General features: G+C 42.3%; 1 protein-coding gene across 6 annotated transcripts; it reads left to right on the top strand.

Moving 5' to 3' along the window:
* Positions 1–12,563: 12,563 nt before the first annotated feature.
* Positions 12,564–54,729, top strand: NAB1 (NGFI-A binding protein 1). Of its 6 annotated transcripts, none has more exons than XM_032860217.1 (9): positions 12,565–12,749; positions 15,706–15,768; positions 21,803–21,902; positions 22,623–23,460; positions 35,237–35,370; positions 37,960–38,011; positions 49,880–50,042; positions 51,966–52,079; positions 53,862–54,729. In XM_032860217.1, exons 4-9 carry the CDS (start codon positions 22,642–22,644, stop codon positions 53,948–53,950), a joined length of 1,371 nt encoding a protein of 456 aa, XP_032716108.1. In that variant the 5' UTR covers positions 12,565–12,749; positions 15,706–15,768; positions 21,803–21,902; positions 22,623–22,641; the 3' UTR covers positions 53,951–54,729. The 6 variants fall into 6 exon arrangements, with proteins under 6 accessions (XP_032716106.1, XP_032716108.1, XP_032716110.1 ...); XM_032860218.1 differs by lacking the exon at positions 12,565–12,749 and adding an exon at positions 15,041–15,527; XM_032860215.1 differs by lacking the exon at positions 21,803–21,902 and having other exon boundaries at positions 12,564–12,749.
* The last annotated feature ends 17,049 nt before the right edge of the window (positions 54,730–71,778 follow it).

The following is a 71,778-nucleotide window of genomic DNA, read 5'->3' as shown; positions in this document are numbered from 1 at the left end:
CTAGTTCTTTAGCTCTATCAAAATCGAAATGGTATGAAGTACCTAGTACACGTAAGACACCAGGTATTTACAATTTCAAGCTTTTCTTAAAATCTACTTGGAAAAAGTGCAAATATGAAAAATTATGAAGAATAACATAATAAATACCCATATAGCCCCCACCCATATTAAGAAGGAGCATTGGGAGTTACTTTCCCCATTAACAAGGGGGGTCTTTATGTTTTAACCATACTACACATTACTTATAATGTGTGTTGGCTGAATTATTTAAGAAATTTGATTCTGGTATAGAAAATAAGAGAGCAAATACACAGGAAGAAGAATGAAACAAAGAATCGAAGCAAACAGCTTAAGAGGAGGGCAAAATTTGTCGTATATGTTAAACGAGAAAGTAAATTAGTAACCTATCAGATATGCTAGACTCAGAGAAAGCGGAGCATTTGTGTAACGAACATAATTAGAAAAGGATGGAAAAAATAAGAGACTCCCAGTAGTCATGATACATAAATATATATGAGGCCATGAATCGTCAACTATTCATGACCTACTGAAGATACATGAGGAACATGAGGCATTTGCTATTAACAAGGTCTTACTTTAGGCAACCACTGGCTCCTCATGTCTTCTGCACAAGGAATGCAACACAGAATCCACAGTGTCCCAGGCTTGGGAATGCAACACAGAATCCACAGCGTCCCAAGCTACAGCTTCAAGTAGAAGCGCTTGATTCCAAGCCTATAGAGCAACCGTGTGTTCTGACTACAAACACCTTCGGAGGGGAGGGTCCACTTTGTGCAAATCTCAGTTCTGGTCCTTGCAAACATACCCTTAGCAAGGAAGACAGAAGGGACTGGAGACCTGGTAGTGTCATCCTTCTACCTGCCTACATCACGTTTTAAATGTGTTAACCTATCTTTTCACCTTGCTTCTTGCTGTGTGTTTTCAATCGATTTAATACATCCTGTGAGTTAAGCATATCTTTTTGGCCGGTAAACCTTTCTATTTTGGGATCTCCTGGGTAGCTTGCTTGTTATGGTACGTAAAGACTTCCATTGTGCAAAGGCGATTTCCCACACAACAACAGTGTTCACAAGTTTTAACCTGGATATCAACGGCATTATACTGCACATAGTCATCCGTGATGTGCTTTTTCACTATCATATTTGTGAGACTCTTCCAGAGACGTGTGTAGATCTCTTTCACTGATTTGCACACTGTACCCTCTACATGAATATATCACAATTTGTTCATGAATTCTTCTGTTCATCTAATGTATGCGGTTTCCAATTTCTTTTACTAAAATTGCAATCAAGGCCTGCTGTGAATATTCTTGTACAAATCTCCGCAGGCACGTAACTCCTTAGGATGATCTCAGAATACACCCTAGAGTGCGTATTTCTGGGTCAAAAAGTATGCACATCTTTAACTTGACTAAACACTGCCAATTGCTAGGCAAACTTATTCCTCCAATTTATATTCTTTTTTTCTTTTAAAGATTTTATTTATTTATTTGACAGAGATCACAAGCAGGCAGAGAGGCAGGCAGAGAGAGAAGGGGAAGCAGACTCCCTGCCGAGCAGAAAGCCCGATGCGGGGCTCGATCCCAGAACCCTGGGATCATGACCTGAGCAAAAGGCAGAGGCTTCAACCCACTGAGCCACCCAGGTGCCCCTCCAATTTATATTCTTACCAGAAGTATACGAGTCCCTATGTTTTAATCCAAGCCAACTGGTTGTGTTGTCACCCTTCACAATTTTTGCTAATCCAATGAATGGATGCACTCTAGTTACAAAGAAGTAATAACTGTGACAATTAAAAAACCTTGTGGTATTTCTTCAGTACTTCCATTATGAGGAAAAAATATGTGCAAATTTTGTCTCAGCTTTTTAAATTTTCCCATTCTCTGTTTAAGGTCAAGTAAAATTTCCCCTTTTTCTTTCCAACTCCATGAACACCAAAGAAAAAACAACTTTGCAACAAAATCTGCCATTTTTTTCCTGTAGGGAGAAGGGTCAGGAAGAATACCATGTTGGTTGCTTTATGTCACAAAAATATCCGCCTGATTATAAAGGAGCAGAAGAAAAGGAACTTAGCTGTATCCATGCAACTCAGCCATCACTAAGCACTGCCACAATGATGGTGGGTCAGGAGCTAAACAAACATAATTAGAACATAATTACTCACAGGCTGAGAATGCATCCACTTAAAAAATTCTAGAAAGTTGCTCCTTGCCCTACAGTATTTATCATAAGGGCTTCTTCCATGCCTTAAATTTGACTATTATAATGTGCTTGGAGGGGGGTCAAAATTTTCATACTTAAGAAACCAGATCTCAAAAAATACATTCAGTACTTAGAAATTGCTGGCACCTTATTTGTTACATCTCTTTCAAAACACAGATGGATGGGACACAGGACCTGTGAGTCCTATGGGATATAAGATGGAAACCACCCTCAACATCTTCCTCTCCCTAAACTAGCACCTGTAGACAGGCAAGTCTCCATTCTTAATATCTTGCTTAAAACTTTTGGGTCATTTCCCCGACAGCCTTAGCATTCTCAAGCGTGGTTTAAGGGTCCCTTTTGCCTTTGATCCTCTAACATAATTGTTTAAAAAATGCAGATTCATGGGGCGCCTGGTTGGCTCAGTGGGTTAAGCCTCTGCCTTCGGCTCAGGTCACGATCCCAGAGTTCTGGGATTGAGTCCTGCTTCAGACTCTGCTCAGCAGGGAGCCTGCTTCCTCGTCACTCTGCCTGCTTCCCTGCCTACTTGTGATCTCTGTCTGTCAAATAAATAAATAAAATATTTAAAAAAAAAAAAAAACAAAAAACACGTAGATTCATTAGTCCCAGCCCAGGCCTACTCAATCAGAATGTCTGAGCCCTGGAATGGCATTTTCTAGAAATTACCCAGCTTGATCTTTTTTTTTTTTTTTGCAATTGAGAAACATAACACACATTAAGTACTAAAACCAGAAATATGTAGTTCAATAAATTATGACAACGTGAACATCTGTATAAGTGCCTTGCCAGCACTTCAGAGCCCCCCACCTCCACCCCCCAGGGCACCTGGGTGGCTCAGTCGGTTAAGCATCTGACTCTTGGCTTCAGCTCAGGTCATGATCTCCAGGTTGTGGGACCGAGCCCTGCGTGGGTTCCACCCTTAGTGGGGGGTCTGAGGGAGATTCTCCTCTCCCCTGCCCCTCCCCTGCCCCTCCCCTCACTCATGCACATATTCCTGCTCTCTCTCTCAAATGAATAAATCTTAAAAAAAAAAAACAAAACCAAAAAGCGCTTGCTTCCCTTTCAATCACATCCCTCATCTCTCTTCCCAGCTGTACCTACGAACCTGAGGCCTAGCCCTACCAGCGACCCCCGAGCTCGTGGAAGCGAGAACCACAGTGACGGGGTCCAGTCCACACCGCCCAGTGGGCAGAATTTGGTCTTGCAACCTCTCCTTCCGCCTCTGCCGTCTTCACGGGTCGTCCTCAAGTCATTGGGAACCAGTTACGCTTCTTCTTAACAATTGTTGCCCGAATTTCCTGCTCACCCGTCCTGCTATTTCACTCCCTCCACACTCGCTGGGAGAGCTGGTACTCCTGCAGTCTTCCTATCTAGGAAATTCGTCCTGCAAGACCTGTCCAGTTGTCACTTTCTTGCAAGCCTCATGATGTTTGTCCCTCTGCCCCATCCAAGGCAGAACCACGGTGCTTTCCATTGTGTGACTATGTGGAGCAGCAACTCCTTCTCACGTCACCTTCCTAGAGCAGAAACTAGGGCAGAGAGTTTTTATTATTTTTTAAATCCTCTACAGCACGTAGGCTTAGTGTGTGTGCCTCAGCGGGTGTTTAACTGTTGAGCAAATGCATAATCCATCGGTCTGAACCTCTGTGGGAAAGGAGCACGCTGCAGCGCCAACACCCCAGTGCCCCCGAGCCCATGACCTTCTTCCTCCAGGAGATAACCTCAGAGGTCAGGAGAGTGCTGGGTGCCGGGCAGGGAGGGGGAAGCGAGTGGAAGCAGTGGGATGCAAGGCAAAGGGGGAGGTGGGAGGCTAGAGCAAGGCTGCCCGAAGAGCCCTGCAGAGTGAGCTGCAGTCAGACCACAGCAGGCAGCTGGAGGGCAGGGGTGGGAGCGGGACAGGGGGTGGGGGGATAGGGTCTCCTTTCTTGCCTGACGCCCCCCACCTTTTTCTCAGACAGGACTTCTGGTTGTTAGACTGTTGTGCTGTGTGGGAAGCCCAGACCGTCCAGACTTCTTCACAACACCTTTTCCTGTCTCTTAATTGTCCCCAGACTGTGCACCTGCGTCTGAGGGTCCTTTCTTGCTTGAGAAATGCCACCTCGGGAGTAACCTGCCTCTTCTTGACCTTGGCCTACAAGGAAGGTGGAGCATTCAGTTCTTCAAAACTCCTACCCATCTACAGTATGCGTGAGTAGGAGTGTGGGGCGAAAGCCAGGCACACAGAGGGGCCTTGTGTAACTGCCCTGGTGCGCAGAGGCTCTGGGTCATCAGCATCTGGGCAGCCAGCCACGGGACCTTTGCCGCCACGTAAACAGTCCTTACACAAGTGACCCCCGGCTGCCGGGCACCCCGAGAGCTCGGAAGAACAGGAATGAGAAGAATGACTCAAATTTTAAATAACCCAGAAAAGATACTGTAAAATAAAATTAAAATCTATCAAAAAGTAGTCGGAAAAAGAGCCACTGCCGTGGCTGGATCCCAGGATGGGGGGGCGGGGTGACTTTACATTTGGAGGTGACCGAGGCCGGCACAGAGCTGGCTCTTGAGAGGGGACTGTGTTTGTGAAATGCAGGAGGATGGAGCCCTGCACGCCGCACTCTTGGAGACAGTGGGCTCCTCGGTCCTCCCCTACGGAACCACGGAGGCCTGCAGAAGGATCTCAAGCAGCACTGGGCCAGCACCGCACCCCTTGGGCCCAGCCTCTGCCGCAAACCAGGGCGGTAGAAGCAGTGACGTCGGAGGCTGCTCAGACACCAAGTCTGTCATTCTCTGGATGTGGAAGCCCAGATGAAAGAAATGAGTACCACTCCTTGAATTACTGCACAAAAGCCCCAGGACTGCATACGGCAACTACAAGTAGACACATGCTCGAATGATTAATCAGGAAAAAAAAAAAAAAAAACAAAGAGCTATGACTGTATTTGTAATATGAGAGTAAAGCAGTTCAAGCAAGCTAACCCTGTATCTCTAGATCTGTCTGACACATGGAAGACTCTCAAGACATAATTATACAGGACGGGCTCAGTACCTATTTGCTAAATAAGTTCCTGATTTTTGTCGCCCTCTTCAATTTCATTTTAATTTTTATTTCATTGTAGGCTGCTTTTGAAGCAGAATCTTTGTTAAAAATAACTTTTAAATTTCCCCCTGATTTTCAAAGTAATGCATGCTTGTTGCTGAAATTTTTGAGAATTAAAAAAGCATAAAAAATTAAAATTATCTATAATACCATCACCCAGAGATAACTATGCTAACATTTGGCAAACCTCTTCCCGTATTTATTTACGTAGAGAGATTATGGATTGTTCTGCTCTGTGCTATTTGACTAGTAATATTTTATCTTAAGCATTTCCCAATTTATTCAATATTAATTGAATATTTTCCATCATTTTGATGTGATATAACTTAAGTAATCCATTATTTTGAAGGTTTTGGTTTTCAAATTTATAAATACTGTTGTAATAAATATCGTCCTCTTAAGTATTTATAAACGTAGGATAATATCCTAGAAGTGAATCTGTTGGATCAAAAGAAATGGATACTTTGAAACTATTGGTTCAATTTGCTAAATCGTCCTTATAAAAGGTTGTTTCCCTTTCTACCAGAAATGTGTGGAAGAGCCCCAAACCTTACCAAGATCAGGACGATTTGGAAAATTTCATTTAAAGGAATATATTTTATAGCTGGAAACAACTCTCTGTCACTATTATAGATGTTGTTTCAGTAGAAAATGAAAAAATATAACTATAGATAAAAAATGAGGAAATCAGGGGCCTTACATTTTTTGGGTACCACAAATTACTGCCAACTCCAGGCAAGACGATGGCCCCGATGGATAAATCTGGGTGCACACAACAACATAATTCAAATTATAAAGCTGTAATTTGGAAATTACATGTGAACAGAACCATGTCTGATTTACTTTTATTTCAATAGTTTTGAATCACTTATTTTGTTCAGTACGGGCATGGCTCTTCTACAGTGTTTGCTCCTAGAAGGCACTTAGTGTTGAGTAATTTATTTTGACAAGTAGCCCAACTCATTAACACACTTAATTTCTTTATATTTAAAGTAGTGCATGGTGGGTATTTTTTGAAGTTCTGCTTTTCTTTCCTTTTTCAGATAAATACTTGTACCTGATATATACACCACCTCTCCCAACCCAACTAGAAGATAATATACAGGGGAAGAGAATGCAGGGTAACCACTGCTTCTCTGTCCCTTCTTCCTGAGGATCCCTTCCCAAACGCTCCACCCCATCATTGTCATTTGTGTGAGGTCCAGAGCACACTTTTGTGGAATTCATGTTGGGAGGATCTCTTCTGTCTCTTCTTTGTTCTTCTCCGGAGAGTCCTGTCCTTGGGTAGTTTCCTTTGTTGGTTGTTTCCACTTCCTTCAGAATAGCTACGACACTTCAGCCAGCGTCTCTCAAGTGCACAGCCACCTGTCGCTTCCTCTCCTTCTATCTTCTTCCAGCTCTTGCCCATCTACTTCGAGGAAGGCTCTCTACCTTTACGTGCTATTCTTACTCCCTTCCTCCTTTTGTGAGCTAGAGAAAGCCTCACATCTCAGCTGCCAAGGCACACACCTTGGGCAAGGAAAATCCAAATCTTTCATCCACCCTCATGGGTAAGGCTTAAAAGAGGCTCTTGCCGGTGGGTCCTCTGCCTGCAGAGTGTAGACCTGCGGAGTGTAGACCTGCAGAAAGAGAGCTCAGAGAAAGCTGGGAGAGTGAGCTGTCATCTCAGCCAGCTGGATGGAAGACAAAGGCCGAGCCTGGGACTGAGAGCAACAAGAAAGCCCAGAATAAGGCGTGCAAAGGGAAGAGGATTTGGATAAACTCCAGAGGCTGTGAGCGGAGTATTTTTCCTACTCTCCACTCCCTGCCCTGTGTAGTTGGCTGAGAATTTTTAGCGGCACGTGTCTTAGTTCCTTCAGGTTGCCATAACAAAAACACACAGATGAGTGGCTTAAACAACAAACATTTACTTATTCACTATCTGGAAGTCCAAGATCAAGGTGCTGGCACTGGCAGATGATTTGGGGTCTTGTAAGGAGCCACTTTCTGGTTCACAGATGCCATCTTCTTGCTACATCCTCAGGTGTTAGTAGAGGCAAGAGAATTCGGGGATCTCTTCAACAATGACTCTCCCCGGGGGCGCCTGGGTGGCTCAGTCTGTGGGTTAAGCATCTGACTTTGGCTGGGGTCAGGATCCGGGAGTCCCAGGATCAAGCCCTGCAATAGGCTCCTTGCTCAGCAGGGAGTCTGCTTGACCCTCTGTCCCTCACCCCTCCTGCTGTCTCTCAGTCCCTCCCTCAAATAAAATGTTAAAAAAGAAAAAAAAAAGACCCTCCCATTAATTAGGGGCTTACCCTCCTGACCCACTTCCTAACTAGGGGGATTAGCATTTCAACAAATGAATCTGTGGGTGGGGGACACAGACATCCAGCTGGTCACAGCCAGGAATAAGTGGACAGTAGTGATTGTTGAGATCCAAACAGTGTTACAGAACAGCTAACTGTACATGCAAGCCCTGTGCAGAAGGGGCCCGAGAAGAGAAAAAGCAGGAAGAGAAGAGAGAGTAGCTGAGTTGGAACCACTGTTGCCAGAGAGGAAAAAGGAGGAAGAAAAACCAGGCCCCATTCTTTAAGAAGTGTCCAGAAATTGTTTTTGGAAAGTCTTTTCAAATTTTTCCTTACATACTCTTCTATCTTAAACACAAATTTTTAAAAATAAAACCAAAATTACTCTTCAATTAAATGGTTGTATTTACCATTTAATGTTATATTAACATTTTTCTGCTGTTCATATTAGCAATGCATAGTGTAAATGTCTTTATCGGTGGAAGTCAACCAGCTGTGTTAGAGGACTTCCACGATCCTACCTCGTCACTGCAATCTGTAATTCTGTATTTTCACTAGCATTTTATAAGCATTTGTAGCCTGTGCTGGGAATCCATCTCAATCCTTATTTTCTCCCCAGTAGGGATGGGAATACAAGTTCAAATTAGCCAACTTATAAGTAAGCTATTAAAAACTAGTTGTATGTTGAATTTCTCCAAAGTACTTGAACTACTTTGAATATACACGAAAGGTTGAATTATGTGAATGTCATAATCCTTTTACATCTTAAAATTCTACAGGGTCTTAAAATGCAATGTATGAAGATGTGCTTTTTTTTTGAAGAGTAATTATTTTTAGGGTCATGACTCTTGAAATGATCAGTTATTAAATATATTCTTATTAGCTTACCTTTAAGAATCTGTTATAATTTCAGTATATTAAAATATTCATATCTCCATACATTTAAACATCTACTTAATCTATAGCACACATCCAAAGCTTTAAATTTCATATCACAAAATAAGGGTAATTTTAATTATATTTCTGATAATAGGAATATTACACATGACTCAGTTAATTGTAGGCCACCACCACACAGAGTGGAAAATTCGTTAAGTACAGAATTTCTCTGAGGCGACAATAGGAGAACTGGAAGATAGCATTATATTCTTGTAGGTTATAAGCCATAATGTTATTCTTTCTCTCCTCTAAGAATATTTAAAATCTATTATGAATTCTTTTGTTTGGAATCATTGAGGCATTTTAAAGTAAGAAATCTTTCTGAAAGTAATAAATTAATCCTCTTTCAGTGAAATTTCACTCAAATGTCAGAACCACCACCAAATTTGTACTTTTTTTTACTTAAAATTTTTTTTGTTTCAGAATGTGGAAAAGAACTCCTTATTCTTGTAAATATACCAATCACTTAAGTATTTTTTTAAACGATGTTATTTATTTGAGATAGGGAATTAGTGAGAGAGAGAGCATCAGGGGAGGAGGGGGTGGGGAGGGGAGGAGAGAGAGGGAGAAGGAGGCTCCCCCACTAGGCAGGGAGCCCAGCACAGGCCTCAGTCCCAGGACCCCGGGACCATGACTGGCACCGAAGGCAGACAGTCAGTCAAGTGAGCCACCTCAGGAGCCGCTGAAGTGTACATATATATATTTTAGGATTTTATATATGTATTTGACAGCGAGAGAGAAACAGCGAGAGCAGGAACAGGAGTAGGAGCAGAGGGCATGGGACAGGGAAAGCAGGCTTCCTGTTGAGCCGGGAGCCCCATGTGGGGCGCAATCCCACGACCCTGGGATCATGATCTGAGCCAAAGGCAGACGCTCAACCAACTGAGCCACCCAGGCATCCCGCTGAAGTACTTTCAATAATAGTATTTTAAAAATCCTGTTAAACACATACGTACTGAATTCAACAGAAGTGTAAGACACACTTGTGGGACAGAACGGGATATGGAACAATCAGAACCTCTAATTGTTACCTTATGGGATGGAGTGCCTCCCCTTAAACCAGCAAGGTCTGGCAATGGGAGATAACTGTGTGCGTCCAGGGCATGGGGCTGGAATGGGAGGTGGTGTTGAGGGTGGCATGGGTGGCAAAAGCGGTGAGGAGCTCTGTAAGAATCATGCTCCTTTACCTGAGTTGTCTCAGATACAGATGAATGCCTCAATTCTGCTAGTGAGCAGCCATACTGATTATACTGTTGTCATATAGACACTGTAGACAGAGAATTGGATGCCTAAAAGCTTAAAAATTTATCTTTTCTTCATTTTCCTTCCTCCCACCACTTCCCCCAGTACCAGAGAGTGTTTAAGGCAATGCAAAGTGGGCCAAAAATACCATTCTTAATGTGGGAAGGATATACTATATAAACGCGCCCAGAAAACAAACAAGAAGGGATTTCAGTGTTTAACTGGAGAAATACAGTAGCCCCAGATTTCACTTTCCATGCTTTCAGGAACCCATGGTCCAGAAGTAGATGACCCTCCTTCTGACATAACATCGGCAGGCTGATAATGAGCTAGAACCATGTCACAGGCCTAATCATTCGCCTCACTTCATCTCATCACCGCAAGAAGGGTTAGGATAGCGCAATATTTTGAGAAAGAGAGACATTTACCAAGCTTTATTACAGTATGTTGTTATAATTGTTTTAGTTTATTATTAGTTACTGTTGTTAATCTCTTCCTGTGCCTACTTTATAAATTTATCATAGATAGTTACAGAAAAAAACAATATATATATAGGATTTGGTACTATTCGTGACTTCAGGCATTCACCAGGGGCCTTAAAATATACCCCACCAGGGATAAGGGGAAACTATCGTAACTAGTCACAAAGCAGAAGAAAAATATCTTCCCTAACATGTTTCCTTTTCAGCGTCTTGTTCAATACTGGCCTAACATCCAGGTTCAGGAAGAGAACTTAATGTGTTTCTGCCCACTCTGGAAACAATTCTACTGGGAGGCTCAATAGTCCAGGTTAAGATTGCTCATTTCATGACTTGTAAATTACTAATTGTACAAACTTATGGAAGGAAGTTATTTTTTTCTAGCCCTTTTACAACCAACAATGTTTGCAAAACATCAAGATTCCAGAGAGAAACTAGAATTTTGCCGTTTTCATTGCTTGAAATTTTGTTAACCTGTATCTTTCCAAGAAATTGTCTTTATTTTGTAACAACCTGTTAACTGTCTCTGTAGCAGAACAAGGTCCACAGGAGCAAAACCATGACAACTAGGTGAAGACAAACCTCCAGCAGATTTTCTGCAATTGGAGAATTTGAGGGAGCGAGCCTGCTTATTCACTGGAAGCACCAACACGACCACTCCGCACAGCACCCCTCGCTCACACGGGGAAAGGGGTTAATTGTATACATTATGGACATATATTACATCCCACCGCGGTGTTACCCCTTCTCTCAACAGTTTTGTGACAAGGAGCACTTTAATAGGGTCTTTTCCTTTCCGTGTCCTCGCCCCGTCCGCGGCTGCGGCGGAGGAGGAACCCCTCTCAGAGCGCGCTTCGCACCCCTGCCGCGAAGTGGGCGCCGTCCGGGAGGTTAGCCAGGGTGCGGGCAAGGCTTCTAGAAACCGGATTTTCATGCTAAAACGGGATTCTACCTGTACTGGCAGCAGTTGTAAATTTACTAAATACGTTCTCTCCTGCGAGAGCACATTGCTGCTAAAATTCGGGGAATTCTCCCATTTTCCCGTCTTTGCAAAGAGAGGATAGATTCTAAAACAAATTTCCTTTCTTTTCTTCTCTCTCTTGTTTTGTTTTTTTTTTTTTTTTTGGCAATAGCTGAAGTACATTTATGGAGGTTTTCAGTACTTTGGTTAGAAAAGTTTATGCAAACCGAACTCAGACTCTGCCGCGCGCCCGGGGACTCTGTTTCACGGCCCCGCAGGGCTGTGGCGCGGGCGGACCTCCTCGCCTGGAAGCGAACGCGCTGACCCGCAAACTAACAGGCCGGCTCTCAGGCGGGTGGCAGGGGCGGAATCCGGCGACCCGCAGGCGACCCGGTCGTCAAAGCCGCGCCCCGGGACTGTCAGCTCCCGCTCTGCCCCTCCCCCATTCCCGCCGCCAGGGCCGGGGCGCGGGGGCGACAGGGGCGAGGCGGGGGCCCTGCGGGACGGCCACCGCCCGTCCCCGGCTGCACACCTGCCGCCCCCGCGCCGGGCGGCCGCGCTGACCCCCCCCGCGGGACGCCGGCACCGCAGGCCGAGGAGCACCGGCGCGGCGGCCTCGGGCGAGGGCGAGCGGGCGCGCAGGGCCGAGGGCGCTCTCGGCTTCAGGGCGGCCTCGCGAGCAGCCGGTGCGGCGGGCCGCGCTCTTTGAAACGCTGCACCGGGAGCCTCTCGCGTTCGGAACGGATATTTTTCTCAAACTGCAGATCCTCGCGGCTCCGCGGGCGGCCGGAGCGCAGGCCCGAGGCGGAGTCGCGACCCGCCCCCTCCCCCGCGGCCCTGCCTCCCGCCCCTCCCCCGCCCGGAGCGGCCCTCCGGGCGCCGCCCCCTCGCGAGCGCCCACTCGGTTCCTCCCAGCTGCCGCGCGAACGGGCCGCCCCCCGGGCTCCGCGGAGGGGGCGGAGGGAAGGGGCCGAACCCGGGCCCGGGCGGCCGCCGCCCCCGCCCCCGGCCCGCGCCGGCCCACGCCGGCTTCTGCGTCACTCGGCCGCGCGTGGGCGGGAGCCGGAGCGGCGAATGTGGCAAGCGCGGAATCTCCCCATGTGACCGCGCGCGGGGGGCGGGGGCGGCGGAGGCGGGCGGGGGAGGGGGAGGAGGAGGGGAGGGCGCAGCGCGCCGGGAGGAGCTGGGAAGCGAGGAGGAGGGCGGGCACGGCGGGGGAGGCACCGCCGCCACCGCCCGCGCGCCGCATCCCGGAGCAGCCGCCGCCGCCGCCGCCGCCGACGCGGCCGAGCCGAGCGCCGTCGGGGCTGGCTGGCGGGCGGGCGGGAGCGGCGTGTCCGAGCCGGGGTGGGGGGAGCCGGAGCGCGCGCCCACCGCCTTCCCTTCCCCCCTCGATGGGCGCGGGGGCGTCCCGGCCGCCGCAGCCGCCTGAGGAGGGAGCGCTGGGGGCCGTGTCTCCGGAGTCGGGGCCGAGCCGTCCTCGCGGGAGAGCGCGCCGAGCCCGCCGCAGCCGCCGGCCGAGTACGTACCTGCCCCGGCCCGCTTCGGCCGGGACGCGCGGCGCTCACGGGCTAACTTGGGCGGCGGAGGCGCGGGTGGCGCGGGCTCCGGGGCTGGCGTCCGGGGCAGCGGGCCCCGCGCGGGCGCCGGCGGAAGCGGACGGCGGCCTCTAGTCGTGTGGGCGATCCGCGGAGAAAGTCGGGGGCCGCGGCGGCGGGAAGGGGGCGAGCGGGGCCGCGGGCCGGGGGCGCGCGCCGTTGCTCCCGAGCCGGCGGGTGCGAGCGCTCCTCGAGGGCGGCCGGGGTCGTCGCCGTGTCGGCCGTGCTGGGGGCGCGCGCCCCGGGAAGATGTGGCCCGGACGGCCCTGATCGCTGCCGCCGGTGCCTCCCGCTCCCGAGCGCTGTTTCTGTTTCCGCGGCGGAAGGAGTTTTTTGGAAGTGGCTGTGCCAGAAACTTGGCTCCGGGCGCGGAGCAGCGGGAGACGCGTGCTCGCGGGGCCGAGCTTGGGGTTCCCGGCGCGGGGGGCGGCCGCCTGGAGAAGAGCCGTGCGACCTCACGCGTGCACAAGCATGGCAGTCGGGGTGCGGCTTCCAGACTCCAGGTTCGGGCGACCGAGACCGGAGGCGACCCCGGCCAGTGAGCCCAAGTGTTCTCCGCTCTCGGGGAAGGGCCGTGGGGCTGGAAGGCGCGCGTGGGTTCCGCGCACCGGCCTCGCAGCAGGTGGTCGCGAGGAGCCCCCCGGCCCGCCTGCAGCTGCCCCCACAGTCCCCGAGGGCGGCGGGCTTGGAGACGGGGGCAGCTGTCAGGTTAAAAGGGTCGACGTGGAGTGACCGCTCAAGGCCCCTGACTTGTCTGCAGACTCGAGGAGTGCAGAGATCGGAAGCAGAGACGGAAATGCTCGGATCTTGTTTAAAAATATTTTGGCAGTTTTAATAGATAATATTAGATTGCATAGGAACAGAGGCACGGAATTTAAAATAGATTAGTCACGGAGGAAATGCCAGGCTGTTTTGTTAGAAAAGTATGCACAGTGAATTACCTTCTTAGATTTTCACTTTTTTGAAAAATTTCCTTTCTAAGACATACCAGATTATGACACGTCATAATTTGTATGTGGGTTTCAAGAAGAAATATTGGGAAAGGGATGCTTAGGTTTACTTTATTTTGGGGTGGAGGCTGATATTTCCCTGAAGACTTAAAGGAGCTGCTTTCAATCTAAGTGCCAGTGAAAGTGGCTCTTAGATTCAAGGGTATCCCTTTTCCTCCATTTTTTAGTACTGAGACATTTTAATATTGTCCTCTAATTAAATTATCAAATTATGGTATCCTTACAGGTATTAATATGCATATAAAGGTTTTCTTAAGAACCTATGGCTGCCTGGCAAGGTCAGCCTTCTTTATTCTTGTTTGGGTGTTGGATGCTGGACAATTAGGTCTTGAAAGAAAATAATTTCAAGGAACCATTGGGAAGTTTCTTGTTTTAATTTTATTAGTATCTTGTACGAAAGTTAATGTGCCATCCTGATATTAGAAACACGTTATATTTCTTGGCTCTGGTGATTCCCAGTTATAGGTGAATGAATCAGTAATAATAATACAAACATGGAGGCATTGTAGATTTTTTATTTCATTTTGCTTGCTAATTGTGGATGTTATTAAAATGACAGAAATCCTTAGCAATACTATAGCTGATAAAAGGAAATTTAGTGAGTTCATATGTCTGGTAAACAAATTGATTTATTTAATAATTGATATCTTGTCCTTTTTCAGAATTATTAATACAATTTAACCTCAACTAAGTTAATTAAACATTTTCCCTTTTTGTGACCAGAATAACACCCATCGTCTTATAGGGAAGTTAATATATTTTCATCCCTCCTCGTTGTTAGAGAATCAGTTAAAGCATTTGATATTTTAATCACACTTTAAGGATATAATGGTTTATTATTCAAGATTTGGGGGGCGTTGCACTGTGGTTGCTTTGAAAGAAGAACTTAAGTGTATTACAAAGTGGGAGAGATCTTTGAAGAATATATGGGTTGAACTTTAAGTATTCAAAGTAAAAGGTGGTTGGATGGAAACAGAAATATGTCAGGTTTTTGTGTCTCTTGACCTTAACTCTAAGACTTGGGCCTCATTCCATTAGAGGTCTGTTTGTTTTGTTGGTGCAGTTCATGTGCATTATGAATATGATGTTTTATGTTACCTTCGTAGAAATGAGCACTTTATAATATGTTTTGATCAGTGTTAAGATCCTGCTAACGTACAGTTGTCTTGCATATGCATATTTTTATCGTGGAGTTTATTAAGTATATTAAGGAATAAATAATACTCTTTCAAGCATGATATAAGATTCTCAGCCCCTTTGTTTTGGATTCAGTTTTATCTTATATGCTTTTTTCATTCTTTTCAGTGGAATGAAGAATAGTAGTTATGATATTAAATGCAAATTTTCTTTTTGATCTGGCATGTTCAAAAACTAGTACAATAGTAGAGTATACTCTTAAACTTAATAATGAAACAAGTGGGAATTCTGAGAAGTTGGTGCTGGAAAAAAATAGTAATCCTCATCTTGTCAGAATTCGCACAGCTAAAACCTGGCATTAAGCTTTCAAATACTTTGTCATTTCTCAGCACCTTGGATTTAGGGGGCTGCGCAGTTACTTTGCACAGTATGTTAATTTTAAGGAGAAATTTATAGAAAAAGGATGCCTTCTGCATGCTCAGAGGACATTCATGTTTGTTGAATGACTTGTCTGTTGGTTGGTTGAAGAATTTCCAGCCATATCCTATGAAGGGGTAAGACACTTTTTCCTCCAGTTTCATTCAGAATTCAGAAAAAAATCAATAGGAGGGAACATTTTATGTTCCCCAAATTACTGTTAATTCATTAGGAGCTGTGTGTTCAACTCATAGCTCTGACAGTAATAAGATCCTGAATATTTTAAGATCACTGAATGCTTACTGATTTGCCTAGGTTAAATTATTTGGTACTTGGAACACAGAAACACCAGCTCTGCAATCTGAAGTAACCCATGATGTAAGTAAACTTTATATGTAATTATTTCAGCTTGAGTTCTAACACTAGGACAAAAGTTTAAAAGAATTCATTTCCTAGGCTTAGTGCTTATCCTTGCCTAAGCCAACCTCTGGCTTGTCCTAAACCTTTTCCATTTCAACCTGCAGTATACCCACTGCACCTTTCTCACCAGGCCCCTATGCCTTCAGACTCCATACTTCCAAACTCAGTGGTGCACTTCTGAGGCTTTAAATGCAGTCTCTGCCCTTAGGTTTCCTCATTCTTTCCTTAACATTTCCAGTCCGTCTTTTCATTTCCTTTAGCATGCACTGGATTTCCATCTCGATGTTAAGAGGAAAACAATCTGGTGGAACTAATTCACCTTAATCTGTAAATGACTCATGAGCTAACTCTTCCCAAGGTTTTTCCACATTTCTTATAAATCTGTAAGAAACTGCTGTTAACTTAGACAGTTTTAAAGTAAAAAATTCAGGCTGTGTTGGGAGGAAGGAATTTATAGTCCCTTGCATGAAAACTAAGTCAGATTTTACTGGGATTCTGCCCTTGCTATCTCCTCATTCCTGAAGGGTCTCTGTTCTTTGGAATGCCACAGACTTCATGGAAGTGTGTATATACTCTGTGTGTGTGTGTGTGTGTGTGTGTGTGTGTGTGTATTTCCTGCATGATGAAGAGGAGGATTCAGGAGTAGTGATTATCAATCCATTTGATATTTGTGGATAACTTTTATATTGCATTTTAATTTATAGGAACAAAGAAGGAAAAGACCTAGAATCTTTGATGACCTCTTAACATGCTGGTGTTGGGACTGGACTAACCCATGAAGTATATTATAGTCCTAACCACATGTAGTTCCTGTATATGGAAATACATCCTTAGATCTCTTGGGAAAATAGCCATGTTACGGAAATCCAAATAGCCTTGTAAGAAGGAAGTATTGAGGATGAGAGAATGTAAAAGCTTTTAGGGAAGGTAGTAGCTAAAGTGATAGATTGGTCATTGGGATACCAGTTCACAAAGAGAGCATCCCTTTGGGAGGCTGCTCATCGTAATCAGTCTCAGATGTCGGATTTCATTCAGGAGCAACCTTTATAGAGTTGTTATTCTACATTGAACACTTGGCTAGAAGTGGGGGATAGGATATGAATGAGACTGAGTTTCTGCCTTCAGGCAGCTTAAAACCTCTGTTCTGCAGAGCCTGGTCAGGTTTCTTCTTCATCCCATAGCTGCTTCTGTATAACACTTAGCACTTATCACCGTGTTTAAATGTCTTGCTTCTTTGTCTTCCTTCACCCTCGTAACTCGTTCTCCATGAAGGGTCGTTTGAAGAAGTGGGGAAAAAATGAGAAAGTAGTGTAGGGTTCAGAGAAGGGACAGGACACCAGGGGGGTGTGGAAAAGGCCAGTGGAGGTGGGCAGGAGAGAGTATGCCAGGCACAGGGGCAGGGAATGTGCCTCCCACATTCAAGGAGTGCCTGGTGTATCCGTTTGGCATAAGCACAGGGCCGTGTTTGGGACCAGAGAGAAGGCTGGAAAGGTACAGGTTTGGATCTGGGATGCCTCTCTGAGAAGTCTGGACTTCTTTCTCGTTGCAGTGGGGAAATTTGCACAGGTGGGTACAGAGTCACACCTGTACTGTAGGAAGATAAAGGTGGTATTGCAAGGTGGGATGTCTTGAAGCTAAGGAAGCTGTTTTCAGAGTGGAAACAAGAAGCGGTGAAACTAGAATTAGGTGCTCTTGAGGCAGAGAAAGAAAAGGATGGATATGTGGCTTAAGGAGATGAAGATTTGAGGAAGGAAGAGGAAGAAAGCACAAAGGTGAAAGTGTAGTGATGCAACTGAAAAAGAGAAACAGGAAGGGTAGAGTTGGGATTCTGAAAGGAGAGAAACATGCAGACTTGCTTTTGGACTTAAAAATTTGAGATTTTGACAGTTTCCAGGTAGTAGTTCAAATGCAGAATTATCACAAATGATTTGTGCTGATGTTCTCAAACTTGTCCATTATGAGGATCATTTTTGTAAATTAAAAACATTGCAGATGTTCACTGATAATTTTACTTTTAGTATTTGTTGAGAATTCATACACTGTAAGAACAGCTGCCATGAATTCGGTTACGCTCTTAAATGAGTTAAGAGGCAGGGAAGAGAGCGTAATATGCCACTAACCACGTCAGGTAGCCAGCGTTTCAAGGAGCTGTGGTCAAGCCGCAGAGAGGTTCGAGGGAGGGCCGGTGATAACACGGTGGTTTCTCCGAGCTCCAACCGAGTCCGAGCCCGGGAAGGCGGACTGAAGCTCCTCAGAAGGGAGGGAGACGGTGAAGACCCTCCGTCCCACACCACATCCTCATATCCCCACATCCCCACATCTCTGAGGAGAAGGGTGGAGAAGTCTTGCTTCCCTCAGGCATGTCGAGTGCTTCCTTGTGGTTCAGTGACAACATAGGAGTTGACCAGTCGAGTTTTCTGGGCCAAACTCACCCTTTTTTTCATTGAGCAGGTTTGAATCTGACAGATGACTGATCCTACCTCTAAGGAGGAGGCAGCGTTCTGTTTTGTTTTATTTTTAAGGTTCTGGAACAGCCGTTACCATTTAAAATAGATTAATGAATAACAAATGACAACAAATGGCCTTAAACGAATCCATTGTTGTTTAATTCCTCTTCTTCTCCCAGTGGCACTCGCTCGCTGTGTGTAGGTAGCAGGACTTTGGTGTGGATTTTGAATGCAGTAAAAATTAGTAACTGGTTTCTCTTCACTGTGGAATTCACGAAAAGGTCAGACTCAGCATGGTTGTTCCAGCATCCTGAAAAGACCAGGTAACGGTCTTCAGCTGAGTAAATTCACTGTGCTGTTAGCTACCTGTGTACAGTGTTATTGGCAGGATCTTTTCCTGTTTGCTTCAGATTCGAGAGAGAGCTGCAGTTAGAAGCTCGCTCCTGATTTATTTGACCTTCATGTTGAAGCATGAATAGATACAGCATTTTTAAAAACAGAAAATCTCATAAGAATTTTCTTTTAAATCAAATCAAGTTAATGTATGAGGTGGTGGGTGTTTGAATGATCATATCACAACAGGCATTAGTAGGGAACTGAAACATTCTCCCAAGGCAAAAGCTTAAGGAGGAAACTCCTCTCCCAGCAGCAGGTGTGGGCCTTCAGAAGCCTCCTGGGACCCTGACAAGCTCACGGAGTTATCTTTCATCTGGTATCTTGACTTTGGGAATGCACACGTGGTCCTATCAGTCATTACAGAGATAGTGTAATAACTACTACTTTCTTCCTGCTTCTGCTTTTTTATCCCCTAGGGAACTAGGGTTTTTTGTTTTTTTTTTTTTCTTCCTGGGTAAAGATGAGAAAGGATAAACATTTGAAATTAATTTTTTCCAAAATTATAGACATTTTAGAAGAATAAAACTTAAGTTTGGGTCTTTAGTTTTCCTTAAGTTTCTCTTTAAGTTTGACATATCTTTTGTCTTGTTGCTAATAAAAAGATTCAAAAACTATTCTTAACTGATTTTCTCACATACTCTTTAGACGAAAGAGTATGTGAGAAAATCAGTTAAGAATAGTTCCATAATTTTGGGGAGCGCATATGATGATAATTGATGACACCATAAACCTTGCAGTTGCATAGCTCTCTTCAAAAGAGAAGATTGTGTGGGCATGGGGTATATATGAGATGGATGACTTCTGCCTCTGAAACCAATAATACATTATATGTTAATTGAATTTAAATGAAAAAAGATTGCTTGTGTGTGTGTGCACGCACACGTGTGGTTATACGTGTATATGTATTTTTTTGTGTACTGGAGTTGAAAGTCTTTGAAGCTCTTGCATTCTGTGTATGATGGGAAAGGAAGTTTCCTTTCTCCCTTAGATGCTTTCTATGAGTCCTTCTGTTGGTATAATGCAGTCCAATACAGATTTAAACTTGTGTCTGTAGTTCCCAAGAGTTGTGTTTCTGTGGGTTAGTGTCCAGCTGGATGATATACTGTCTCCCTGGAGAGTCTCCCTGGAGTGGGAGGACAAGTAGATACTCCTCTGTGTGATGTAGAAGATGCAAGAGTGTTTTTATCCAGAGGGATCAAGTGGCCTGAACCTGAAGGTAGATTTAAAGAATCTGGATGATCACAGAACAAGTAGGAGTTCCTGGTGCCCTGAAGGTACACTAAATAGGGATCTTCTAGTGTAGTTTGCCAAGTTTGCCAAACCATGGGAGTCTCACAACACAATGACCTGGGAAATTGTATTTTTTTTTTAAGATTTTATTTATTTGTCAGAGAGACAGAGCGCCCTTGCGCAAGAGCACAAGCAGGGGAGCCACAGAGAGAGAAGGAGACTCCTTTTTGAGCAAGGAGTGTGATAAGGGACTTTCCCAGGACCCTGGGATCATGTCTGAGTGGAAGGCAGATTCTTAACCCACTGAGCCACCCAGGCGTCCGGGAAATTATCAGCACTCCAAGTGACGGTCCTGGGTGCTAGCAGAAAGCTGCTGCTCCCCAATTGAATCTTTTTTTTTTTTTTTTTTTTTTTTTTTATGTCTTGGGAAGTTATCAAGTCACCTGGAAACACCCTTATAAAATAAAGGACCATAAAATTTGAGGCGGTCACTGGTTGATCAAAGCAGATTGTGGGTGACACAGACATTCCTGAAGATGGGGCTTCCCAGAAGTCAGTCCTTAGGGTGTTAGGGAGATACAGTATCCCTGAGTGGGATGACGGAGACTAGAATTTTGATAGCATTCTGATCATGGTATAAAGAACAAGTCCCAGATGTGGTGGCCTCCTGGCCTTCAGAGATGTCCTAATACTCTTCTGCTTGCCTTATCTCCTAGTTCACTGTTGCTCTGTACTATTTTGAATCGAGGCTGGACCTTCCATTTCCCTCTGATGCACATACATATTCTTACATATTCTTACGCTCTTCTGTAATGTTCTCTGTAGAGGGCCACAAGGTCCTTTTTAATCCTAAAGGTGCAAGTTGATTACAACATGTTTGTTTGTTTCTCTTAAATGGAAGTACTTGGCCAACTTCTCTTTGTATGTGGGAGGTCTCCAGGCAACTGTGAATAACTTTTAAAGGCTGCTAGGAGGTCAGGAAGTGCTTTGCTGGGTCTTGTTCTGGCTCTTTAAAAGCAGGCTTCTTGGTCTTGATTGGGCCCCAAAATTCTGTTTCTTCCTGGACTGTCTTGGGCTGTCTGCAGCTGCATTAGAGGTTGTTCCAGCCTGCGTATCTGACCCTTAAACACACCAAGATCCAGGCTGCTACTTTGCACGCAGGGCAGATCTGTTAAAACATCCTATCTTACGCCATCTTCAAGTGCTAGATGTTTGCAAGAGAATCCCATCATCCTGATTTTTCTGTAGCCCAGTGCCTTTGCAGTTCTTAGACTCTCACAGATGTAATCCTGTGGTCAATCTGTTACTCTTTTCTTCATGGACTCAGCAAAAAGTGTCAAAGAATGGTAGCCATTTCCTCTCCTTTATCACTAGTACCTAAGTGATCACCAAATCTTGTTATTTATTTTGAAATTTTCCTGCCTTTTTTCCTGGGTTCTTAAATACACCACCTATCTTCTGACCTCCAATTCATACTGAAATCCATTGTGCTCAGCCTACCAGGCCAATCTTACTTGTTTTTCTTTATAAATTGGGAATTACTGTACCAGTCTGGCAGGGCTGCTACAAGGATTACAGATCTTCTTTAACTTACCTTTATGCGTACATGCCAGTAAACCCTTCGAAAGTTGAAGATTGCCATGAGTTGCATTTAATGCAGCTAACTTACTGAATATCAGAGCTTAGCTTAGCCACCTTCATTGTGCTCAGAACACTCCAGCTTACAGTTGGGCAAAAATCACCTAACACAAAGTCTATTTTATAGTAAAGTGTTGAATAGCCCATGTAATTTATTGAATACTGTTCTGAAAGTGGAAAAAGAATGGTCGGTGTGGGTACAGAATAATTGTAAGCATATCCGCTGTTGACCTCATCATTGTGTGGCTGACTGGGAGCTTTGGCTTGCTGCTGTTAACCAGCATCAGGAGTGTCACTAGCCCAGGAAAAGACCAGAACTCAAAGTGGCGTGGTTTCTACTCAGTGTATATGGCTTTCCCACCATCAAAAAGCTGAAAAATCGTAAGTCGAACCTGTGAGTTGGGTACCGTTTGTAGATGTCATGTAAAGTGTTAATCATATTGTCTGACGCAAAGTCAGTATTCAGCAAATGGCAGCGTAACAGACTTCTCTCCTCCTGGAATCTGATTATTCTTCACCTCACCTTTCACACCACGGAAGCAAGCAGCAAAACGCATAGACAGAAGTATGGGATATAGAGCCCCTGTGAGCCTTGATTCGAGTCCTTGACTTCCGCTTGACTGCCTGTAAGATTTCAGGCAAATTGCTTATATTCTTTATTTTTTTTATTTCATTTATTTATTTGACAGAGAGAGAGATCACAAGTAGGCAGAGGCAGTCAGAGAGAGAGAAAGGGAAGCCGGCTCCCTGCTGAGCAGAGAGCCGGATGTGGGGCTCCATCCCAGGACCCTGAGATCATGACCTGAGCCGAAGGCAGAGGCTTAACCCACTGAGCCACCCAGGCGCCCCCGATTAGTTATGTTCTTTATATTTTTCACTTTAAAATGGAAACAGTTATACTGACCACTAGGATTGGTAGAAGAATAACATGAGGTGACTTTGTTCGAGGGGGAATGCATCCTTAACTAACGGCAGTTGCTGCGCAAATGCTCCTGGTCTTTGTCCTTCCGGGAGCACTTCTGTCCATTCCGCAGTGTCCGATGAGGACGTGTAGGAATTTTGGAGCTGGTGTCACGAGTGTGTCCTCTCTTCTTCTTGCAGGTCGAGTCCATCCACAGTAATGGCCGCGGCCTTACCCAGGACGCTGGGGGAGTTGCAGCTGTACAGAATATTACAAAAAGCCAATCTGCTCTCTTATTTTGATGCCTTTATCCAACAAGGTGGTGACGATGTCCAGCAGCTCTGTGAAGCGGGGGAGGAGGAGTTCTTGGAAATCATGGCCCTCGTGGGCATGGCCAGCAAGCCCCTTCACGTCCGAAGGCTCCAGAAGGCGCTAAGAGACTGGGTGACAAACCCCGGCCTGTTCAACCAGCCGCTGACGTCGCTGCCCGTCAGCAGCATCCCCATCTACAAGCTGCCGGAGGGCTCGCCCGCCTGGCTGGGCGTGTCCTGCAGCAGCTACGACAGGGGCAGCAGCGCCCGCGAGCCGCACCTGAAGATCCCCAAGTGCGCCGCCGCCACCTGCGTGCAGAGCTTGGCTCAGGGCAAGGCCGACGCGGCGGGGAGCGTGGTGCTGCCGGGCCTCGGGGAGGCCAGACTCTGGCAGGGCCACCACGCCCCCGAGAGCGAACACAGCCTCTCGCCCGCCGACCTGGGCTCGCCCGCGTCCCCCAGAGAGAGCAGCGAGGCGCTGGACGCGGCTGCCGCGCTCTCCGTGGCCGAGTGCGTGGAGCGGCTGGCGCCGTCGCTGCCCAGGAGCGACGCGGGTGACGTGCGGGAGCTGCTGAGGAGCAACAAGAAGCTGGCCAAGATGGTCGGCCACATCTTCGACATGAGCGACGACGACCCGCGCAAGGAGGAGGAGATCCGCAAGTACAGCGCCATCTACGGCCGCTTCGACTCCAAGAGGAAGGACGGGAAGCACCTCACGCTGCACGAGGTAAGACTCCGCGTGCGTCCCTTCGTGCCTCCCGCGTCTGTCCTCGTCGTTCCTCACCGACGAGTGCGCTAGCTCTCGGCCGCGGGGGACGTACGGCCCCGGGAGCGGCGCTGGAGATCGTCGGTGTTGGCAGCAGGGCCCCTCTTCAAGGAAGACGGAGCGTGTTTGTCGTGTCGGGGCGTGTCTGTGTGGGGCTCAGGTGCGCGGGGCGCGGACGCCGTGTGGGGCGACTTCCGGGAAACCCGGACCGAAGCGGGAGAGCGCAGAGCCGTTGCGCTTAAAGGCGGTCTGTTTTTTAATTAAGACATAAAATAGGATTTTAAATACAACCGTTCACGGAAAAGGCCTGTGGGGTGCCTGGGTGGCTCAGTCAGGGAAGCATCTGACTCTTGATTTCGGCTCAGGTCACCATCTCAGGGTCGTGAGTTCGCGTCCCGTGTGGGGCTCCGCGCTGGGCCCGGAGCCTGCCTGAGCTTCTGTCTCTGCCCCTCCTCTCCCTCTTGTAGAGAGGTGGGTAGACAGGTGGCATTTTCGTAGACTTTAGAATAAAAACTTATAAAAAAAAAAAAAAGACCAGAACTTAAAAGTAATTTTCAACTAGCATAGACAATAAAATTTTATTAGATGAATGTTACAAGTATTATGATGGATTCGAAAATTGTTTTGGTTTGATATTCGGCATTAAAATTCTCATCATCTGTTTGTAGCTCTCTGTCCAGAAATACCCTTCTCCAGCCGAAGAACACATCCCTCTCTCTCTCTCTCGCATGCATCGCCTTCTTCTTGTCCATCTGGTCAGTGCATCATTTCTAAGATGTAGCTCAAGTGTAAACTTAAGTCTGTTCTGATAAGTTTTCCCACAAGTAGAATGACCTTCCCTTTCCTTTCCATTTTTATCCCTGCAGACACCACTGTCACAGTAACTTAAGCACTTCACTGTACTTACTTGTATGCTGATCTGTCCCTCACAGTGTACTTTGGTTTTCTTCAGGGCAGAGATAATGTCTCGTTCATTTTTATATCCTCAGAGTCTAAAACACCCTATACATGTTTGGCAAATAAATGCATTTTCAGAGTTAAAAAGACTATTTTATTGCTAAATTTTTTATAGCATTTATCCGATAGAAGAAATAAATCCTGTAGAAGAAATAAAATGTTCATTTGAATGTAGTATTCCATGTAAGAAACATTAGGTTTTTCCCCTCAGATTTGTACTTTAACACAGCAAAGAATATATACTTACTGCAAAAATATTCAATTATTATAAAAGGATGTAAAGAAATTGAATCTGTAAACTTTCAGATAGTTTTCTTTACGTGTACAAATAAGGGATCGTATTTGGTACACTATCCTCTAACTCCTTTTTTTTTTAAAAAAAAACTTGTAACACTATACTCACAGTACAGTGTATATTAGGTATCTTTCCAAGTGAATACACCTAGAGTTACCTTTTTTATTTTGGGGTCGTATTGTATTCCAGAATGTGAATGTGCCCTTATTTATTTATCTGAACCATTCATTTGGTGCCATTTAGGATGTTTCTATTTTTTTTTATACTACATATGGTAGACATGAACATTATATACATACTCTTTTACAGACAGACTTGGCGTGTTTTCCTGTAGAATAGATTCCAACATGTAGAATAATGGAATCAAAGAATATATAGATTTAATATTTTAGTAGATACTGCTGAATTGCATTATAAAACTGCAACTTTATAATTCCATTATTACATGCAACTGTCCATTTCTCCACACTCTTGCTAATACTGCATTTATCATTCTTTTTAATCTTCGACAAACAGATGAAAAATTTTCATTGCTCAAGTTTACTTTACTTAGTGAGGATGACTATCTTTTCATATGTATAATAGACATAAAATTTTATGTTCTTATCATTTGTTTTAATTGTTTAATGTTTTGTTTAATGTTTAATTGTTTGATGTTTTAATTTATTTTTCTTACCCCTAAGAAATTTGATTGGTTAAAACTTTTTATATTTTAAGGATATTAACCTTTTGTCTTACGTTGTAAACATTTTCCCAGATTATCATTTGTCCTTTGACCTTTCAGCCTCATTTGCCATGTGGAAGTTTAATTTTATATAGTACTATTTATTGATCTTATCCTATATGATTTCATTAGTCTAGTTCTCTATTCTTTTACCAGTATAGAATTACTTTAATTACTGTAGCTAAATAATGTATTTTGATATCTGGACAGGCAAGTGTTCCTTCAGTAGTCTTGTTTTGTAGTGTCTATCTTTCTGGGTGGTCATGCATTTCTTCTTCCAAATGTAATTTTTATATTTATTTATTAAAAGATTTTATTTATTTGAGAGAGAGCAAGAGTGTACGTACATGAGCAAGAGGAGGGGCAGAAGAAGAGGGACGAGGAGACTCCCCACTGAGTAGGGTGCCGATGTGAGGCTTAATCACAGGACCCTAAGATTATGACCTGAGCTGAAGTCAAACACCCAACCTACTGAGCCACCCAGAGGCCCCCCAAATGAAATGTTTAATGCATTTATTAAATTGCGCAAAAACTTCTATGGTATTTTTATTAAATTCCTTAAAGCTATGGATTAATTTGGGAAAAACTGACATACTTAAAATAATGAAAACTCCATATAGTAATGTAGTGCGTATATTCACGTATTTAGATCTTTTATATTTCTCCGTAATTCTACAGTATTTTTATTCATGTGTCACAGAGGTTTTTCATATTTCTTGTTAGGTCAAATACTGAAGTATATATATACATATTAAATGTCTTCTATATATTCAAATTTTTATTTAATAGAGGATATGCAAATATATAAGATTTAAAAAGGATATAATTGTAAATGAAATTTTTTCCTGCTTTTTAAAAAAGATTACTGTCACTGGCTGATTTTTGCATATTAATCTTGTTTTTGGCAATTTCACTGTCATCTTTTTAAATAAATGCTTTTAGATGTGAATGCATACTGGAGCTTAAAATAAGGAAATTGGTTAGCAAAATGTTTTAAGTAACAGTGCATCTGATTTGATCTATTTTGGGCATATCCCTTTGTAATTGTATGTATAGTTGCCACACAGTAACTGACTCGCAAGAACTTAGGAATCCATCTAGAAAATACACTTAGCATTATAATTCAGACACATTTTGATGCTTTCATTACCCATGAATTAATGGAGGAATCTACCAAAAGGCTATTATGGTTGTCATTAATAGAAAACAAAGGGCAATGCATGTTGGTAATTTTAGTTTCATGCTTTAATCTAGTTCTAATGTAATTTTAAAATATAGCAGATGAAACCCAAAGTTGAGTCAGTATTTTTTCAAAGTGAAAGTATGTTAAGAGATGACTTTGATAAACCAAATCAACCTCACTTTTTTTCTTTTTAAAGTCCTAACCTACTTTTAAAAAAATAGAAAAATTATTTCACACTTGGCTTTTGCTTAAGGTTTCTTTGCTTCTTTGGATAAATAGGTACAGATGGTATTTAGGTAATGAGATTATCATGAGTTTCCCAAAATAAGAGAACACTCAGAATGAGTGCTAGAAGGCTGAGATGTGGGGGCGGGGGCTTTAGAATATGTGGCTTGTATCTTTGAAACTTAGACCACTTGTTATTTGTAAACTCAAGTATGTGAATCCGGTCCAAAAATACAGTTTACGATAGATGTTTATGAATCAGGATGCTTCCTTCAAACCAGTAGCCATTCAGCAGCTTGGTGGATATTATGAAATCCTGAGAGAATTAAAAGAAAGGTACTACATTAAGTGTACCTCCTAGTATGGTAATTTCACATTTTCTCCCTTGACCATGTAAAATGAGTGAAAGATATGTGAGTTTTTCTAAATTCCTTAGATTAAAGAACAGTACTGGTTTGTCCTCAATTTCCAAATAAGGAAATATATGACTCATTGTTAAGTCACTGTCAGTATTTGAGAGTTTTCTTCATGAACCCCATGTGGACACTGTTCTTTCAATCTTTCAAGACCTACTACTGTAATATGTAGGTCACTAGTGAACGAAAGCCAAAAAGTTATCTGCACCTGAAAACATTTTCTCAGCTCTAAACTACATAAAATTCTCTTTCTTACATGCATTTTTATACTTAATTCCAAATGTGCTATATATCAGGCAGTAAAGAATTATGAAATTAATCATTGTTAGAATAAACACTTTTTTGTTTCCTTAAAGCTAAAAAATCAGCGACGGTCTTGGTACCTGACTGGATGTGGCCTGGTGTATAGGAGTCAGACCATGAAGATAGTGTGAATGGCTGGGCCTTGAACCATACTTGTTGTTGGGGTGAGGCAGGTTCTAAGGAACAAACCCCAAAGTGTTAGAAGTCCAGGCAGATATGTTTCGTCTTTCCCGAGGTGTGTTACATGGTAAGCAGACAAGCAGTGTATGTGTCAGATCTTAAGTCAGTGAATGGATGAGGAGAAAGAAACTGAAAATTAAGAGCAGCAAGGCAATGGAGGAGGCAGGAGCTTGCGGTATCAGAAATGTGAGCGAGTAGTCAACTTGGCATTCTAGAATATTTGTCAGATAGCAACTTCCGATTGGAGAGTTCCGGCACTTAAAGATGGGAGGAGGAGGATGGGTAAGTGGGTAAGTTGTAGACCTACTGGAAATTCTATAGGAGCTGAAGTGTGTGTGTTACTAAGATAAGGACTTGGGCCCACAGAATATGCCACATTTAGGTCAGTTTTCCTTGTAGTGTTGAGAAGTTAAGGCTGAAGCTTTCAGAGGAACCCAGCAGTCTTAGTTTTGAGAGGGGAGGACTTTTGAACCTGGGACCCCCATAGATAGACCTGAATACATTGTTGGTAAGTTATGATGCTTTATTCTAAACTCTTAGAAAGCATTGATTTCAGCATCATATACTTGAAAATAATTTTTTTTAAATCATTTTAAAAAAATGGGTTATGGACTATCAGGGTAGTCTGCTTTTGAGTCATCTTGGTAAGTCATATTTTTCTAAATATGTCCATTTCATCTAAGTTTTCAAACTCATTATTGTAAAGTTGTTTATCGTTTTTAAGACCTACTATTGTTTGTACATTTCTCTCTTTTTTTATGATTTGTTTATTTGAGAGAGTGTATCCGCATGAGTGGGGGGAAGGGGCGGAGGGAGAGGATCTTCAAGGAGATTCCCGCTGAGCATGGAGCATGATGTGGGGCTCCTTCCCACAACCTGTGAGATCATGATTGGAGTGGAAACCAAGTCCAACGCTTAACCAACTGAGCCACCCAGCCACCCCCGTTTGTCTCTTTTTTCCCCAGATCAGTTTTGCCAGGATTTGTCTGTTTTATTCATCTTTTCAGGGGTGTGTGAACTACAGCCTGTGGGCCAAATGTGGCCCATCTCCTGATTTTGCAGTAAGTTTTTGTTAGAACACAGCCAGGCCAGTTTGTTTATGTCCTCTGCGCGACTGCTTTTGAGCTGCAACTTCAGAATTCAGTAGTTGTAACAAAGACTCTTTGGCCTGTTAAGCCTAAAATACTTACTATCTAATCTTTTACAGCAAAAGCTTTCCAACCCCTGATCTCTAAAGGAGCAACTTTTGGCTTAGTTGATATTCTTTGTTGTGCCCTGTGTGTGTGTGTGTGCGTGTAGTGTGTGCACGCGTGTGCTCTCTTGCAGTTCATTTTATTGTTCTTTTCTAACTTAACTCAGGTGCTTCCTAGTTCATTGACGTTTAGCTGTTCTTCTTTTCTAATGTAAACAATTAAGGCTGTAAATTCTCACTGTATACTGATTTGGTGTAATTCCCAAAATTTTGGTATCAAGTCCCACCCCCCCATTCTGATTACTTCTCTTTTTATTTATGATTTCTTACTCATGAATTATTTGAAATGTGTTTTCATTTCCAAATATGAGGGCTTTTCCTTAATTATTTTTCTAATCATTTTTAACTGAATTACATTGTGTTCAGAGCACATGGTTTGCATATATTAAAATCCACTGAGATTTTAGTGTGGTTCATTGTGGCCCGTGTTTCGTGTGTGTTTCTGCAGGTGGAGTGTTCTGTGTGTGTCTGCTTTAGCAAGCTTACTCTAAGGTAGTCTGCTTTTGTCTGCTTGCTCTGTCAGGAACAGTTGTGTGAAAACCGGCTACTGTGGTTGTGGAGTTCTCTGTTTCTCTCTGTGTTCTGCACCAACTCTTCTAATCTTTCATAGCCCATATTGCTTTAAAAGCCTATTTTGTATGATTTTAATACAAGTACATGTGTTTTCTCTTTTTTATCTTTTTACCATCCTTTTACTTTCAGTTTTTCTGAATCCATGTTTTACATCCAACTTTTGTATTGGAATTAAAAAATTAATAGGCACATTTTTCTTTTATCTGGAACAATTGACTTATTTACACTTTTTATAATGACTACTATTGTGAATTTATTTCCCTTATTTTATTTTGTTTTTCTGCCCCTCCCTTTCTTTAGATCTGATTTACTGTCTGGAATTAGTTTCCTTTAGTCTGAAGTTGATCTATCATGTAGAAGTTTCTTAACAGAGGCCTACTGATGGCAGATTCTGTCCTATCATAACCCACTGGAAAATATCTTTATTTTGCCCTCGTTGTTTATTCTGGGTATCAATTCCTGTATTGTCCGTTATCTTCCCTTACTAATTGAAGATATTTCCTTGGCTTTTGGGTTTCATTGTTGTGTTTATAATCGGTGTTATCTATTGTTTGCTTTTGAAGTCTTCTGTTTGCCCCTACCCCAATTTTTTCTCTCCTTCTGTTTGCTCAGTTTTTCTTGATCTTTTTTACTGTATTATTCTTTAGTCACATTTTCATCTCTTACTTTTCTAAAGTTTTTGAGGGTCTTATTCTGTCATTTCTGCTGGTTTTTACTTTTGATGCCTATTTCTTTGGATATTTTATGATTTCTGTCTATAACTCATATTTCTTAGAACTGTGGGAATGTTTTGAGGCCTAGGAAGAAAATGGATTCTTCTAGAGGTTGTTTGCTTTTTCTTCTACCAGTCACCTGTTTTCTGCACAGTACCACTCTGGAACCCTGTGAAAAATATTCTCAGCCCTTATAGTGTAAATTAGGGCTGAAAGTCATGTGTGGGCTAATTTGGGGGGGGGTGGTTTATGAAATCTCGAGGGAGTATCTTCTGTTTTCCCCAACTCAGTAGCAGGGTTCAAGACAGGTAATTTCCCTTGTGTTCTCCTGGGAGTACAGGTGTATTTCTATTTCAGGCTTACAGTGGGGGTGCTGGTGGTTTGGGATTTCAGCTTGTGGAGGGAGGGGTCTCAGACTCCCTCACCTTTGGTGGTTCCTGGGTTTTTCCTCCTGTTCTCTTCCCACACTAAACAGACCTGTGAGGTTGTGAGCTAAAGCTCGGGGTCATCTGGTCTAGCAGCTGTCCTCAACTTACTTTGTCTTCATTCATTTTATCCTTACTAGTCCTTGTTGTTGTCTTGCTGGCTTAGTGATGGCATTTAAGATATTTTTCCTCCTATTTTTATCCAATATTCTTAGTTGTTTTCTGTGAGGAGGCCAGTCATTCCCTCCCTGTGCTGGAAATGAAAGCCTTGATTGCCTTTTGAGCCACCCTGTCACACAGCATTCTCATAGTATTTTTATGCTAACAATACAAAACGGAAAGTCACAGTCATTCGATTGTTAAAGATTATAATTTTAACTACCAGAAAAGAAAACTTTAGGTCTAGTTACAAATGATAGAAAGCTAACTTTAAGGAATAGTTAACATAAAAATATGAATGGACTTTTGACATTTTTAGCCACAAAAAAGAGGAATTGGAGGAAGTAAACCAATTAGAGAGAATATCTGTTTTATATTTTTAACAAAACTAGAAACGTAGGGTCGCCTGGGTGTCTCAGTTGATTAAATACCTGACTCTTTTTTTTTTTTTTAAGATTTTATTTATTTATTTGACAGACAGAGATGCGGGGCTCGATCCCAGGACCTGGGATCATGACCTGAGCTGAAGGCAGAGGCTTTAACCCACTGAGCCACCCAGGCGCCCCTAAATACCTGACTCTTGATCTCAGCTCAGGTCTTGGTCTCAGGGTCCTGAGTTTAGCCCCACCTTGAGCTCTGCACTGGGTGTGACGCCTACTTAAAAAAACTAGAGACTTAGAATTTTTACTTCTTCTTCTTCTTCTTCTTTTTTTTTTTTTTTTTATAATTTTAAGTGGGCTCCCACATCCTGTGTGGGGCTCAAACTCAGGACCCTGGGATCAAGAGTCACACGCTCCGCCAACTGAGCCAGCCAGGTACCCCTGGAAACTTGGAATTTTTAAAAAAGCTAGTATGGTATGGCAGTGACTAACATATTAGAGTATTTATATAATTTTTAAAAATACATCATAATATTTACTGATTTAATTATTAACAATTAGGAGCATGAAATACAGAAAACACCAACAGAAAATGCAATTTTTGAGGGGATCCCTGATGAATCAGCTCCTTACGACTTGGGGGTGAGCGATAGTTATTTCTACAGTCTCAGTTTTAATACCAGAAGTTTCCCTAAGGTCTTGGAGAGCTCAGTCAACTTTTTTGATCTTTCGAAGCCTGAATTCAGTAACAGAGAATATATTAGGTTTGTGTTTTTGGTTTCTGGTAGGATGATGGAATACTAGAACGCTATTTCAGTTGATGTTGAAAGGTTATTTTCTGTGGTTGTGCATAAGGTGGTACCTCTGAAATGTCAGTTAAAACACCTTACTAACAATCTGAAGCTCTCCCTACTAATTTAGGGTACGAATGCAAGAAAGAAAGGGCTACCTAAAAACGGGTTTAAGAAGGTCTTCAAGGTCATTGAAGCTAGTGCTTTTCCAAAATTGAAGTTAATTTATTTAGGAAATCATTCTTTATATTTCACTTTTAGCTCCAGTTACATTGTGCCTTTCGGAAGCACTTAAATGCTAGCGAGAGAAGCCAGTCAGAGAAAGACAATTATCATATGATGTCCCTGATAGGAGGAAGTTGAGAGGCAATGTGGGGGGTTTGAGGGGTAGGAAAGGAATAAAGGAAACAAGATGGGATTGGGAGGGAGACAAACCAAAAGAGACTCTTAATCTCACAAAACAAACTGAGGGTTGGGGCTGGGGAGGGAGAGGGTGGTTGGGTTATGGACATTGGGGAGGGTATGTGCTATGGTGAGTGCTGTGAAGTGTGTAAACCTGGTGATTCACAGACCTGTACCCCTGGGGCTAATAATACATTATATGTTAATAAAAATAAATAAAAATAAATAATTTTTTTTTAAAAAGCACTTAGCGAAGAAATTGATCTGTTGATGATTCTTTAGGAAAAGGGGAGAAGATTGAAAACACATTGTTCCTATTATGCTCTCATTTTCAGTTGAGAGTTTAAAATAGGAGGCCTGGGTGTATTATAACCTTGTCTGTAGCAAAATTATTTGAGAATTAGACAATGTAAATTATAGGTAGAAATCCGGGGAGGGGGATGTTAGATACATGATTTATATCATACACCATAACACATTCTAAATGGTTTAGTAGTTAAGTGGAAAAAATAAAACTGTTATGCCAAATTACAGGAAACCATTCATGTTTTAAGGTGAGAAGGGAGTTTCTATGCATGGCACCCAAGACAAAAACCGTAAGGCTAATGATAAAGTATGAAAAAGAAAAGCCACTGCATATGAAGAGTTAATGCTCTTAATGCATAAAGAATTCCTGAAGTCCCTAAGAAACCAAATAGTGCAGTAGAAGAAACAGGCAACTGCCATGAGTAAGCAAATTTTAAAATACTTTATAAGAAAAAGGTTGTTTTATAGTCAAAGGAATGTAAATTACAACCAAATGATACTGAAAATACATCGAATTGGTAAAGCTTTTAAAATAAAATAACCAGTATTGGTTGATTCTGGATAATGGATCTTCATGTAATTGTTGGTAGTGTTATGATTTGGAGCAGTTTTCCGGGAGAGTAATTTGGGGAAATCTATAAATCTTGTAAAATTTAGTATAGTCTGTGACCTGATAAATTTATTCTTAGGAGTTTATTCCAAGAAAATAATTGAATATGTGTGCAAAGATACACAGTTAAGAACATTCTTTTCAGCTTACCTTGTAATACATGAAAAAGTGGGGGTAGTTTCATGTTCAGAGTGAGGTTGGTTTAAATAATATATTGCTCTTCCCTACAATGGAATATTGTATGTCTGGGTAGTAAAAATGACACCGTAAAGAGTATTTACTCATTTATCAGCCAACAGGTACTTGTTGAGTAACCGGCCCATGCCAGATGCTGGTTTCTTAGCCAAGTTTCTGCCTAACAACATGATAGAAGTAAAAAATACAGCATACATAAGTGAAAAAAGGCAGTTACAAATCTATATTCACATACATGTTTGTATGTACACAGATATTAGAGTAATATACATTAAAATATTAATAGATGGGGGTGCTGGCTGACTCAGTTGGTCAAGCATCTGCCTTCAGTTCAGCTTTAGGTCCTAGGGTCTTGGGATCTAGTCCCACATTGGGCTCCCGTCTCTGCAGGGAGCCTGCTTCTCCCTCTGCCTCTATTTCTTTGTGTGTCTCATGAATAAATAAATAAAATCTTAAAAAAAATAGATGGAAGGTTTGCACTCTGCATTGCCACCATTCTGCATTGCATTAATAGATGGAAGGCTGAATTTCTTCTGTTGCTTCTCTGTATTTTTGAAAATTTTAAATATAGAACATTTTTGTGAGCAGAATGGGATGCCCGGGTAGGAAGGAAGTAAATGCCTGTTTTTTTATGAAAGGAAAACAAGAACTAATACTAAGAACAACCTTGTGCCAGGTGTGTCTCATTTTCTTTCTTGTTAGTCACTTGAGGTAGTTCCCGTTTTGATTATCCTATTTTTGCCTCTGAGAACGCTGAGGCTCTGAGAAGTTTTTAGACGCCCAGAGTCACACAGATGGTAAGTGATGCAGCAGGACTCACCTCAGGTCTGTCTGCCATTACTCTGTTTGCTGTCAGTCATGCCTGCAACGAGTATGTTTCTTGCTTTTTGAAAAAGTTTGATATACTGCTTGGCAATTCCCTATATCTATTTAAATTGGCAAAATTATGTGAAAAAACCTTTTCTAATTAAACAATGAACAGATTTTCAATTTGGATAACATTGCTATTTTAAGTTTCAATACAGTTGTTTCGTCAAGTAGCAATTCTGTATTGACATTATTTAACATTTAGATAAAAGAGTGGAATTAGATTAATTTTAGAGATTTAGTGACTCCAAGACCTTGATTTTCCTTTATGGCCCTAATCTGTGATAACTCTGTTTTTTGACTAAGTAATTTGATAAATAATTTAACTCAAATCATCTAACTCTTATTCCTTCCTAAGAAGTTTCATATCAGTTCACACTGAAAAAAAAAAAAATACCTGTCAGACCGCATATACTCACTTTTAGTTAGGGAAATAGTATCAACAAGTCATTTCAAATCCTTGGCTTTTCATAAAAATGAGATACAGAATTTTTTTTTACTTTATTTTGCTTATTTTCTATAAATCCATGCCTAAACAAAAATTAAGCATATAAATACATAAAACCAGGGTGACTATTGTGATTAATTTGAGTTCTGAAGGATGGTAAGTGATGTGATTTTCTTCTGAAATTAAGCCTTAGGACTAATAAAGACCCATCCTGATTTTTATAAACTATGATCTCATTATACAATGTGACATTTTTTATCCTTAAGTGAAACATTTTTCTTAATTGATGAAATACAGATGTTTATAATTTTTAAACTTTGTTTGGATACACAGCTCACTGTTAACGAAGCGGCTGCTCAGCTCTGTGTGAAGGATAACGCTCTGCTGACGAGAAGAGATGAACTGTTTGCCCTGGCCAGGCAGATTTCTCGAGAAGTCACCTACAAATATACCTACAGAACCACTAAGTAAGTGTCTAACTAATTGGCAGGCAATATATTTTTGCATTGCTCGGTAGAGGTAGAACTTACAGCATTACCCATTGACAGAATATAAGCATTTTTTTTTTTTAAAGTAGAAGTGTAATGTGACTGTGGTTCTATAAAATTAAAGAGTGAAGTGACTTTTCAAAACATTGCTAATGGGGTTTTGTTGTTTTGTTTAATTCTCCTTTTGTTTTTCTTTTGAAAGACAGTTCTGTAGCACTATAGCATTGTTCTGGTAGTGGTTTTAACATTCTTCTCACACAGATGCTTTGGTTTTGAGTGTGATGATGAGATTTAGTTAGTATGTATAGACTTACTTGTATACCCACTAACCGTGTGACCTTGTTGAACTCTTGGTAGAAGCCAAGTGGTTCCTTTGGCAAGGTGTTTGCAATCCAATGAGATTAGTTGAATGGATGAAGAGACTCCATTGGCCAGTACTTAAAGGAACATTGGAAGATGACAGATTACATGGAATATGGACGTGTGTTGCAAATAAGAAGTGGAATATGGAATATTTGAAGTAAAAAACTTATATGTTGAAAAGCAGTGGTGGTTTTAAAATGTAATATAAACACGTCTTCTTGTTCATTTCGTCTTCATTTAAATCCTCAATCTATTGACTTCCTCAATAGACATCATTTTATTAGTTTCTTTTTCATCTTTCCATCTTTTTTGTCCTCTTGTCACACGTGGATTTCTAGTTCACCATGAGTTGTGTGTGCCGCTGCTTCTCTGAGGAGATGCAGATGACCTCCTGGCGTTAGCATAATTCAACGTGTGTTGAAAAACCACATCCTGAGCACCCTCCCTGGCCCTAATTAATCACAGTTTTGGGGGATGGAGTCTCGGAATCCAAATTTTCACAAGGGTCCGAGATTACTCTCATACCTGTTCACATTTGAAAAGCCACTGTTGAGGCATTTACTGTCATTATGGCCCCAAACTCGTAGCAGTTTCCTTTGCTATGCCTTAAGAGCCCACATAGACACAAAGTGAAGTTATTCAGATTAAGTGAACAGGCTAAGAATATATAGCAGCAATATTGTAGAATTACAAGAGTTTTTTAAGTTGGATAATTAAGAGCTGATTTAGTGACTTTTTTATTTTTTTCACTGTATTACACAAAATTTTCTGACTGCTTTATTTACACAATTTAATCAAGGTGATACATGTATATAATTTAAGATTTACGGTACATGGGGCTTGTACTGAAACTCACCAGTTTCCCTGCCCCCTTCTGGATACCACACCCCAGAGGCAATTGCTTTCCACAATTTTTAGCTGTTTCTTGTCGTATTTCCATTTATGTACTTTTTAAGTTAAATATATAACACACTTGCATAATTTAGAAGCCAAAACTATGTGAATATGTAATATAAAAAGTTACACTCCCATTCTGGTCTCCTTTAACTTCTTCCTCTTCTCAATAGAAGTGGTTTTATTAGTTTCTTTTTCATCTTTCCAGTCTGTGTTAATGCACTTGCAAAGATATATATTTTCTCATTTTTACCAAAAAACAGTAGGTAGTATGTATCTGTATCATTCTGTATTTTGTTTTTAACATGTCTCGGCAATCTCGTTATGGTAGTATGTACACATCTTCTTCATTATTTTTTACAGTGCCATGGTATTGCATTGTGTGTGTCTGTACTATGATTTTTTTAAAAGATTATTTATTTTTTAAAGATTATTTATTTGCAAAAGAGAGAGAGAGCGCACACGTGCACGAGCAGGGGGTGGGGCAGAAGGAGAAGCAGACTCCCTGCTATGCAGGGAGCCTGATGCTGGGCTCAGTTGCATGATCCCAGGACCATGACCTGAGCTAAAGGCAGACACTTAACCGACCGAGCCACCCCGGTGCCTCACCATGATTTATTTACCCAGACCCTACTGATGGATACTTGAGTTGTTTCTAGCCTGTTATCATTATAAATAGCATCATAATAAATAATGACATACATATTTTGTTGATTCTGAAATGTACTTTTCACATTTTAACATCTTTTACTTTGAAGGATAACTTATAATTGATGGCTTATTACAGTTGAATTGGCAGTTTCATGTATCTGTAGGTACCTTTGGGATAGAGTCCCAGCAGAGGGATCTCTAGGTAGAGGGAAAATGCATCTGTAGTTTCACTAGATAGACAATAGATGCATTTTAATCTTATGTAGCCTTAAGCATTCATCTTAAATGGCCACTTTGGGCATTTTATCCTGAAGTGTTCCTGCTGATCCATAAGAAGATATCATGCAATATAATCCTGCTTGATTTTTTTTGCCTTTTGCAGTATTTGATAATCATTACATATTTATTGAGTACTTTCTTTGTGGGGAAGTTTTTAGGTAGTGGACTTTTAAAATGTATAATATAATTGTGTCTGCGTATTTCCCTGATGTTAATTTAGAAGTGATGAAAAGTCTTTTTTGTTATGTCCGTAATATGAATGTCTTATTTCTGGTGTAAGGGTTTCAGGGGTATATGTTTTGGTGGAAGTTTATAGATTGAGATATCTTTAGAATAAAATTTGTTACCTTCTCAAGTTTTTCTCCCTCCCATTTTATTCAGGTCAAAATGCGGAGAAAGAGATGAATTATCCCCGAAGAGAATTAAAGTGGAGGTAAGTTTATGCATTAAATTTTCTTATGCTAATAATGTTTACTAGTTCAAATTGAAAAAAAAGGGCGTTCCATAAACAAATAAAAAATGTGAATGAATTGTAGAATCTTTAAGATAATACAGAATTTTGTTGCTTTGAAGTATCTGATTCGAACTAGAATAATGAAGAAATTCTTAGAAGGAAGGAACAATAATGAGATTGATTTCCATTCAGTTTATCACAGGTTGATTTGTCAATAGGTATTTCTTAGAGATTTAAAAACTCTACTCATTAAATGATTTTTTTAAATAATCTTATTTATATCATTAGTCATCTTACCAAGTACAAATTTAGAGAAGCTAAATGTTGTTTATATTAATGATCTGAGAGAAATAAATGACAATTTAGTATTTCCAAGTAATGGAGACTTTCCTATAATCAAGCCTCTTTTAGAGGATCATGGTTGAGGCTGTCCTTTTTTTTCTTTTTTCTTTTTTTTTAAGATTTATTTACTTGAGAGCGAGAGAGAATGAGAGGGGGAGGGAGGCAGATGGAGAGGGAGGCAAGTAGACTCCCCACTGAGCTAGGAGCCTGACAAAGGGCTCAGTCCCAGGACCCTGAGATCATGACCGGCACCAGAATCAAGAGTCCGATGCTTTAACTGACCAAGCCACCCAGGAGCCCCGAGGTTGTCCTTCTGATTTTAGGTCTGCAAGAGGTAAGGTGGGAGTTGAGCAAGAAAAAATATATCCTTTTTTTAGGGCTGTCAGAACTATAGAATAGTTTCAAAACTACTGTTCCTTAATTTGAATTGAATATATTTTTAAAGGCCGGTCTTCAGCAGAACAGAAATTTGAAGTCTAAGAGATCCTTCCTTTTTTCCCTTGGGCAGGGGATGAGGGCCTGTACTCATCCGTTAATTTCAAGTTAAAGCAAATCAACTGTGTTAGATTACCCTAAATTCTTCTCATTATTTTAACTAAGCATCTGTTCGTCTATAGTCTTTCAGTCACACCAAAGCTACAGTTACCTTTTTTTTTCTCTTAAAGATTTTATTTTTGAGAGAGAGTGTGTGTGCACGTGCACATGGGTGGGGGTGGGTGGGCAGAGGGTGAAGCAGACTCCCTCCTGAGAGGGAGTCCCACGAGGGACTCGATCCCAGGACCCTGGGTTCATGACCTGAACCAAAGGTAGACGCTTAACCAGCTGAGCCACCCAGGCGCCCCCACAGTTATCTTTTAAACATGTATCCCTTTCTCACTTTCTCACTTAAATCTTTCCAGTGGCTTTCTCCTGTGCCTAGAATAAAACCTACACTCATGGAGACATGTAGGACCCTGCGTGGTCTGACTCTATCTCCGTGTCTAACCTCATATGCTGCCACACTTCCCCATTCCTACATGTCCCCGCGAGACGGACCCACCCCCAGGGCTAGAACAGGCCGAACTCGTCCTACCTCAGCACTCGCTGCTTGTTCCCGGCGCAGACGGTTCTGCAGCTCTTCACGGGGCCTCAGCTCACAGCCGAGCTGCCTCTGACTTCTTGCCTCCCTTTCTGAAAGGGCACCTTTACCTCCGTCGCATTTAGGCTCTTTCTCCTGCTTCGTTTTGTTGGTTTTCACAGCATGCGCCGGCATCTGAACCTACGACGTATTTGTTTTGTTACCAGTCTGGCCATTGGGTGAGAATACAGCTCTTATCTGTCTGTCCACTGCTTTGTACTCGGATTTGGTAATAGTGCCTCGCACTTAGTAAGCACTTAATAAAATCACTGAGGTGAGATAATGAGTGGCTATGGCTAAGCATCTTTGACTTCTTAAAAACTTTATCCTAAAGCAGTGGTTCTCAAAGAAGAGAAGAATTTTGTCCAAAAAAGGCCACACTTTTAAAAGTTGTGCTTGTATTTGTAATCAGCGTCACTGTTAGCTCTTGAGTAATGTTTAAGACCAGTTAGCCTCAGATACAATGCCCAAAAAATGGCTGGAATGACCAAAAAGGCCATTAGAAGATAGTCTAACTCGTGATGACATGGTTTCATCCTGTTGTATCCCAAGGTAATGGACAAGAGAGGATCCCTGTAGATACAGTGACTCTGCCACAGAATGGGAAATCGGGTGACTACAGAGACTGCGAAGAAGCATGTGCTGTCAGAGGAGTTAGAGGAAAGAAGGTTCAAAACCTGCCCAGGGGCCAGGAAGGGTAGTCAGCCGCTGGCTAGAAATGCTGTCTGCGTCTTTCTCACCGTTGGCCCTCCGTGTAATTCTGACTCGGGCTCTCCTCGCATTGAAGCCCTGGTTTCCTTTTTTGTCTGTGTTCAGAGATCACTGTTGTATATCTGTGATCATGAATCTCACGGGCTGTTTGAGCTGTCACTGTTTCTCGTTCAGCTGTATTAATGAGTCTTCTGACCACCTCCTTGGTGGCCCTTATCTGAAATTTAAGCGGTGTTTTTTGTATCCAGCACAGGGTTTTGAGTTTCTTTTTAGTAGCTCAGAGTGTTGGGTTATAGCATTAGACGTGACCTTCTGTTCCTTCAAATACGTCCCACTAGAACTACTGAACGATGGTTCTGTTTGGTTAGTTGACTATTTTACTAACATTCCCAGAGCCGCTTGAACAGTTCTGGACTTAGAATTAAGGTCATCGGTGTTTCCTTCTTCTGGGAATAACAGTTCCAACCCTTCCTAAATAAGACAAGTGACTCATCAGCCCAGACCACTTTAAACGCTGTTATAGGCACTAAATTCTTGATTTTGTTTCCCAGAAATAAAGAGGGACCTGAGCTTTTTATCTGGGACGATAGTTTGCCTGTTTTGCTGGCCTGTTTAAATTTCGTTTTTGCTTTGTTTTTTAAAAGCACTTCTGGGTCGCAGGGCAACAGTCTCTCTCCCGAGAGTGTGTGTTTTATGCCTAGGTGTACCCACACATGGATCCAGGGTAATCCTTTGCAAAACACACAGTATTGGCACCAGTCCTTGTCTCTGTTCTCTTACGTACTCTAACTCAGATTCGAGATTCCAGTGCTACTCACTCGATTCCAGAAGCCGACACTGAGGGATTTAGTGTTCTGTGGGCTGTACTCCTTTATGACATTTCATCGAGTATCAGTGCGCTGTTTATACCTGTTTTGTATGTGGCCACCAGTGACGGGAGACACGGTGTGAGCTGGGTTTTAGAAGAAAGGGTTTTCAAAGGTCAGTGTCGGGTGGAGGGGCATTACAGAGGTAGACTAGTGTGGGCAAAGAGGGGGTAAGAGAATACTATGCATGTTTAGAAGAACAGTGAGACCAATTTGTAGAATTTATGACTGACACCAAGGACTTCATCAGTAAAACTGGAAAGATTTTAGAATTCTTTGAACATACTGTTTCTTATTTCATTTGAATTACTAATTTTCTATTAAAAGAAAATACTACAAAGATAAGCTTAGCACATTATAAATTATAGCAGATTACTAGGCCCAAGTTAATGAGAATTTTTTCTTTCATTTTCATTTTTCTAAAATCCTTAACAATAACCAATTAGCATGCATGCCAAATTGCTGACGTTTTTAATCTCAAAAAGATAATTTTTACAGTGTACAGAAAGAAATGTAATGTCCAGTAGATAAAATAGAAATGATATAAAAAATAGACACGTAAGGGAAGGAAACATTTTCTTGCATGGCCGTGCGTTAGGACACACTCACAAGACTAGCACTTTGTTCAAACTCGGGAAGGTGTTTTTTTGCCAAATGCTGTGATTTCCTGGTCTGTTCGTGAAGCGTTCGGTATAGGTTTTAAAATCCTTGTCTGACTTTTTCCTCTTACTGTGTAGTGGGCTGTCCCGCTTTAAGGATAGCTAGCTGTTCCTTGATGGCTCTTGGTTCTGTGGCGGCCGGGTGCTCAGCATAACCCCTTCCTGTAGGGAATGTCGGACATTAGGTACCAGAGATTTTGTACTCTCTAATTTGAGAGTAATGAAGTAGACACAGAGGAAAAAGCCTGCTGGCTTAGGAAGGCTGTAGGGAAACCCACCGCCTGGAATGACGCCTCTAGGGAAGGCGCCCCTTCAGCCCTGTGTGTTGGTGGGCGAGGTTTGAGAGTGGCTCTCCAGTCCCTACCGGATGAATGGCTTGTTGACCTGGAATACAGTCTTTTGTGTGGATCCACTTTCAGCTAAATGGAGACAAATTATGTTTGTTGTTTGTTTTTCCATCGGAGACCTCAGATCTAGCTCTGGGACACATGCAGAAAAACTTTTTTATTGACTCTATTAACGCCTGTCCCTGCTAGGCATTTGAAATTCATTATCACAAACCTTCTTGTTTATCTTTATATGGACACTTTAGGATTTCCGTTTATAGCCAAAGAGACACCCAGAGAGTCTCCGTGACTTGCTCAAGCTGCCGCATTTCTCTCTAGTGGCAGAGCCAGGCCTGCAGGCTATCTTCCCGCGTGCTGACGAGCATTCACACCACACCTTCGGTGTGAGAAGCACTATTGGCGTTACACCTTTGCTCCCACTAGTAGGGTACGAAGGCCGAGTGTTTGCGGAAGAGGTAGCCTTTAAAAGTGGGCGGTTACCATTTCTGTTTCAAGGAGGCATGTCCAAGCAATTGTTAAGTTTTGAGTAGGAAATGTAACAATGTAAATTACAAAATATATTTAAATATAAGGCATTGCCATTTGACAAACTGATTATTTGGAATGAGGAGAAGCATGGTGTTGGGAAGATAAACAGTAAATCAAGAAAAATTAGTTTGATTTTGTTCTATCATAACTATGACAGTATATTTCAGACAGGTTGACAATGAGTTAAAGATGAAACGCTACCACCCGAAGTCCCTGGCACTCGTGTTTTTTAAAAATAATAATGAAAAGTGGATTCAGTGGACAGCCTTTCTTTTTCATTAAGAACATAACGTGTTACATGAACAAATCCTGTCATCCCCTCCCGTGTTTGTAGTAAGTAAGGTCTTGGAAGACAGAATATGTAAGAGAACCGGCCATGGGAGCTGACTGCAGGGGCTGGTGCCATTCAGATCTCATCTGTAGCTTTTCTTCGCTCACCGAACTTGCTGGAGACCAGGCAGAGAGATGGGAGGGGACAGCATTCTTGATCCTGTGTGGGCTGGGAGTGCAAAGCAATCAGAGAAAGCTGGATGAAAGAAATGTAGTTTGTTAATAGAGACCAGAAAGTCAGAGAATTGGATCTTGAAAGACTTAGAGGAAACATCTGCGAGCAGTTTCAGCAGGGTAGGGTGGGAGAGGGAGGCAGGGGGAGGGAAGAGGGTCAGAACATCCACCTACGTGTTTACTGAGGTCGTTGAAGGCAAGCTGGTCTAATTTGATGTAGACTCTTCCCCCTTTGGATCCGAAAACAAGAAGCATTACAATCTGCTATTCATATAGAAAGTGTGAGTAAAAGAGGAAAAAAAAAAGGAAAATGCATGTGTGAGGCCGAGAACATCTGTGGAAACAAGCCGTTTTGAAGCTAAGCAGCGGCTGTAAAGCAGCCTGTGGTATTCGGGGGCGAGGTTGGGGAGCGGTGGGGGTGGACCCAGCGGCCCGAGAGTCCCGAGGTCACGAACAGCATCCCATCCTGGGTCTTGTTTTCTCCATGCTCAGCAGTGAGGGAGCCTGTGATTAGTGGTGGTAGCCGTGACAGGAAGGTGACGTGAAGACGACCTTGCAGATGAATGGCTCGTAGCGTGGTCCGGCTGCTGCCTGGGGAAAAAAGCTTGAGAGACATGCTGCTGAAGTCCTGCACCAAACGTCTCGTGAAAGAGACCAGTTTCTGGGGAATGTTCTCTCTCTTCTATCTAAGCCACGTATTTTGGGTCCCTGCAGACGTAGGTCGGGGAGTGACGGTACTGAGCCTTGTAGTTTGCCCGTAGGGAATAGTCAGAGACCGTGCGAGCGAATCAGAGTGACTCGCACCCAGTCTCTCGAGATTGCTGCTTGCTTGGTAAGGTGTACGTTGCTAACTACATGTCTTTGCCTCTCTCCATCAATGAAGGAGCAGTGTTTCCCAGAAACTGTTTCCCAGAAACTGCCACATGCAGTTTGCAGTCCCCCTTCCAGCTTTGTCGCATTCTCCTGGTTAAGCATTCTGACAGTGGTGCCACCACGTGTTTGTGTAGCAACGGCGCTTTTCCGAGAGTTGCCGTTTGTGTTACTGCATTTAACCCCCACGACTCTCCATTGGGTGGATATAGCAGGTGGTGTAATTTCCACTTAAAAATTGGGAACACTGGAAATCATGAGGTTAACTTCCCTCCCTGGGGTCACACATCGAATTCTTAGCACAAGAAGACTAGATCGCTCACTCTTCTGTAAGGTCCTTTAGAAACAGCGCGGGAGTCCTGGAGGTTCTGGCCTGGGCACGCCCTGCCCAGGGCTTCCTGAAAAGCTCGAACTATACATTGTCTCCCGCATGTTCAGACAGAGCTTTCAGAAACACAGATCGGTTTGTTTCTTCCCCAAGACCTTCAGTGGCTTCTCTTGAATTTAAGATAAAATCGACAATTCTTAACATGGCTTACAAGGTCTCACAGAATTTGGGCCTGCATGTCCAGTTTCTCTCACCGTTGCCTCTTTCTCAGTGTATTTCCCCTGGTAGCCGTAGTTCTTCACCTTCTGAGGGATGCCGTCCCATTCTTTCCACCTCTAGGCTTCTATACACGCTGCTCTCTTTCCCTGGAGAATTCTCTTCTTTCAAGTCGCGGCCTAGTATCATGCCCTCTCAGAAGGCTTCGCTGACGCTGGCCTCCACTCTGCTCTGGATCTCTTTGTCCTTTTCTTCCTCTAGACTACTTGTCAGGAGGCAGGAGTCATCAAATCCCCAGCATTTAGTACAGAATCTAGAACCTGTTGGGCAAACGAGACATTTTTGATGAGTGAATTAACAAGTATTTCCAGATTTCTGTTGTTCTTTCCACTAAAACCATTCCCTACCAATATGTTCAATATTTTCTTGCTGGTTTTAGTGTTAAATACCCAAGATATCTTATACTATGTAAGTAATTTCTAAGATGTTTATACTGTGTAAATTTCCCTCAAATTTATCTTAATTCCCCCTGTACCATAGACATGCAGTAAGTTACTTGTAGCCTGCTGTCTGTTTTACTGTGATTACTCCGGGAGCTTGAAAAGGGAACTTAATATCAGTAGCAGACCTTTAATTGGGTGATATCTATGTGCCAAGCACTGTGCTAAGTGTTCTTGATGAGTTTTTGTTCCTTAAAACGGTTCTGCAGTTAGCTGAGTAGACACACAAAGAAGAAACAGTCTGTCCAGTATTGCAGTCAGTCGGTAGTAGGATGGGGTTTTGAACTCCGTGTAGATCGCGGAGGTAGGCCGGTTCAGCCGGGAGAATGAGCGCTATGAGAGCTGTGCCTGCGTTTACTGCCGTGCGCCTTAAAAATGCCGAACAGGAGCAGAGGCTTCGAAGCCACTGTCCGAGCCGTGATGTGAGAGGAGCCTGCGGGCGTCTGTGCTGGGGATTAAATTAGGTGGACACACGTGAAATGCACAATGCAGTGGGGAACCGGGGGCACGTGGTCGTCACCTGGAAAATGATAGCTTCTCGTTTCCCAGGTCTCCTCCCAGCCTCCCCTGTTGAACTCACTGACCAACCCTGACCGATGAGTGCTCTTCACTTGAAGGAGAGACTGCTAAGAGAAAGCTAGATTTAGGTCTGAATAAGTTCTTAGAGAAAAATCGAATGACGAAGCACGTGTACTTTTCACTTAGATTTAAATTGCATCCATTTGTATAACGTTCATTCTAGCTCAGTTAACGATTATATGCCATACGTCCCTCTGAGTCCTCGTCTGGGGGGCCTAGAAAGGTAGCTATTTTCAGTGTTTTAAAAATGCTGATTGGGGGCACTTGGGAGGCTCAGTTGGTAGGGTGTCTGCCTTTGGTTGGGGTTGTGATTCCAGGGTCCTGGGATCCCCGAGTTGGGCTCTTTGCTCAGCAGGGGGTCTCCTCCCTCTGCCTCTCCCCCTGCTTGCTCGAGTTCTCTTTCTTTCTCTCTCTCTTTCTCAAATAAATGCTGATTGTATGTTGATCCATCATAAAGGTACATGAGACTATCTGGAGATGTCAGATTTATTTGCCCTTGACTCTATTTTATGTCTTTGAATTTAAAAATGGCAAATTACTTAAGAAATGAATTTGGGTAGATGAAATTTTTGAAAACATGAGAGTCACCGTGGAGAAATAAGACCCTGATGGGGAAAAACTTCTGAATCAGTATCCCTTACTTCAGATACAATATTGTGTTATTATTACATCTCTTCTAGGTTATTATAAGAACTTTGGTTTTTAATGATTTATCCTTTGCTACAAATACATAGTTCATGAAACTAGGAGAGAAATATTTTGGAGGTCATGACCATTTCTGTGAGGAATGCTTCAGTAGTTTATAGTAAATTTACTAAAATCACGCTGTTGTCATGTTTGTGGATATAAATTTCATGTAAAGCAGTAAATGAGCAAAAACCACTAAACAACCTGAAAAAAGTAGTAGATGGATTGGCCTTTCATAATAAAAAGTTCAGCGAAAGTCATTTAAGTTGATGTGCTGTGCAGGAGGAGAGTGCCTCGAGTAAGCTGTTTCATGGAGGAGTTTAGTGTGTGTTGACACACTTACGTGGCAGTGATTACGCGCTAAGTGACCACATCCTCACAACTCACAACAACCCTCACAGAGAGGTGCTCTTACCTGTATTTTTCATAAAAATATTTAGGAATAATTAGGAAACTAACGTTCTGAAAGGTTGAGTTATTTCTCTGGTGTTACGTAGCTGGTAAGTGGTAGAATTGGAACATGAGTGCAGGCTTTTTTTATTTCTTCTCCTCCTCCTCCTTCTTTGAAGATTGATTTGTTTTAGAGAGAGTGTGAGAGCAAGCAGTGGGGTGACAGAGAGAGAGAGAGAGACCTGAAGCACATTCCCTACTGAGCAGGGAGCCTGACTTGGGGCTCGATCCCAGGACCCCGAGATCACAACCTGAGCTGAAATAAGAGCCGGCTGCTTACCGAGCTGTGCCCCCCAGGAGCCTCCAGTGCGGGTCGTTCTAATTCAAATCCCTGTTTCCTGTCATGTGAGATGCTGAAGGAGAAATGACCACTCGGCATGGAAGAATTCTTCAGAAATTCAGATTGGGGTTATTGGGGAGCACTTTGAAGACCATTCACATTGTACATAGAACAGAATAAATTCTTGATGGGTTAGAGAGATTTTAGAAACAAAGCAAACAAGTAAAGCTTTAGAAAAACTAGAGGGTAGATTTGAGTATTTGTCAAATCTCTAAATCAGAATGCCTTTCTGAAGCTTACAGTTACAGAAGAATTTACAAAATAAAAGTGTATACAGCTACAATGTATAACATTTAAAAAATTTTGAATATCAATACAAAAATATGAATTGGGCAAAAATTAAGAAAACAACAAGACCCAGTGCTGGCGAGGAAGTCTGTTAGCCAGTAAAGGCCTTTGGGGGAAGTAGTGAATGAAAAATGTTAATAAAAATGTCCATCCCTTTGCAGTAATTGGACTAGGAATCTACTGTACTGGGCAACCTAAGCTATGGAAAGGGCTGTTCCTGTGAAAATACTTTTGCAGTGTTTTTCAACCTAAAAATAATCTAAATGTCCGATTTAAAAATAGTGATTATTACTAGTTGAGCCACTAGGTGAAATGCTATATGAAACGTTACACAGTCATTCCTATTGATGCTCATGAAGTCTGCATTCCAGTGTAGATGTGTAATTTTTACTATCTTTTTCGTTTGTATTTTTAGTGAAATTACAAGTGTAGAAATAAGGTACCATAAAAGACTGAAAGGAAGTATTCTACATTAAAATCTTAATCATGGTTATTTGGGCAGTAGGATCAAAGTGTTTGGTTGTCGTTCTGTTTTCTGAGTTGTTGGTATTTTATTTACAAATTCTAAAAAGGACTTAATTGTTGACCTATAGGATGGATTTCCAGATTTCCAGGACTCTGTGCAAACGCTCTTCCAGCAGGCCAAAGCGAAGAGTGAAGAGCTCACTGCTGTCGGTTCACAGGTAACGCAAACCACCAGTAAACGTTTCATAATAATACCTGTAGATTGAAAAACAAACGGGTGCTTCAGCTAGCTTCAGTTTTAAGCCTCTGAGGATTGGATTTATTTCTGGTTGTTTCTGAAAAGTCAACTGATGCACAGCTGTGTCAACAAGAGAGCAGTGACGACATAGTTTGATTGGGTTATGAGCAGAATCTGATACAGTGATATTTACTCTTTGTAGTTTTGTAGGAAGAAACACAGAGTCTCTACCTAGAGGTAGAGGAATTTGATACCAGGAAGAAAGCCATGTTGATTATGGCTGTGTGTTATAGAACTTTGAGATAAAACAGGACTGGTTCTCAAGAAAACATTAATCATCAGCCTGGTAGTTATTTTTAAGTCATTTTGATTCATGGATGAGAAAAAATTCTTGCCTTAATATGTATCTTCGGGTGCTTTTGCTATTGTTTCATCATTGTATCCTTAAATTAACGTTTTTAAAAAGTCATCTCTGCAAATACCACCTTTTAGAAAGGACTGTAAGTTTTATTCCTGTTGATCTTCTGCCTGGCAACTGCTCTTGGTCAAATTCAGTAGTGCCAAGTTTTGTTTTTTTTTAATTAAGAGAATGAAAAATACACTTCCTCTTTAGAAATCTTACTGAAATTTTCCCAATTAATTAGTAATAAGTTCAAATGAATTAAAGTTAAAGCTCCTTTTGATCTGGTTTATGTGCATTCAGAAAAATAGTATAAGCTTTTATCCTATTCTGTGAGTTAATATTTTTCATTTATTGATTTTTACTATCGTGAATCAGGATTTTTTGGGAACTAATTCTATACAGCAGCTTCCTTGTACTACCCTTCTGTATGGCACAGCAGTAAGTCTTATCTGCATTTTGACTATTAACTCCTTGGCAGACTATCACAAATGTACTGCTTTGAATATCACATATAAGTAATTTAAAGCAGTATATAAGGAAGGAACTTAAAAAACACATGGCAGAGATAAATTTCTATTTACTTGTGTATTTTTTTAAAGATTTTATTTATTTATTTGACAGAGATCACAAGGAGGCAGAGAGGCAGGCAGAGAAAGGGGGGGAAAGCAGGCTCCCCGCTGAGCAGAGAGCCCGATGCGGGGCTCGATCCCAGGACCCTGAGATCATGTACCTGAACCGAAGGCAGAGGCTTAACCCACTGAGCCACCCAGGCGCCCTTTACTTGTGTATTTTAAAGTTGTCTTTTTATGATTGGTTGGGAAATACTGCAGTTTCATTCCATGGTGAAGGGGAGAGTCTCGTTGGCACTGATGTTTTTCCTGCATAAATTGCATTGTTTAATTTCGGTGGGAGGGGTGTTTGTCTTGTCCTTCTAGACAGCCATTTTACACCTTTTCTCCCCCAACATGCTGTCATCATATCAGAGTATGCGTAGTGCCAGATCCTAAAATAAGAATGCCAAGATCTCACCCTGTGTGTTAGAAGCAGTTTCTAGCAGATGTTGCTGTTGCTCTGAGGTTCCTTTTTTAAAAAATATTTTAAAGGACTCAGTACTTCGGGAAACAAAGCTAAGGTTATTTTGCCTTTGAGCTGAAATATGGAATTCTCTTTAAAGGACGAGCAGGAAGGTTTTTCTTTTTCCCCCTCTTGCACAGAATCCAACATTTATGTTTTAACATGATGATATAGACATCTAAGCATATTTATGGAACGTGTATACCACATGAAGTGTGAACTAATTTAATGAATACTAAATATATTTGCTGGAGTCTGAAATTGGCATCTTTAAAGCATTAAAAAAAAATGTAGACTGTTTTAGTTCCTGATTTTATTTTTGCTTTACTTACTAGCAGCCTGAAAAGGTGATGGCAAAGCAGATGGAGTTCCTTTGCACCCCAGCTGGCTATGAGAGACTGCAGCACGCCGAGCGGAGGCTCCCGGCAGGGCTCTACAGGCAGGCCTCCGAGGAGCACAGCCCGAACGGCGCGGCTTCTGACACCTCGGATGGGCAAGGTGGGTCTTAGATGACCTGCGCTCGGCGAGCCGGGGGCTGTGTGCACTGTAGAAAGCGGCAGAAGTCGGCTTGTTTTTAAATCCTGGTATTTTAGAGTGATTATGTTCTTTGTTCCCCATAAAACTTCATCTTCAAATTGTCTCTTTTTCACAAAAGGAAAGGATTCATTCTGCTGATTTAACTAGCAAAAGTTTTGGGCTTGTTTTGTTTGTATGTTTGTTTTTTTACCTTATTATCCCTAAACTAGCTGACCCGTGCAGTTGACCCGTATTTTGTACGGGGTGAATGGGAATGGGACATGTAAACAGTAAAGATCCTTTTCCCCAAAGAACCTGATGCCATGGGAGACATTTATCAGTTTTTAAAAGCTCACAGCTTCATATTTCCTTGGACTTCAAACACAAATTTGTCTATGAAATTTATAACATCTGGTTTCTAAGAGGATATGGTAACTGCTTCTCAAGCACTGGGACAGGAGTATGGAGATGTGTAGAGGTAGTAGACTTGAAGTTTTGTGTTCTTCAGGCTTTAGACTGGCCACGGTCTCTATGAAACTATTTGGTGTGGTGCGTTAGCAATGGTCTCTTAAACTCCTAAGTTTAGAGAGCTGTGATTTATGAATATTTCTATCAATTTGAAATTTTTTTTTTCATTTTTGTTGCATGGACACACGAAGGAAATCTCACGTCGTTGTCGTGCGCTCATAGTCTCTTCCGGCGTGCCATACGCGCTTCTGGGCACCACGGGTGCATCGGTGGCGTTAAGTCCCTGCTGGCTCGCAGCTCACTCTCCAGTGGAGGCAGATGTACAGTACATGACACAGAGTTTCAGATAGTGATGTGTGTTTGAAGAAAAACAGTAATTTTGTAGGACCTTCTTGTCTTACATATTGCTATACTTTTCTAGTGAGTGGCTACCATTGTCAAAAAAAAAAATAGATTTCTAAGTGAGAATACTATCTTAACAAGCATTCTCTGCCTGGAGAGTAAAATATGTCAGCAGACCAGAGTGCTGGAGGAGAAGAGTATTTTTCCTTTTAAAAGATGTTACAGAAACTGCTGAGTTGAGGTCTTGTTTAACCTCTCCAATCATCCTTGACAGTTAAGACTTAAGAGTTTAAGAAGCAAAAGCAAAATTAATGAGAGACTGAATGACCGTAATTGGTGGAGCCAGGATAATGACACGTGGGGTGGCACTCTGCTAAGCGTGTGTGGGTCTAGGTGTATGACAGAAGGTGATGTGGCTTTTACGCATTTTTACCTTGTCTGTGCTACTTCTGTCTTCTTGGGTTTGCCACGGGTTCCGCTGTTCAGTAATGGGCAATTGTCGGAGCCATCTCTGTATCTCTAGCACTTGTTACATTATGTGTTAATGACACGTCTTGGTAAACCGTGCGCTGGTAAGAAAATGCCTTACAGAGGGGACGTACTCTATGCCAGAGCTGGAGTGCTTACTAGAAATCTCAGTCTTTTGTTTGGTTCATGTTTTACTCTGAAAAATGTCCTGGCAGAATTGTAAACCTTGCAACTAGCATGAGTTGCCATTTCCTTCCTAAACTATTATTTAAAATATTTCTCAGCTATTATTTAAATTCTTCAGTGCCTGTTGGCTTTCCTTATTCCTTTCCTAAGTAGTGTTCAGGGAATTCGTGAAAATGTATTTTTGGGGCACCTGGGTGGCTCAGTCATTAAGCATCTGCCTTTGGTCATGGTCATGATCCCAGGGTCCTGGGATCGAGCCCTGCATCAGGCTCCCTGCTTGGCGGGAAGGCTGCTTCTCCCTCTCCCCCTGCTTGTGTTTTCTCTCTTGCTGTGTCTCTTTCTGTCAAATAAATAAAATCTTCCAAAAAAATATATTTTTAAGAAAAACCATAGTATGTTTTTAATATTATTCATGCTTTTTTTTTTTTCCTTTTCCTTTAGGAGAAAGACCTTTGAATCTTCGAATGCCTAATTTACAGAACAGACAACCCCATCATTTTGTGGTGGATGGAGAGCTGAGTAGACTTTACTCCAGTGAGGCGAAGTCCCAATCAGGTAAGAATATGGGATGTGATTAGAGAGAGTGACACTTGAATAAGACATTGTTAAATTCTGTTTTCCTACTTTCCACTATCTCCACTCCTCTCCCCCATTCCCAGCCAAAAAAAAGGGTCATTACTGTTACCAGTTTTTCTCCCTTTGGAAATAATAGATTGCCATAATAATGGCCACTTATTTTTAGAACATGGTATTCCAAAGAATTGACAGGGAAAAACTCATGAGGGATGATACTATTTTGATTAACTGTTATACAGAATTTTAAACCTGATAATACCTGGCTGATTTGAGTTATGTAATTGCCTTTTTCCAGCCTTTCATACTGTGAAATCAATGGATTACATGTTTACTTGCAAACTAAGGAAACCTTGTATACCAAAATCTAAACTTTTCTTGCAGGTGCATTTTGGGGATGGTATTTATAGTTTAGAATTAAACTGAACTCCATTACAGGATAAGCTGTTCCATATTATAGTTAGATGCTTGACTATTTTTCCCCACGAAAAAAGTGAGTTAGACAAAGTATTAGAGAGCAGCATTGTTTGAAAGTATCTGGTACCCTACCATCTTGGAGGTAAAGTAGCGTCAGGAGTCACTTGAATGCTGTTGCTTCATCTGTGAAACAGACATCATTTCTGCTGCGTAGAGTAGGTGAGAGTATTAAACAAGGTAGCACGTACGAATTGCCTCGCTGATAGGAATCCTGTAAATGGTAGCTACTATTTCTAGACTCTTGCTAATTTTAAAATCTACTTTTGCATAGAGAGAGCAAATTCATAAATTGAGCTGCCTAATTTCAGTTGAGCTGTTAGTTTTGGTTACACGTCTAGAATCCTTTTTAAAGGGTGCATGTGTGTGTACACATGTGTGTGGCTATGTATCTTCCAGCATTAGTCCTTCACATAGATACTACATTTTCTTATCATTTGTAGTGTCCTCATGAGGTTGAAGTAACTACACACGCATAACTCCAAGGAACGGGTCCTTACGGGAGTGGCCTTCATTCTTTGATCTTGTTTCTCCCACCCTCCTGTTTTGTGGCCAGAACTTTTCATAAGGTTCCATGTTTAAATATGGAAGATGTTTTCTGTCTCTTTCTCACTGATAGTAATTAACTATTTTACTAGTAACTTTTTTTGTAGATGCATGACCAGTTTTTTTTTACATTTTTTTTAATGTTGAACTAACCATCAAAGAAAAATATGGTCTGTATGCATTTTTGTGCCTTTTATGATTTAACTCTCATGCCACCCTATATAGATAACTATCCCCATTTTATAGAAGAAGAAAGATACTAAGGTCTAGAGAGGTATGTGAGTTGCCTGGAGATGTACACAGCTAGTAACTGGCAGAGATGGAATTTAAATCCAGAATCCAAGCTCTTTTTTTTTGTCGGGGGGAGGGGGATTTTATTTATTTATTTGACAGAGAGAGACACAATGAGATAGGGAACACAAACAGGGGGAGTGGGAAAGGGAGAGGGAGAAGCAGGCTTCCCTTTGAGCAGAGAGCCTGATATGGGGCTCGACCCCAAGACCCTGGGATTATGACCTGAGCCAAAGGCACCAGCTTAACAACTGAGCCACCCAGGCACCCCCAGAATCCAAGCTTTTAATTGCAACTCTATAAACATAAAATTTCTGTATGGAATTGCAGAATTATGAATAGTTAAAACTGTTTGCTGTGGAGATTGGGGGTTGGTTTCATAAGTTGGAATTTGTTTTTTTGGATCCATGGATTTAAAGTATCAACACACTTTGTGTTTCCATTTTTATGCAGAGAGTCTTGGGATTTTAAAAGACTACCCTCACTCAGCTTTCACGTTAGAAAAGAAAGTCATCAAAACAGAGCCTGAAGATTCAAGATAGCTGTGATTCTCCCACTGTTCTCTGGAAATGGCAGTTGAAGGATAATGCTCCGTCATAGAACACGCCTTAATAACCAGCGTTGCCTCATTCACTCAAACAGACTTCATAGCCAAAGCCTAAGGACTGATTCGGAGTCTGCGGAAACCAGGAAGGGAACACGGCAGCCACAAAGGAGAAAATTGAGAGAATGTTGCAGTCTGTAACAGAAATACTGATCCATTCACATTCCTGTGTAAGTCGTTTTATGTGGAAAAGCTTACAAATTAATATTGTAAGCATTCATTATTTAAGAATGTACAATGTATTTGTGTAATTTATAGAAGTAAAATCTAGATGTGGAGACATGTTTGGTCCAGTAAATGTGGATACAGTTTATTTTACTTGAAATTTCACTATTTTAAGTGTGTTTAGCATAAATATTATTATAGGTTAGAGTTTAGAATCTTTGCAGTCATAAAGAAAGTTTAAGCGATGTAGTTATTGGCAAGGTTGCAATGGTTTTGGAAAAATGGAAAGCAAATGCTTACTTCAAACCAAGGAAAATATTGTGGATTTAATATTTGATAAAACCAACTTTGTTTAACAGGAAATACGTCATTTTTGGAAGTAAAATGTCACTTTTGCTGGCTCAGACCCACTTATACAATTAATAAATACTAAAGTAAAGTTTAAAAGATGACCAAGAGAGTAGAAAATCTCTCTTACGTGGTTGATTCGAATTGTAGTATATCATTCTCTCATCATAAAAATAGGAAGCTGGTCCTTGGACAGAGAACTTGCGACAAGTGAACTGATGTGTAAAAGCCGTGACTTAAACAGTGTTGAAGAATGTGTTGAATCGATTAAGTCTTAGTTAGCCCCAAATGTGATAAGGATGGCGACTGTCAGAAGGCTGCCATGTAAAACAGAGTCCGCGCCAGCGTTTGTCTAGCAGTTCTTGATGTCCTCGGTGGAGTCAGAGAAAGTAGGCGTCTTGCCCTTGGGGAATGTCTTCCCACTCAGACCGTCCCAAGTGTGGACAATTGTTACATCCACATTTGTAGGCATAATTCTGTGGAGGTTTAGTTGACACCTGGATTCATTATTTATTTTACAGTTTTGTGTACCTTTCATATTTGCATATGCAGTTTTTCTTTAAATTCATTTTAGCTTGAAAGTCTCAATTCCCCTATTTAATAAGTGGGCTGTGTGCATATTTAGGGGGCTGCTTCAATGTTGATAATGTCCTTGCATACTTACGAGAAGTTCACATTGGAACCCATAGTTTAAAAAAAATACCATTTCTACCAACTTACAGTTTTTCTGTTGGTTTAAGAGAAGACATTTGACAGCTTTACCTACTTCCTCCAGATTCATCTAAACCCAGATATTGATGAGAACAGCATCCTGAGTTGGGATATGTGGTGTTTTTTGTTTGTTTTTAGTTCTGCTCTAAGTCCTAACTGTGTACAAAATACTAAGTTATAATCCGTTATACGGGAGCTCATCGGCCACACATTAGATGAAATGTCTGGACTGTAGTCTCTGATCACTGTCACATGTATAATTGCTTTTTCATCCTGATTTGTAGAATAGCTTTATAGTAGAAACACCAGTAAACAACTTTTATACTGTTGAAAGGCTCTTTTCCCCTAAATGTTTTAATTGTACCATAGTGTTTTGCCCACTGAAGAAGCTTTTTATGGACCTTGCAACTTTGTTGCTAGCTTGAGATTGATTATTGTGGTTGTTTTGTTCACTGTGTATAGAAATAGTTTGAGTACGATCTAAATAGATTGTTCAGTTTTTAATATTAGCCATAGAACTGGTTAGTATCTCAGTAGTTTCATGAAACGTTTCCTGTATTCTAATCTATTTTGAGAAATTTTGTGGGTTTTTTTTTTAATTGTGTCTTACAGTTCAAGTTTGTAGATTTTAATAAGCAACAATTTTTAAAGATGCAGTGACCTTCCAGTTAATACTTACCTGTCTTTCATGGCCCCACAAACTGCATCTTTAAATCCATAAGTAAGTTTCCTTAAGTATCACACTTTCCTGGTCTTTCAAGCTTAATGATAAGGGGGAAGCACAAGAAAAATTTCAGTAGAATACAGTTTTTATTTTGTAAACACTAATGTATTAAATTTGCTATACATTGAAGCAAATAATATATATTTTTATTTGAATTGTATATATGAATTGGATGTTATAACTAGTTGATTTTTTCATTGTGTTCGAGGTATTTTCACTGAACAAGGTCAATTGGTTACCTCAGTATTATAGCCGATATAGTCCAAGGGACCGTTTCTCCCCAAGTCTGCGTTGTACTTGATCACGTGACGTCTGCGTTCCTGTGACTCTTACATCTGTTGGTGAGGTGGGACGAGTGCACTTGCTTCCTGTGGCAATAAAGATTTCTGTGCCTCACACACGTATGTGTATATACCTTCCTGCAAAGCACTTTTCACAGTAGGTGATGCGAGCCTCGCCTGACTCCCCTCTCCGAGTATTTGGTCTGGGCTCAGGTGTGAGGGGCCGGGCCAGGACTTAGGTCTTACGTCAAGACAAAGTATTATTACCAGTGACCTTTGTTTCTAGAACGTTTTTTGGCATATAGGTGCTCAGTTGACTGGTCTGTCGAGGAACGGGTTTGATTTATGTTGTTCTCACTTACGAGAGGTTTACAGAGACACAGTAAAAGCTATCCATCCTATCTAACCAACTAAATTAACAAAAGGAACACTAGCATTTAACATATTTAATATATTAATATTTGTAAAGTGCTAATGTGATGTGGCCTCGGTATTATAGCTAATTATGATACCGAGCTAACCTATGGTAGAGAATGAGCAGAAGCTTTGCGAGGAAGGTTTTTTTTGCTTTTTTTCCTGGAGAGAGAGATTGAGAGAGAGCAGGGTGAGTGGTCGTGAGGGAGGCGCAGAGAGAGGGAGAGAGAATTTTAAGCAGGCCTCACGGCCAGGGCAGAACCCGACTCGGGGCTTGATCTCCTGACCCTGAGATCACGACCTGAGCTGAAATCAAAAGTTGGGTGCTTACCTGCCACCCAGGCACCCCTGCCATGAAGTTGTAATTGCCGCATCCGGTAGATTAATGAAGAGCTTCCTGGGGTCCGACACTGTGCCGGCCGGCGGGGCGAGGGTAGAGGCTACAGAGGAAACACTAGGTGTGATCCTCGCCCTTTGTGAATCCAGCACTTCATTGAACAGGAACAAGTACCACTCAGATAAAATACACATTTCAGTGCCATAGGCTTGGGTGAACAAGGAGCGGACATTGAAGTGTGTTGTGTCGTGGTGCTGGTGGGCACTTGGCCGGTGAAAGCAAACACTGGCCTGACAGATGCAGTAGAGACCAGCCAGAGCTAGAGCAGTTAACAGGAGGCAAGGTGTGCTGGAAGGACATAGCGGCAGTGCATGTCCTTGCGCTCTGAGGCCACTTAGCGGAAAAAAAAATTCTTAGTTTCAGCCAGTTAGATCTGCTTGCCAGGATAAGAATTCTTTTTGGTAGTCCCACTGGACTGTCAGAAGGCAGGGGGTTTTCTTACGCCCAGTTAGTAAGACCACTTGGGTAAAAGCTTTAGGATTCAGTGATTATGGGGCTAGTAGCACCTAATGTACATTGACAATTATAGTTGATGGTATTTAAGACTTAAAACCTAAGTAAACATGCAGGGAATTTTCTCACGTGTAGTCTGCTCATGTGGTTACTCAGATGCGAAGAATTATTGGTACAAACCTCTTTGCTTCTGTGCTGTGACTTCCCTTAATACTGCACTGAGTGCTCAATAGAAAATCAACCAAAGTATTAACCTAATGAAACTAGGAGGTCTTTCTCTTATAGGAAATGAATTTGGTTAGCAAACAGCTAAGTTAGAATTGAGTAAATGTTTTGTGTTTGTAACAGCTTAAAGCATATAACCAAGTATGGTAGCCGCTCTTTAACGAAACACCACCGTATGGTCCAGCTGCGCGTTGTTTCAGGGAATCCAGGCTTATTTATTCCTTATCTGCAAGTGTCCTCATAAATGAGATTCTCAAGTGGACCTCCAAAATCAATAAAAGAATGATCCAATGTCCAGAAATGTATTTTTACTGTAAATATATTTAATCTTAAAAACCTTACTGTTAACTATTTCCTTACTGACTCTGTAAAATCATTCTTATTTTACATAGAAGTAATCAAAAACTAAATGCTAGGGGTACGATTTTTTTTTTTTAACTTTTTGAGTACGTAGTGGTTAAAGCTTTAAAACCTCTGATTTCGTTTCTACTGACCTATGAATATTTAAAAAAAAAATACCCTGAAGTTCTTTCTGTATGCAGAAAAATCTAATCAGAAATGTATTTTTAAGTTTAACTTGCAAATCTTTATCAGTTTAGAAAATTTTAATCACTTTTAAGGGAACTATGAATAATGATTAGTTCTATTTACAGAATTGGTTAATTAAGCTCTGTTGTTTCTTTCATATTCTCCTTGTCTTTTAAAGGCCACAAAATTTTTAAGTATTAAAACAGCATTCTGTTGAATTTGGGGTCTCCAAAATTTGGGTATCTGTTTGGTCACAGTTTCCAAGGTCGTTGTTCTGACAACTAAATTATCTACTTCCACCATATTACTCCCAATAACGTTAAAGCTTTGGTCTTTAGAAGTTCATCTTCAGTTAAAAGAAATGTTTATAGCAATTGGATAAAACCCTCAAACAAGGAACATCAGAAATGAATCACATAAAATACTAATCTTAGGGTTTTTTTCAACATATACCTGAAATGTTTAGTTATGATCCTTCTTGCATTTTATTCTTTTTTTTTCCCATTTTACTCTTCTTGCTTGATTGCAGACACTTCAGTGAGAAATTGCCTCTATTTAATTTTTTTTACTTTAGTATACAACTGCTGTCTATTTAAGTTTTCCAGCGTAAGTTCTCCAAAACATTGACTGCTTCACAAACTCAGAGAGTGAATTGAATGCTGCCATCAAACATATTGCAAAATGCAGATGAAATACATAAAACACTTGTTCCAGATAAGATGGTAGTGCAGCACAAATGTTGACATCAGCCTGAGATTTTTCCTCATCAGCTTCCGAAGAGCAAATGCTGTGACCGTCCTGGTGATCCAGGCAGGTGGGTTCGCAGCCTGGTTTTGCCGTGGGTGAGCGCTGTGATGTGCGGCTCGCTTGTGCTCCGTGTTTACACATTCCGAAACTTCATGAGTCATCTCTGCATTAAAAGTTCGCACCTCATAAATTCATGTTTAAAGTGCCATGTTTGTCACCCACGCACCATCCTAAGCAAGCAAGGCCATTGTCTTGTACCTGTCACAGACCCCCTCTGCTGCCAGGTCACTTGGGCTCAAGTCTGTGGGCAGATATTTAAGTGGCGTGCACGGAGGTGGCATCTTGCCAGGAACTGGCTCGGCGGAAACGTTTTACGATTTTCAGAGCCTCCCGACCACCCTCCCTGTCAACCGTCAAACCAGACACCCATGGTCTAGCCCCGTCCCCTGCCATTTGTCGTCCTTCCCAGAAGACAGTATCGTCTTTGGTAGCATATTCTGACACTGTAGGGCCCTTCAGAGGCTCATCATTCAAGTTCCAGTTTTGAAACCCTCTTTCCACCTTTGGGTCCCTAGCAACATAATGTGAGGACGTTTCCCATCAACAGTTAAATGGATGAGGTCGTCCTTTTCCTTTCCGAATTCAGCCAGTTCTTCTGTCATCAGAGCGTGTCCGTGTAGTAACTGAATCTTTTTGCATGCACTGGCTTCACTCTCAGATCGGACCACGTCTTTTGTTTTTTGTTTTTTGTTTTTTGTTTCGTTTGTGATGAGAAGCCAAGACCGCTTACAGAATGAGAAGGATAACCACAGAGAGAGTCAGGTTCTTCAAGTCTTAGGGCATTAAAAAAGCAATTCGCACGTATCTTAAAAATTAGCATTTCTGGGTGAGATAAATTTGAGGTTATCTAATTCAGAGAATCAAAAATTAGTATGCTGTAATATTTAAAGGTGAGAAGAAAGATCTCATTTCCTAAGACTTTAAACAGGAGAAATAAATCACTCTCTCCCGTGTTCCCTTATGAAAAAGACAACTAGTTCTGCTTTGAAAAGCAAAAGATCTCAAAATGAGTTTCATACCCCGAGTCTAGTGGTGACTGTGTTATTGCCGTATGTCAAGTTAACGGTTTCCCAGCTCTGGGCTGACTGCTACACAGTTAATCCTCTGCAACTCCAGGAGGTAATTATTAACCCATTTTTTGCAGCTCACGGCTAGGAACGGTAACTTGGGCCTGTCTGTTAGACGGCGGAGTCCACACGCGCCCTGTCCTGCCGCAGGTCCCTTGAGCCAGGCGTCTGGCCTGCACTATTGTAAGCATTTTGCATTCTAGTGCACTAAACGCTTCAAAATGCACATGAAGCTTAGCAAACTACATAGAAACAACTAGGCTATGAGTACTGGTCAGCTGGTTGGTAGGTGGTGGTGTTGAGATTCCAGCAGAAGCTTCTTGAAGGAAGGAAGTATCAAGCCATTCCGAAGGCAGGTATTTAAGCAGAGAAGTAGAAGGACAGGCCCAGGTAGGGGAGCAGGAACGTCACCCTCAAGTTGCACTGGGACATGTAATGGACTAGAGCAAAGAATAGAAGCAAAAATCTCATTAGAGGTGAAACAACTGGAAAAGAGAATGTCCATTAAATGAAATCTTTTGAAACTCCCATGACGTTCTCCTTCAATTTGGGAAGTAATGAGACGCTTTTCCGGAGTAGCGAAACAGTTCAAAAATGTTTGGAACACGAGAGCAGAGTGACACAGATTGGATCTTTAAGGGCTGTGAGGGAGCCCCCGGAGAGCTGGCATCTGGCGTCGGTGCAGGGAAGTGGCGGGGGGTTGTGGCTGCAGCGCCCAACACTGGGGTGGCCGAAGGGACCAGGGGAGTAACCGGCTACCCCAGCGCAGCAATGCACTCGCTCAGCGAACTCTTGTTACGCCATCTGCTTGAAAATAGCCAGCTGGTAACTGGGAACACGAAGATCTTAAGGCATTGTCCCTTCCCGTGAGGGACGCTCAGTGTCTAACAGAGGAAGACAGCGATCGAGACGATTGACGATGGGTAACAGACTAAAATAACGGTCTGGCTCATCAGAAAGGACCGTACTGACCACCCGGATGGAGATTATCCACACCTCTGACCCTGGGCAAAGGAGGGAACAGTAGCGTCACTCTCCAAAAAAGAAATGAGGAAAGAGAAGAATTTTGGTATTTGATGGTACTTTGTTTCACACACGCCGCGTTTGGGAGTTGCACGTGCATGGAAGTCGGGCTGCCACGTGGGCAGCGAGAATAGCAAAACGAGGATGGTGTAGACAGTCCAGGCTGGAGCTCATTCTCTTTGGAGAATCTGAAGTCCTTTTCCTGGAGAGACTTCACCAAGAGCAAAGTCTGTTATATGGCTACACTGCCAATCCGCAAATTAACCTTAAGGTTCAGGTGTGTTTTCAGTGTGTGGTTCAGAGGGCGGAGGGACAGGAGGGATTCAGAGTAAGAAACAAACGTGCTATATTTGGAACCAGGGTTCACTTAACTCCATTTTCATCTCCAAATTTCACCCACAAATTATTCATTACAAAGAGAGAAAGCTAATTCTACAATTTTGACATCTAGTCCATTGTCCTCTCCTGAACGGAGTGCAAAAATCCTAGAAATAGAGCTTTTACTTAAAGCTTTCCACTGTGATTAATTAATCCCTTTTTTATCATTACAGTTGTGACCTAAGTAATCCTTTCACACCCTGCAAATTTGGCATTATTTTCCTTGTTTTATGAAAGAAAAAACTGCTCCAAGAGATTTAGGCGCTCACTGATACCTAGAGAAGGAGTCCGTTTACAGGTGATAATTGCTTCTGCTTTGGTTTCTGTCCTTAACGAGGAAGGAAAGTTAGACTGTACATTTAAAAAACAGTTTGCCTCCACCTCCTTATGTGCAGGCTTCTAATGAGACTTCCAGAAGGGCTGAAGAAGGAGCAGCATAGGCACTAACGGCTTAAGATAAATTCCGAATCAAATGTAAAAGTATTGTACTTTATTTCTTAAATTGAAGGTCTTTTTTTAGAGAAATCATGTTTTGATAAAACATTTTTTTAAAAGTGTTTTTTTTAAAACTCAAGCGTTTTCTAAATACAAAAATGATCATCACTGACATGTTTTAGGCACAGCTATGGACCTATCACATAAGAACAAGCTAATTCCCAAACTCCCAACATTCGGGCGTAAACAGCATTATTCTGAACAGATGCAAAGAGCAAAACCTACAAGCTGTGCCCACCGCCCAGCTCCGTTTGCTGCCTGCACTCCAGGGCATGAAAACCAAAAAGCAGCCGTCACCGCGGGCCATTGTGGGACCGCCTTCTGCAGGGATCTCTGTTTGACGTACTGAGTTTGAAGGCCTCAGCTGGTCTTAGCAAAGCTGTTTAGGATTTACCTGGCAACAAAAGTCTAGACTCTCAAAATTGGGAGAGTCTAGAAAAATTGGGAGCTCGGGTCCAGAACTCAGTGCACCTAGAACCCTTCAACTCCTCATCCCAGGTCCTGTCCAGAGTCCGCCTCTCAAAAGACTGAAGTAGGGTCCTGTAGCATCTCATTGGGAACGCCAGACTTCACAGCCGAAGTTTTAAAAGAAAAACATATGTTTTGTTTCCTTTGTTTTTCTATGTGTTTCAGTAAAATGACCTTTTAACAGTGAACTAACTACTGATGGTTCTCAGCCTATGACAGACACCAGGCCACCATCACAATCATCTGGCTATTTGTAAGAATCTTGTGTTTGTGTTAAAACACTACTTTTATCACTGCTTATAGATAGTTTTTAAGGCTTCAGAAACAGGTAGCAAAAGTCATGAATGAAGAGAATGTTTAGAAAAAAATAGTAACAATTCACCAATGAATATATCTTTAAAAATTTGAAATATGTTTCAAGGTCTGAAATGTGCTTGTTTTCCTCCTGCTAAAGGCAGCTTTGAGGTAGGATTAGAACACTTCGGTAGCTGCGGTGCCGACTTCCCCCGATCTCACAGAGATGAGGAACTCTCCTGACTTGAACTCCACGACCCGGAACTTGAGTCACCTGCTGCTGCTTCTGCTGCCCCACGGAGTGCACGCACATAGCAGAGCCACAAGGGACTGCACGCCCAGCCGCGTCCTGGCAGTGTGCGAAGATAGGCCTGCCTTGACTTAAACATGGGAAGCAGGAGTAAAGAGCTATAAAAATGCAAATTTTAGTAGTCTACGTGTCATTAACTTTTATAAAAACATTTGAGTTTAGGAAACTAGCCTCATTCTTGAAAATCTGTTTTTAACTCAAGAAAAGTAGCTTTTAAAAGTCGTTTGAGGGCGCCTGGGTGGCTCAGTGGGTTAAGCCTCTGCCTTCAGCTCGGGTCATGATCTCAGGGTCCTGGAATCGAACCCCAAATCGGTTCCTTGCTCAGCAGAGATCCTGCTTCCTCCTCTCTCTCTGCCTGCCTCTCTGCCTGCTTGTGATCTCTCTCTCTCTCTGTTAAATAAATAAATCTTTAAAAAAAAAAAAAAGTAAAATAAAAGTCGCTTGATTCTCTCAAAACCTCTCACAAGATGTCCATTTTATGTTTGTTCGACTGCAGGTGGGGGACCGGAATTCTGTAAGGTAAACGTTATCTTATGGCTGGTGATCCACACAGGCAAGGAGTCAGCGGAACGTTTCCTGCTGAAAGAGTTCAGAATGTTGAGAGCACATGCCCTGCTCTCAGAATGAGCCTAGGCCTCCCTGTGAAGGGTTAGCGGTCTCACAGCCCCCAAGTGGGGACAGAGCCGGGATCTGCACCACGTTTCGTCTCCACTAGAGAAGACTGGTGTTACTTCCCCGAACAAAAAACTTCTTACTGTTAGTGGTTAGAGACAATTCAGGAAACGTGAGCTTGAGTCCTGGTGCATCTGCTGTTTGACCACCACCAACACGTCACTTTGTATCTCAGATCTAAAGCTACATTTCCTTATGCAGAGAAGTACACTTGGGCAGTTCAAAGCCAAGTGCTACGGATCAAAGGACTGGGCGTCAAAAAGCCTCCATTTTATAACTGGTTTTATCTTCAAGTGATGAGACGTTTAAGGGAGTCATGAAAGGGAGTTTTTGGCCTTCGGTTTTCTCATTTGTAAAATGTAAATCATAAGAGATGCTCTCCAAATTCCAGGATTGTGGTGGGATTATGGCATATAAAAAACGTAAGGGTGCTCTAAATTTGTCAGTCTTAGTTACAAGGTGCACTGCCTTAACCTGATTCCATGAGCATCCCGAGGCTATCTTACAATGTTGAAGTTGTTGCTAATAGTTACTGAGGAAAAAAATTACTGGACTCTGCAACTTTTCTTTCCAGTACAGAACATGTTTTACTTGTTTGTTACAATCCTGCTTAAAAATATAAGAGGCTTTAAGAAATCAATAAAGGGGCTTTTTTATTTGAGCATTTAGGAGGTGCTGTCATGCAGAGAAAGAGCATTGACTAAGGTTCAGGACATCAGGATTCCAGTCCTGGGCTCTGCCATTGTCTTCTATGTGGCTTACTGGGTCACATCTTTGCGATGCTGTCATTCCTCATCTGTAAAAAGAGGTTGGGCTTTCACAGGTTTCTAGTAACGTGTGCCCTTTGATAGCTGATGAAGTGCCCCGATACCCTCCTGATATAGACAGAGCTTTTGCATACATTTCAGTGGACTCAGCCTCACCCAGTATCCATAACGGACTCCAGGTAATAAGCCCTAACCTCCTCGATCTCTTCTAGCTTTAATCCTCTGGAAGGCTCCAACCAAGCTATCTGTATCTATTTTGGACAAAGATGGCATTTCATTTCCAGGTAGCTTTTTTATTCATTACAGTTCAATCTGAATCCTACAGATGGTAGGAGAGTTCTGGCACTAGGTCACCCCACGAATAGTTGAAATTTGTGAGGAAAAGGATCTGATGGCCTCAATATTATTTAAAATCTCAAATCTTAGGTCTAGGTATCTTGTGGTTCTCACATCTACACCTACAACGAAAATAAAATGGCACTTGGTAAAACAAGGTCTTAAATCTCTGTTCATGCTGAAAAGCAAATTCAAGAAGTTGAGATACCTCTCTCTGCTTGAAAAAATACACGGGAAGGGGAAAAAATAAACTTAGATTATGTTCTTTTTATTTGCTATTACCTGTCTTGAGAATCAGGTGAATGGGTGTCAGGCTACATACTCTTATCTTGTATGATGATTGGCCCCTACCGTGAGCTCTTTACTGAGCTTGTTCCAATCAGTTTAAGCACACAGGGAAGTTTTTTGGGAAGGATGCAAGGTTATCTCAAGGAACCCAGGCAGGAGGTCAGTGCAGCTTCAGGAAGAACTACAGCCCAAGAAGTTGGGGGATTTAGAAGCAAAAGTTACTATCTCTTGCTGCATCACAGAAGCTGAAAGCTTCCCGTTCGGCCCTTCCCTCTGCATGTCTGTTGGACCAGCGGCGTCTGCTTCAGGCTGCACAAGGCTGTCTGGCTCAGCCTGACAAAGGCTTTCCATCCAGACTTCAGCCAGGATGGACGAGAGTCTCAAAAGCCCAATTCCAAATTCCCTACGGGAGAAGGTGATTGCTCTAACTTAAGGCAGGAACACCTTGCAGTGAGCGGTGAGAAGTTGCGACATAACTGATTGCTTAGAAGGAGCCTTGGGACCAAAGTTCCCCAGAAGAGGGCTTGCACAGGTTTCCTAAAAAGCCAGCAGGAAAACAATAGGGAAAGGAAACAACTTGCATCCCTAGGATATGGCAGACCTCAGAGCAAGGCAAGGTAGTCAACAACATCAGGAGAATCCCGTAGTGACGGAGGAAGGAGCGCTGCTGCTGGCTCCCAAGGTCCAGCCTCTTCTTGCTACTCCCTGATGCTCAGAGGAAGCCTTTATCTGGAGAAGACATCCTGGGCCAGCAGCTGCCAGTTAGCATGTGGAAGCAGTGCATTATCTTGTCCAGATCTCCTTCCAGATGGATACTGACGCGTAAGGTCGTGTGTTGCCACTACACACGGCAAGAAAATGGTGGCTGCAGAGTTCCAGTAAATAATACAGATGTTCAGAATAAAAGTTTTGGGCCATTCAACCACCATCTCTATATTTTTTTCAAGACAGGAAAATGTAGATTAGCTTTGAAACTATAAAACTGTATTCATTAGCACCCTTTTGGTCGCTAAATATATAAGCTCACTTGAGCTAGCTGAAGAAAAATTAGAAATTTATTTTAGAAATACAGTGATGTGTAAGGGTATGAGGATAAAAGGGTTCTAGTTGGGCAGAAACTGGGAAGTCAGAACGGGACGGGCACCGTCATCCTCTCCGCACTGTCTTCTCTGCCTGTCCCTGCCAGGCCGCTGCAGTACTGTCCCTGACCACCGCTGGCCCGCTTCTCATTAACATGGTGGGACAGGAGGGCCAACAACAGTGAGCTCACCTGCTTCGTGAGCTGATTTCTCAAAATGCGAATCGGTGAGTGTGTTTGTTTCTGTTTTGTATTTCCTTCTGCTCCCCCTGGGCCGTCCACACTGACTAAAGGAGAATTAGGAAGGTCCCAGGCAGTATGCAAAGATAAAGCAACGGTCAATACTTGCTTTTTTTTCTTATTCAAAAAAAAGGTTCTTTTGTAAGAGCCTGTCAGAAACAATAGTTGGGGGAGCCAAGCTTTTTTCCCCTTTTTTAAAAGAGCAGTTTAAGGTTCACGGCCAAATTAAAGGGAATTTACAGAGATTTCCCATATATTCTCTTCCCCCACACATGTACGGAAGCCAAAGCTTTTGATCTGAATGAGGTTGGTTTCTGTTGAGGGAAGAAAAGGACTGTGAGAATTGGAAGGAAAGGCCCTAAGGAGGTAGGGCATAGAATTAAGGTTCTAGTAATAATACACTGGAAAGAGGCTGGAAGAAAGCCAGGACTGTGATTACCCCCTCACCAGGGAGAAGGGCAGTGAGGTCCGAGGAGCCGGGGATAAGGGAGCAGGAGTTCAGGGAACCCTGTGGATGGAGGCAGAGCTGGTCCAGAGAGACTCCGGGGGCTGGAGCCGCACCGGAGAGCCGCGCCGGCCTGCAGGTCATGTGTCCACACTGGAGTGAGCCCGCGCTCGCCAAGGTCCTTTGTGCCCAGGAGCCATGATCAGCTGGGCTTAGTGGCTTTGCTGCCTTTCGAGGCCCTTCCATGGATGGCGACGAGCGCATCACATCCCCTCGGCCCAGCCAGCAGAAGGGACCCTCCTGGGCCCGGACCGTACGCCCTGGACAAACGCTGGAGATCTCATGGCTGGTGGCCACAGCTGGCCTTCGCTCTGCAGCCTTCGGAGGGGCGGACGTCAGGAAGCTGGAGCTGAAGTAAGAGAAGAGGAAGATGCGAGCCCTGGGGCCGGTCAAGCCGGGTGCTGGGTCTTTTGGGAAAACCACGTGCTTGGGGACTCACTTGGCCCAAGAGCCAATGTGCTGCGCTGACTTGACACTTTGTTTCCGGATGTTATGGGGTGAATCGTATCCCCCTAAAGGTTCACGTTGTGAAGTTTTAACTCCCCAGTACTTCAGAATGTAAGCAGATTTGGAGACAGGGTGTTCAAAGAGCTAATGAAATTAAAACAAGGTCTTTTGAGTGGGCCCTAATCTAATCTGATTGGTGCCATTATAGAAAGAAGAAATCTAGGCACAGACACATACAGAGGGCAGGAGACACAGGGAGAAGATGACCACCTCCAAGATGGTGGGGAGAGAGGCTGGAACAGATCCTTCCCTCACCGCCCTCAGAAGGAACTGGCTCTGTTATAACTTGAACTTGGACTTCTGGCCTCCAGAATTGTAAGGAAACTAATTTCTGTTGTTTAAGCCACTGGGTCTGTGGTACTTGGTCATGGCAGCTCTAGAAAACTAACATTGTTTTCCAAAAGAAATTTCTTGATTTCTGAATTTTATAAGCTTCCTAACAAAACAGACTAAAAGATTTGTCAAATTATAACTTTTTTTCTTAAGAACGGGGAGAAGACATTATTATCCGTGTAAACTAAACATGTCACTATGGAACCAAAAAAAGGTGTACTTGAAGCCCAACCAGCGACTGATGACATCGCAAATAGTGAAACGGCCAGTTTCAAATGATTTCATAGCAATATTCTGTGAAAGAAACCAACTGTTTAACCATTGAGTCCTGCAGGATTTCCCACAAGAGGAATTCTTTTAAACTCAGCTGGTTTAGAAGGTAACCACCCTGCTGCCTGTCCTGGGACTCTGTCTGGCCTACAGCACTCACACAGACCCACTGGGACAAGCTGGGAATAGGGTGATGACTCGTCGTATAGCAGGTGGACTGTGAGCCGTTCCGCACCTCTATCTCTGGTGAGTGTCTTGCAACGTGCCTGTTCCATACTGCAGTTTGAAGTTCGATACCAAACAGGAGATCAGCTGATGGTTTCCTCTAGTCTCAACTAGATAAAATTATGACACCAGGGCGCCTGGGTGGCACAGCATCCGACTCTTGGTTTTGGCTCAGATTGTGATCTCAGGGTGGTGGGATTGAGCCCCGAGTCAGGCTCTGCGCCCACCATGGAGTCTGCTTGTGACTCTCTCTCCTCTGCCCCTTGCCTGGGTGCATTCTCTCTCTCTCAAATAAGTAAATCAATCTTTAAAAAATAAAATAAAATTATGACACCAAGTATGGCAAGGATGATTTGTTTTATTACTTACATTTTGAACACTTAATAGGTTACCCAAGAAGATTCCTACTTCCAAAAAATGCAAAATAAAACCAGAAAAAGAGATAGAAAAACAGAGGGCCAGAAAGAGAACTACAGATAAGTTGGATCTTTTGGCTAAATTATTTTAGTCTTTACTTTTGGCTATAGGAATAAATCCCTAAATGAATGTGTCTTTCTCTTGTTTCTGTAAAAGATTCTTGCAGAGAATACATTTCGTTTTCTGATTGTGATATGAAAGAATTAGATAGTTTTGGTTGTCTGCTGGGTCAGATAATTACTTTAAGATTCTATAACTGAAAGCTAATTGGAACCGGAACAGTTTTCTTTTCCAAATGAAGCAAATGCCAATGGGTTCAGCAGAATAAAGTTTGATTGACATTAGTGACAGCAGTGTTGGAAAAACTGAAAAGTGAAAATGTGCTACACTCAGGTCATGTAATAAATTAATTCTTTTGAACATAAAGAAGTGTATAGCTTTCGTAAATAAAATATCAGTTTATCCCGCACCCTATTAAACACATGTGCAACAACATTTAAAGAATATTGCCTTGAATTTATGATGTCTTTGTTAGGGTATGCTTTTATTTTCTTCCTATATGGTTAGAAGAACTCTGTAGTTAGGAGAAAAGTCGATTCTTTGCCTTTTTCAGCTCAAACTGCCTGATTCAAATATTTATAGCTTATCAACTTCTAGAAGATGAGCCATTTTCACCAAAATACACTCAGGAAAATTTGAAGGGGAGACCAAAGAAAGGGGAACTAGGTTGACTTCTGATTGGTGCCAATGTTTTTCTCTTCACTTAAATTTGAAACCCGAGTCATTCTTTTTTTTTTTTAAGATTTTTATTTATTTGACAGACAGATCACAAGTAGTCAGAGAGGCAGGCAGAGAGAGAGAGGAGGAAGCAGGCTTCCCGCCAAGCAGAGAGCCCGATGCGGGGCTCGATCCCAGGACCCTGAGACCATGACCCGAGGCGAAGGCAGAGGCTTTAACCCACTGAGCTACCCAGGCACCTCAAAATCCGAGTCATTCTTGAATGACTCTAACCTTTATATGCAGTCAGATACCAAGTCCTGTTAATTTTCATTTGTATTTTCTCATACATAAATCCATTACTTTCTAGTCTTATTGTCACCCTTTATTTCAGTCCCTATTCATTGCATGCAATTTCAACCTATTTTTAATATCCTCCCATCCATTCTGTACATTGTTTCCAGAATAATTCCCCTCAACACTACTTTTCTCATTCATTGCCTTGTTAAAGAAAACAACACAACCAACAATTTCAATGACCCTCTGATGCTAATAGAACAAAATCCAAATTCCCTCGACAAGCATTTTTAGGCTGAGTCAGTACCATTGAGAGTTCTGTCCCTATCTAAATGCCAATGTGCCCGACCCACTAAAAAAAGCGAAGTGCGTGCTTTGGCTTAGATGACCTTCCCATCTGGCACTTGGGACCTTCTGTCCCGTGTCTCATCCCCAGATTCCTCACTGCCGGGCCCCTTTGGAGACACAGTGAGTTTGGATTCCTACATGGCTTTGGATTGAGCTTCTTCCCAGAAGGGGCTTCTGAAATCCGGTGCAGGTACTGAGACCCTCTGATACATCTGACTCCGCTGGGGAACAATATCCTAGCATTCACCAGCTGGGAAAAGAAGTGCACATAGCCCTTAAAGCTCTCTTCAATTTTTTTCCTTCTTCCCAATGTAAGTGATTTATTTCAGCAAAGAGTCCACCTATGGTACCCTAAATCTCTACTCATCTACCCTGAGCCTCCAGCTATGAAAGTCCACAGGGAAATTTCGTACCAGTATCCCTATTATTCATCACCAGGGAATGATGAGGCCCCTCCTATCTGTTTTTTAGGATGTTTCCTACTGACATATGGATATAGTCGGGAACCAGTGTGACCGTCTCTATGCCTTATCATTTCTTTGTTTCTAGAGACAGTAGGTCTCCTCATCATTGCCACTAACCAGGTATGATCCACTGGAGGGGAGAGTCCCTTTCAGCTCTGTCTCTGCCCAGTCCATTGGCTGGCCGTGGAATGCTTTGTTGTTGTTGTTGTTGTTGTTGTTGTTGTTGTTGTTGTTTTTCTCCACAGGAGTGTCAGATCCCAGGATAGCAGGGCTGTGTGAGAGAAACACTGGTTGTGTTTCTATCCAAGGTATTCCCTCGTCCCATCTTAGGAAAGACCCTTCCAACTTGGGCTTTAAAGGAAAGATGTCATCTGTAGATCCATCCTCCCGTCCTTTCCTCCCTCCACCTTCCCCTACTTGTCATTAAGGGGCTCTTCCTCTCTCTGGGGAAATCCCTTCCATAGAAGGAAGAAGGGGCACTGCCCAGAGAAACCATTTTTGTTCTTGAAAACTTGAGGTCCTCAGGCTTTGACAAGGTGTTCTTTGGGGCACTGATACAGTCAGCTCTGGAGGGGAGGGACAAACTCTAGACTGCTGAATGAGGGTGAAATTGGATATTATAATCCCAGTTTCCCTCCCCACCATGAGAATTTCAGTCGGTTTCCCCTGCTGGTAACCTAGAAGTAATCACACCTTATCAATGCAGGCATTACTTTTTGTTTAAGACAACACAGTCTAAACTCACATTGAAGAAAGTCTATTTCTCCTATTAGCATGGTTTTTTCTCACTCTTTTCAGAAGAATGGAACCCACTGTTTTTGAGGGCAGGAAACACTTGTTTCTCCACTGGGCCCAGCTTGAAGATTTGAGTCACTACAGCAGCTGTCCAAGAAGGTGGCTCCGGCTCCAATCACATTCTTCGGATCCCAATTTCCCCTGATAGGACCGTGACCATGAGCGGGGTGTTCTAGTTCATCCCATCTCTCTCTACAGTGCTCAGATAGCAATTATGTAACTTCATAGGTTACATAGGGACTTTGTGGGATATGCGTAGATAAAAGAGACAGTCTGAATTCGAGGAGTGTAGAAACTCACTAGTGATAGAGCAACGAGTCATGACGTAAAAAAAATGAAATAACTAAGAAGTGGCCAATGAGGATGGAGGGGTGTTGATTTAAATGGAGGGGGCTGATTTTGATCAGAAAAGATTTCTT

The sequence above is a fragment of the Lontra canadensis genome, unplaced genomic scaffold (genome assembly GCF_010015895.1).
Source record: "Lontra canadensis isolate GAN:19392208 unplaced genomic scaffold, GSC_riverotter_1.0 scaffold18, whole genome shotgun sequence".
Classification (NCBI taxonomy): domain Eukaryota; kingdom Metazoa; phylum Chordata; class Mammalia; order Carnivora; family Mustelidae; genus Lontra; species Lontra canadensis.
The sequence above is the reverse complement of the archived record's forward strand: the minus strand, read 5'-3'. Positions and strand labels throughout refer to the sequence as shown.

What these genes read in the sequence shown, in the direction of transcription:
- NAB1 (XM_032860220.1), top strand. An exon ending in TATACCTACAGAACCACTAA is followed by an intron (nt 35,371 to 37,959) that starts GTAAGTGTCTAA and finishes CATTTTATTCAG; the next exon opens with GTCAAAATGCGGAGAAAGAG. An exon ending in CGAAGAGAATTAAAGTGGAG is followed by an intron (nt 38,012 to 47,957) that starts GTAAGTTTATGC and finishes GTTGACCTATAG; the next exon opens with GATGGATTTCCAGATTTCCA.